Raw genomic sequence first — 72,089 nt, 5'->3', positions numbered from 1 at the left:
CCTTGTACAATTGTTAACCAGACAATACACTCACAACTTTCTTTATCACTTTATTACTGTAAACTCTGAGTGAGTCTACAATCCCTCCCAGTGCAATTGTTAACCAGACAATACAATCACAACTTTCTTTATCACTTTATTACTGTAAACTCTGAGTGAGTCTACAATCCCTCCCAGTGCAATTGTTAACCAGACAATACACTCACAACTTTCTTTATCACTTTATTACTGTAAACTCAGAGTGAGTCGACAATCCCTCCCAGTGCAATTGTGAACCAGACAATACACTCACATCTTTCTTTATCACTTTATTACTGTAAACTCTGAGTGAGTCTACAATCCCTCCCAGTGCAATTGTTAACCAGACAATACACTCACATCTTTCTTTATCACTTTATTACTGTAAACTCTGAGTGAGTCTGCAATCCCTCCCAGTGCAATTGTTAACCAGACAATACACTCACATCTTTCTTTATCACTCGATTACTGTAAACTCTGAGTGAGTCTACAATCCCTCCTTTTATAATTGTTTACCAGACAATACACTCACAACTTTCTTTATCACTTTATTACTGTAATCTCTGAGTGAGTCTACAATCCCTCCCAGTGCAATTGTTAACCTGACAATACACTCACAACTTTCTTTATCACTTTATTACTGTAAACTCTGAGTGAGTCTATAATCCCTCCTTGTACAATTATTAACCCGACAATACACTCACAACTTTCTTTATCACTTTATTACTGTAAACTCTGAGTGTTTCTACAATCCCTCCCAGTGCAATTGTTAACCAGACAATACACTCACAACTTTCTTTATCACTTTATTAATGTAAACTCTGAGTGAGTCTACAATCCCTCCTTGTACAATTGTTAACCAGACAATACACTCACAACTTTCTTTATCACTTTATTACTGTAAACTCTGAGTGAGTCTACAATCCCTCCTTGTACAATTATTAACCAGACAATACACTCACAACTTTCTTTATCACTTCATTACAGTAAACTCTGAGTGAGTCTACAATCCCTCCCAGTGCAATTGTGAACCAGACAATACACTCACATCTTTCATTATCACTTTATTACTGTAAACTCTGAGTGAGTCTGCAATCCCTCCCAGTGCAATTGTTAATCAGACAATACACTTACATCTTTCTTTGTCACTTTATTACTGTAAACTCTGAGTGAGTCTACAATCCATCCTAGTGCAATTGTTAACCAGACAATACACTCACATCTTTCTTTATCACTTTATTACTGTAAACTCTGAGTGAGTCTGCAATCCCTCCCAGTGCAATTGTTAACCAGACAATACACTCACATCTTTCTTTCTCACTTTTTTACTGTAAACTCTGAGTGAGTCTACAATCCCTCCCAGTGCAATTGTTAATCAGACATTACACTCACATCTTTCTTTATCACTTTATTACTGTAAACTCTGAGTGAGTCTACAATCCCTCCCAGGGCAATTGTTAACCAGACAATACACTCACATCTTTCTTTATCACTTTATTACTGTAAACTCTGAGTGAGTCTGCAATCCCTCCCAGTGCAATTGTTAACCAGACAATACACTCACATCTTTCTTTCTCACTTTTTTACTGTAAACTCTGAGTGAGTCTACAATCCCTCCCAGTGCAATTGTTAATCAGACAATACACTCACATCTTTCTTTATCACTTTATTACTGTAAATTCTGAGTGAGTCTACAATCCCTCCCAGTGCAATTGTTAATCAGACAATACACTCACATCTTTCTTTATCACTTTATTACTGTAAATTCTGAGTGAGTCTACAATCCCTCCCAGTGCAATTGTTAACCAGACAATACACTCACATCTTTCTTTCTCACTTTTTTACTGTAAACTCTGAGTGAGTCTACAATCCCTCCCAGTGCAATTGTTAATCAGACAATACACTCACATCTTCCTTTATCACTTTTTTACTGTAAATTCTGAGTGAGTCTACAATCCCTCCCAGTGCAATTGTTAACCAGACAATACACTCACATCTTTCTTTATCACTTTATTACTGTAAACTCTGAGTGAGTCTACAATACCTCCCAGTGCAATTGTTAACCAGACAATACACTGACATCTTTCTTTAACACTTTATTACTGTAAACTCTGAGTGAGTCTACAATCTCTCCCAGTGCAATTGATAACCAGACAATACTCTCACATCTTTCTTTATCACTTTATTACTGTAAACTCTGAGTGAGTCTACAATCCCTCCTTGTACAATTGTTAACCAGACAATACATTCACAACTTTCTTTATCACTTTATTACTGTAAACTCTGAGTGAGTCGACAATCCGTCCCAGTGCAATTGTCAACCAGACAATACACTCACAACTTTCTTTATCACTTTATTACTGTAAACTCTGAGTGAGTCTACAATCCCTCCTTGTACAATTATTAACCAGACAATACACTCACATCTTTCTTTATCAATTTATTACTGTAAACTCTGAGTGAGTCGACAATCCCTCCCAGTGCAATTGTTAACCAGACAATACACTCACAACTTTCTTTATCACTTTATTGCTGTAAACTTAGAGTGAGTCTACAATCCCTCCTTGTACAATTGTTAACCAGACAATACACTCACAACTTTCTTGATCACTTTATTACAGAAAACTCTGAGTGAGTCTACAATCCCTCCTTGTACATTTATTAACCAGACAATACACTCACAACTTTCTTTATCACTTTATTACAGAAAACTCTGAGTGAGTCTACAATCCCTCCCAGTGCAATTGTGAACCAGACAATACACTCACATCTTTCTTTATCACTTTATTGCAGTAAACTCTGAGTGAGTCTAAAATCCCTCCCAGTGCAATTGTGAACCAGACAATACACTCACATCTTTCTTTATCACTTTATTACTGTAAACTCTGAGTGAGTCTGCAATCCCTCCCAGTGCAATTGTTAACCAGACAATACACTTACATCTTTCTTTGTCACTTTATTACTGTAAACTCTGAGTGAGTCTACAATCCCTCCTAGTGCAATTGTTTACCAGACAATACACTCACATCTTTCTTTATCACTTTTTTACTGTAAACTCTGAGTGAGTCTACAATCCCTCCCAGTGCAATTGTTAATCTGACAATACTCTCACATCTTTCTTTATCACTTTATTACTTTAAACTCTGAGTGAGTCTACAATCCCTCCCAGTGAAATTGTTAATCAGAAAATACACTCACATCTTTCTTTGTCACTTTTTTACTGTAAATTCTGTGTGAGTCTACAATCCCTCCCAGTGCAATTGTTAACCAGACAATACACCCACATCTTTCTTTATCACTTTATTACTGTAAACTCTGAGTGAGTCTACAATCCCTCCCAGTGCAATTGTTAACCAGACAATACACTCACAACTTTCTTTATCACTTTATTACTGTAAACTCTGAGTGAGTCTACAATCCCTCCTTGTACAATTATTAACCAGACAATACACTCACAACTTTCTTTATCACTTTATTACTGTAAACTCTGAGTGAGTTGGCAATCCCTCCCAGTGCAATTGTTAATCAGACAATCCACTCACATCTTTCTTTATCACTTTATTACTGTAAACTCTGAGTGAGTCTACAATCCCTCCCATTGCAATTGTTAAACAGACAATACACTCACAACTTTCTTCATCACTTTATCACTGTAAACTCTGAGTGAGTCTACAATCCCTCCCATTGCAATTGTTAACCAGACAATACACTCACATCTTTCCTTATTACTTTATTGCTGTAAACTCTGAGTGAGTCTACAATCCCTCCCAGTGCAATTGTTAACCAGACAATACACTCACAACTTTCTTTATCACTTTATTACTGTAAACTCTGAGTGAGTCTGCAATCCCTCCCAGTGCAATTGTTAACCAGACAATACACTCACATCTTTCTTTATCACTTTATTACTGTAAACTCTGAGTGAGTCCACAATCCCTCCCAGAGCAATTGTTAACCAGACAATACACTCACATCTTGCTTTATCACTTTATTACTGTAAACTCTGAGTGAGTCTACAATCCCTCCCAGTGCAATTGTTAACCAGACAATACATTCACATCTTTCTTTATCACTTTATTACTGTAAACTATGAGTGAGTCTGCAATCCCTCCCAGTGCAATTGTTAACCAGAAAATACACTGACATCTTTCTTTATCACTTTATTACTGTAAACTCTGAATGAGTCTACAATCCATCCCAGTGCAATTGTTAACCAGACAATACACTCACATCTTTATTTATCACTTTGTTGCTGTAAACTCTGAGTGAGTCAACAATCCCTCCTTGTACAATTGTTAACCAGACAATACACTCACATCTTTCTTTATCACTTTATTACTGTAAACTCTGAGTGAGTCTGCAATCCCTCCCAGTGCAATTGTTAACCAGACAATACACTCACATCTTTCTTTCTCACTTTTTTACTATAAACTCTGAGTGAGTCTACAATCCCTCCCAGTGCAATTGTTAATCAGACAATACACTCACATCTTTCTTTATCACTTTATTACTGTAAATTCTGAGTGAGTCTACAATCCCTCCCAGTGCAATTGTTAATCAGACAATACACTCACATCTTTCTTTATCACTTTATTACTGTAAATTCTGAGTGAGTCTACAATCCCTCCCAGTGCAATTGTTAACCAGACAATACACTCACATCTTTCTTTCTCACTTTTTTACTGTAAACTCTGAGTGAGTCTACAATCCCTCCCAGTGCAATTGTTAATCAGACAATCCACTCACATCTTTCTTTCTCACTTTTTTACTGTAAACTCTGAGTGAGTCTACAATCCCTCCCAGTGCAATTGTTAATCAGACAATACACTCACATCTTTCTTTATCTCTTTATTACTGTAAACTCTGAGTGAGTCTACAATCCCTCCCAGGGCAATTGTTAACCAGACAATACACTCACATCTTTCTTTATCACTTTATTACTGTAAACTCTGAGTGAGTCTGCAATCCCTCCCAGTGCAATTGTTAACCAGACAATACACTCACATCTTTCTTTCTCACTTTTTTACTGTAAACTCTGAGTGAGTCTACAATCCCTCCCAGTGCAATTGTTAATCAGACAATACACTCACATCTTTCTTTATCACTTTATTACTGTAAACTCTGAGTGAGTCTACAATCCCTCCCAGTGCAATTGTTATCCAGACAATACACTGACATCTTTCTTTATCACTTTATTACTGTAAACTCTGAGTGAGTCTACAATCTCTCCCAGTGCAATTGTTAACCAGACAATACACTCACATCTTTCTTTCTCACTTTATTACTGTAAACTCTGAGTGAGTCTACAATCCCTCCTTGTACAATTGTTAACCAGACAATACACTCACAACTTTCTTTATCACTTTATTACTGTAAACTCGGAGTGAGTCGACAGTCCCTCCCAGTGCAATTGTCAACCAGACAATACACTCACAACTTTCTTTATCACTTTATTACTGTAAACTCTGAGTGAGTCTACAATCCCTCCTTGTACAATTATTAACCAGACAATACACTCAGAACTTTCTTTATCACTTTATTACTGTAAACTCTGAGTGAGTCGACAATCCCTCCCAGTGCAATTGTTAACCAGACAATACACTCACAACATTCTTTATCAGTTTATTGCTGTAAACTCTGAGTGAGTCTACAATCCCTCCTTGTACAATTGTTAACCAGACAATAGAACATAGAACATAGAACATAGAACATACAGCACAGAACAGGCCCTTCGGCCCACAATGTTGTGCCGATCCTTTGTCCTCTGTCAAGGACAATTTAATCTATACCCCATCATTCTCCTTTATCCATATACCTATCCAAAAGCCTTTTGAAAGTCCCTAAAGTTTCTGACTCAACAACTTCCCCGGGCAAGGCATTCCATGCCTCGACCACTCTCTGGGTAAAGAACCTTCCCCTGACATCCCCCTTATATCTCCCACCCTTCACCTTAAATTTATGACCCCTTGTAACGCTTTGCTCCACCCGGGGAAAAAGTTTCTGACTGTCTACCCTATCTATTCCCCTGATCATCTTATAAACCTCTATCATGTCACCCCTCATCCTTCTCCGTTCTAATGAGAAGAGGCCTAGAATGTTCAGCCTTTCCTCGTAAGACTTATTCTCCATTCCAGGCAACATCCTGGTAAATCTCCTCTGCACCCTCTCCAAGGCTTCCACATCCTTCCTAAAATGAGGCGACCAGAACTGCACACAGTACTCCAAATGAGGCCTTACCAAGGTCCTGTACAGCTGCATCATCACCTCACGGCTCTTAAATTCAATCCCTCTGCTAATGAACGCTAACACCCCATATGCCTTCTTCACAGCCCTATCCACTTGAGTTGCAACTTTCAATGATCTATGCACATAGACCCCAAGGTCTCTCTGCTCCTCCACATGCCCAAGAACCCTACCGTTAACCCAGTATTTTGCATTCATGTTTGTCCTTCCAAAATGGACGACCTCACACTTTTCAGGGTTAAACTCCATCTGCCACTTTTCAGCCCAGCACTGCAACCTATCCAAGTCCCTTTGCAGACGACAATAGCCCTCCTCGGTATCCACAACTCCACCAACCTTTGTATCATCTGCAAATTTACTGACCCACCCTTCGACTTCCTCATCCAAGTCGTTAATAAAAATCACAAACAGGAGAGGACCCAGAACTGATCCCTGCGGCACGCCACTGGTAACTGGGCTCCAGGCTGAGTATTTACCATCTAAGACCACTCTCTGCCTTCTATCAGTTAGCCAATTCTTAATCCAACTGGCCACATTCCCCACTATCCCATGCCTCCTGACTTTCTCCATAAGTCTACCATGGGGGACCTTATCAAATGCCTTACTAAAATCCATGTACACCACATCCACTGGTTTACCCTCATCCACTTGCTTGGTCACCTGCTCAAAGAATTCAATCAGGCTTGTGAGGCAAGACCTACCCCTCACAAAACCGTGCTGACTGTCCCGAATCAAGCAGTGTCTTTCCAGATGCTCAGAAATCCTATCCCTCAGCACCTTTTCCATCAACTTGCCTACCACCGAAGTAAGACTAACTGGCCTGTAATTCCCAGGGTTGTTCCTATTCCCTTTCTTGAACAGGGGCACAACATTTGCCACCCTCCAATCACCTGGTACCACCCCCGTCAGCAGAGAAGATGAAAAGATCATTGCCAGCGGCTCTGCAATTTCATCCCTTGCTTCCCATAACATCCTTGGATATACCCCGTCAGGCCCGGGAGACTTGTCTATCTTCAAGTTATTCAAAAACCCCAACACATCTTCCCTCCTAACGAGCACTTCCTCGAGCTTACCAGTCTGCTTCCCACCGTCCTCTTCAGTAATACACCCCTTCTCATTCGTAAATACCGAAGAGAAGTACTCATTCAAAACCTCACTTATCTCTTCCGGCTCAACACACAGTCTCCCGCTATTGTCCTTGACCGGACCTACGGTCCCCCTAGTCATCCTCATATTTCTGACATACGCGTAAAAGGCCTTGGGGTTTTCTTTTATCCTACCCGCCAAGCATTTTTCATGCCCTCTCTTAGCTCTCCTAATCCCTTTCTTCAGATCCTTCCTGGCCATCTTGTATCCCTCCAGAGCTATGCCTGTGCCCTTTTTCCTCAACTTTATATACGCATCCTTCTTCTTCCTAACAAGACTCTCAACCTCTCTTGTCAACCACGGTTCCCTCACATGACCATCCCTTCCCTGTCTGACAGGGACATGCTTATCAATGGCCCCTACTATCTGCTCCTTGAAAAAGTTCCACATTTCGACCGTGCCCTTCCCTGCCAGCATATGTTCCCAACTTATGCTCCTCAGTTCCTGCCTGACAGCATCATATCTACCCTTCCCCCAATTGTAAACCTTGCCCTGTTGCACATACCTATCCCTCTCCATTACCACAGTGAATGCTACAGAATTGTGATCACTATCTCCAAAGTGCTCGCCCACCAACAGCTCTATCACTTGCCCTGGTTCATTACCTAGTACCAAATCCAATATTGCCTCCCCTCTGGTCGGGCAGTCTACATACTGAGTCAGAAAAGCTTCCTGGACATACTGCACAAACACTACCCCATCCAAACTATTCGATCTAAAGAGTTGCCAATCAATATTTGGGAAGTTGAAATCCCCCATAATTACTACCCTGTGACTTCTGCTCCTTTCCAAAATCTGTTTCCCAATCTGCTCTTCCACCTCCCTGCTGCTATTGGGGGGCCTATAGAAAACTCCCATCAAGGTGACTGCTCCTTTCCTGTTCCTGACCTCAACCCACAGTGCCTCAGTCGGCAGATCCTCCTCGAAAATTCTTTCAGCAGTTGTTACACTATTTCTAACTAACAATGCCACCCCCCCACCTCTTTTACCACCATTCCTAATCTTATGAAAACATCTATAACCAGGTACCTCCAAAAACCATTCCTCCCCCTCACCTATCCACGTTTCAGTGATGGCCACAACATCGTAGTCCCAAGTGCCCATCCACGCCTTCAATTCACTCACCTTATTCCTGATGCTTCTTGCGTTGAAGTATACGCACTTTAACCCTTCTCCGTGCCCATCTGTCCTCTGCGACAGTGCTACCTTCCCCAATACCTCACTACACTCTTTGTCTTTCTGAGTGGACCCACTGGTCCCTGGATTACAAGTCCGGTCCCCATCCCCCTCCCAAACTAGTTTAAACCCTCCCGAACAGTACTAGCAAACCTCCCTCCCAGGATATTGGTGCCCCTCTGGTTCAGATGCAGCCCGTCCTGTTTGAACAGGTCCCATCTTCCCCAGAATGCAGTCCAATTATCCAAGAACTGGAAGCCCTCCCTCCTACACCATTCCTGCAGCCACGTGTTCAGCTGTGCTCTCTCCCTATTCCTAGCCTCACTATCACGTGGCGCCGGCAACAAACCAGAGATAACAACTCTGTCCGTCCGAGCTTTCAGCTTCCAGCCTAACTCCCTAAACTCACTTCTAACATCTGTGCCACCCTTCCTTCCTACGTCGTTGGTGCCAATGTGCACCACGACCTCTGGCTGCTCCCCCTCCCCTTTAAGGATCCTGAAGACGCGATCACAAACATCACGGACCCTGGCACCAGGGAGGCAACAAACCATCCGTGCGTCTCGCCTGCGCCCACAGAACCGCCTGTCCGTACTCCTCACCATCGAGTCCCCGATGACTAGTGCTCTCCCATTCTCCCTCCTTCCCTTCTGAGCCACAGTGCAGGACCCCGTGCCAGAGGCCCGGTCACTGCAGCCTGCCCCCGATAGGCCGTCCCCCCCAACAGTATCTAAAACTGTATACTTGTTGTTGAGGGGAACGACCACAGGAGATCCCTGCACTGACCTCTTCCCACCTCTAACTGTTACCCAGCTGCCTTTGATTTGTGGAGTAGCGACCTCCGTGTAGCTTCTATCTATCAACCCCTCAGCTTCCCGAATGATCCTCAGTTCATCCAGCTCCAGCTCCAATTCCCTAACACGGTCTGATAGGAGCTGGAGACGGATGCACTTCCAGCAGGTGAAGTCGGCAGGGCCACCGGAGGTTTCCCTCACCTCGAACATTCTGCAGGAGGAGCAATACACTACACTGGCTGCCATTTCTTTTATTCAATTACCCCTTAGTTAAGTACAACTATAGATATTAACAAAAACAGTAAATAGCTTACCTGCTCAGTCCTTTTTGGTTAGAGGAGGAGGGTAAAAAGGGTCTTATTATTAGGTTAGAGGAGGAGGATGGGTGGGAGACACTACATTTGTAGTGGCTCGGGTTTACTCAGCTCCGCACCTTTAAGGAAAATACCTACCCAGGAGTCCTCGCTGCCGACCAGCTTCCGGTTCCTCCGGCGCCAAAAGAAACTCAAAGACAAGGAAAACAGTAAGTAAAACAGTAAGTACTTACTTTTAAAACACAGCTCCTGATGCCTTCACTCACCCACCGAAGAGTCGCTACCTTCTCCTGCTGCTCCGCCGGGAAATGAGGCCGAGTCCACGGAGCTCCGCACCTTTAAGGAAAATAACTACCCAGGAGTCCTCGCTGCCGACCAGCTTCCGGTTCCTCCGGCGCCAAAAGAAACTCAAAGACAAGGAAAACAGTAAGTAAAACAGTAAGTACTTACTTTTAAAACACAGCTCCTGATGCCTTCACTCACCCACCGAAGAGTCGCTACCTTCTCCTGCTGCTCCGCCGGGAAATGAGCTCACAACTCACAACTTTCTTGATCACTTTATTACTGTAAACTCTGAGTGAGTCTACAATCCCTCCTTGTACAATTATTAACCAGACAATACACTCACAACTTTCTTTATCACTTTATTGCAGTAAACTCTGAGTGAGTCTACAATCCCTCCTAGTGCAATTGTTAACCAGACAATACACTCACATCTTTCTTTATCACTTTATTACTGTAAACTCTGAGTGAGTCTGCAATCCCTCCCAGTGCAATTGTTAACCAGACAATACACTCACATTTTTCTTTATCACTTTTTTACTGTAAACTCTGAGTGAGTCTACAATCCCTCCCAGTGCAATTGTTAATCAGACAATAAACTCACATCTTTCTTTATCAATTTATTACTTTAAACTCTGAGTGAGTCTACAATCCCTCCCAGTGAAATTGTTAATCAGACAATACACTCACATCTTCCTTTATCACTTTTTTACTGTAAATTCTGAGTGAGTCTACAATCCCTCCCAGTGCAATTGTTAACCAGACAATACACTCACATCTTTCTTTATCACTTTATTACTGTAAACTCTGAGTGAGTCTACAATCCCTCCCATTGCAATTGTTAACCAGACAATACATTCACATCTTTCTTTATCACTTTATTACTGTAAACTATGAGTGAGTCTACAATCCCTCCTAGTGCAATTGTTAACCAGACAATACACTCACATCTTTCTTTATCACTTTATTACTGTAAACTCTGAGTGAGTCTACAATCCCTCCCAGTGCAATTGTTAACCAGAAAATACACTGACATCTTTCTTTATCACTTTATTACTGTAAACTCTGAATGAGTGTACAATCCCTCCTAGTGCAATTGTTAACCAGACAATACACACACATCTTTCTTTATCACTTTGTTGCTGTAAACTCTGAGTGAGTCTACAATCCCTCCTTGTACAATTGTTAACCAGACAATACACTCACAACTTTCTTTATCACTTTATTACTGTAAACTCTGAGTGAGTCTACAATCCCTCCCAGTGCAGTTGTTAATCAGACAATACACTCACAACTTTCTTTATCACTTTATTACTGTAAACTCTGAGTGAGTCTACAATCCCTCCTTGTACAATTGTTAACCAGACAATACACTCACAACTTTCTTTATCACTTTATTACTGTAAACTCTGAGTGAGTCTACAATCCCTCCCAGTGCAATTGTTAACCAGACAATACAATCACAACTTTCTTTATCACTTTATTACTGTAAACTCTGAGTGAGTCTACAATCCCTCCCAGTGCAATTGTTAACCAGACAATACACTCACAACTTTCTTTATCACTTTATTACTGTAAACTCAGAGTGAGTCGACAATCCCTCCCAGTGCAATTGTGAACCAGACAATACACTCACATCTTTCTTTATCACTTTATTACTGTAAACTCTGAGTGAGTCTACAATCCCTCCCAGTGCAATTGTTAACCAGACAATACACTCACATCTTTCTTTATCACTTTATTACTGTAAACTCTGAGTGAGTCTGCAATCCCTCCCAGTGCAATTGTTAACCAGACAATACACTCACATCTTTCTTTATCACTCGATTACTGTAAACTCTGAGTGAGTCTACAATCCCTCCTTTTATAATTGTTTACCAGACAATACACTCACAACTTTCTTTATCACTTTATTACTGTAATCTCTGAGTGAGTCTACAATCCCTCCCAGTGCAATTGTTAACCTGACAATACACTCACAACTTTCTTTATCACTTTATTACTGTAAACTCTGAGTGAGTCTATAATCCCTCCTTGTACAATTATTAACCCGACAATACACTCACAACTTTCTTTATCACTTTATTACTGTAAACTCTGAGTGTTTCTACAATCCCTCCCAGTGCAATTGTTAACCAGACAATACACTCACAACTTTCTTTATCACTTTATTAATGTAAACTCTGAGTGAGTCTACAATCCCTCCTTGTACAATTGTTAACCAGACAATACACTCACAACTTTCTTTATCACTTTATTACTGTAAACTCTGAGTGAGTCTACAATCCCTCCTTGTACAATTATTAACCAGACAATACACTCACAACTTTCTTTATCACTTTATTACAGTAAACTCTGAGTGAGTCTACAATCCCTCCCAGTGCAATTGTGAACCAGACAATACACTCACATCTTTCATTATCACTTTATTACTGTAAACTCTGAGTGAGTCTGCAATCCCTCCCAGTGCAATTGTTAATCAGACAATACACTTACATCTTTCTTTGTCACTTTATTACTGTAAACTCTGAGTGAGTCTACAATCCATCCTAGTGCAATTGTTAACCAGACAATACACTCACATCTATCTTTATCACTTTATTACTGTAAACTCTGAGTGAGTCTGCAATCCCTCCCAGTGCAATTGTTAACCAGACAATACACTCACATCTTTCTTTCTCACTTTTTTACTGTAAACTCTGAGTGAGTCTACAATCCCTCCCAGTGCAATTGTTAATCAGACATTACACTCACATCTTTCTTTATCACTTTATTACTGTAAACTCTGAGTGAGTCTACAATCCCTCCCAGGGCAATTGTTAACCAGACAATACACTCACATCTTTCTTTATCACTTTATTACTGTAAACTCTGAGTGAGTCTGCAATCCCTCCCAGTGCAATTGTTAACCAGACAATACACTCACATCTTTCTTTCTCACTTTTTTACTGTAAACTCTGAGTGAGTCTACAATCCCTCCCAGTGCAATTGTTAATCAGACAATACACTCACATCTTTCTTTATCACTTTATTACTGTAAATTCTGAGTGAGTCTACAATCCCTCCCAGTGCAATTGTTAATCAGACAATACACTCACATCTTTCTTTATCACTTTATTACTGTAAATTCTGAGTGAGTCTACAATCCCTCCCAGTGCAATTGTTAACCAGACAATACACTCACATCTTTCTTTCTCACTTTTTTACTGTAAACTCTGAGTGAGTCTACAATCCCTCCCAGTGCAATTGTTAATCAGACAATACATTCACATCTTCCTTTATCACTTTTTTACTGTAAATTCTGAGTGAGTCTACAATCCCTCCCAGTGCAATTGTTAACCAGACAATACACTCACATCTTTCTTTATCACTTTATTACTGTAAACTCTGAGTGAGTCTACAATACCTCCCAGTGCAATTGTTAACCAGACAATACACTGACATCTTTCTTTAACACTTTATTACTGTAAACTCTGAGTGAGTCTACAATCTCTCCCAGTGCAATTGATAACCAGACAATACTCTCACATCTTTCTTTATCACTTTATTACTGTAAACTCTGAGTGAGTCTACAATCCCTCCTTGTACAATTGTTAACCAGACAATACATTCACAACTTTCTTTATCACTTTATTACTGTAAACTCTGAGTGAGTCGACAATCCGTCCCAGTGCAATTGTCAACCAGACAATACACTCACAACTTTCTTTATCACTTTATTACTGTAAACTCTGAGTGAGTCTACAATCCCTCCTTGTACAATTATTAACCAGACAATACACTCACATCTTTCTTTATCAATTTATTACTGTAAACTCTGAGTGAGTCGACAATCCCTCCCAGTGCAATTGTTAACCAGACAATACACTCACAACTTTCTTTATCACTTTATTGCTGTAAACTCTGAGTGAGTCTACAATCCCTCCTTGTACAATTGTTAACCAGACAATACACTCACAACTTTCTTGATCACTTTATTACTGTAAACTCTGAGTGAGTCTACAATCCCTCCTTGTACAATTATTAACCAGACAATACACTCACAACTTTCTTTATCACTTTATTACAGAAAACTCTGAGTGAGTCTACAATCCCTCCCAGTGCAATTGTTAACCAGACAATACACTCACATCTTTCTTTATCACTTTATTACTGTAAACTCTGAGTGAGTCTGCAATCCCTCCCAGTGCAATTGTTAACCAGACAATACACTCACATCTTTCTTTATCACTCGATTACTGTAAACTCTGAGTGAGTCTACAATCCCTCCTTTTATAATTGTTTACCAGACAATACACTCACAACTTTCTTTATCACTTTATTACTGTAATCTCTGAGTGAGTCTACAATCCCTCCCAGTGCAATTGTTAACCTGACAATACACTCACAACTTTCTTTATCACTTTATTACTGTAAACTCTGAGTGAGTCTATAATCCCTCCTTGTACAATTATTAACCCAACAATACACTCACAACTTTCTTTATCACTTTATTACTGTAAACTCTGAGTGTTTCTACAATCCCTCCCAGTGCAATTGTTAACCAGACAATACACTCACAACTTTCTTTATCACTTTATTAATGTAAACTCTGAGTGAGTCTACAATCCCTCCTTGTACAATTGTTAACCAGACAATACACTCACAACTTTCTTTATCACTTTATTACTGTAAACTCTGAGTGAGTCTACAATCCCTCCTTGTACAATTATTAACCAGACAATACACTCACAACTTTCTTTATCACTTTATTACAGTAAACTCTGAGTGAGTCTACAATCCCTCCCAGTGCAATTGTGAACCAGACAATACACTCACATCTTTCATTATCACTTTATTACTGTAAACTCTGAGTGAGTCTGCAATCCCTCCCAGTGCAATTGTTAATCAGACAATACACTTACATCTTTCTTTGTCACTTTATTACTGTAAACTCTGAGTGAGTCTACAATCCATCCTAGTGCAATTGTTAACCAGACAATACACTCACATCTTTCTTTATCACTTTATTACTGTAAACTCTGAGTGAGTCTGCAATCCCTCCCAGTGCAATTGTTAACCAGACAATACACTCACATCTTTCTTTCTCACTTTTTTACTGTAAACTCTGAGTGAGTCTACAATCCCTCCCAGTGCAATTGTTAATCAGACATTACACTCACATCTTTCTTTATCACTTTATTACTGTAAACTCTGAGTGAGTCTACAATCCCTCCCAGGGCAATTGTTAACCAGACAATACACTCACATCTTTCTTTATCACTTTATTACTGTAAACTCTGAGTGAGTCTGCAATCCCTCCCAGTGCAATTGTTAACCAGACAATACACTCACATCTTTCTTTCTCACTTTTTTACTGTAAACTCTGAGTGAGTCTACAATCCCTCCCAGTGCAATTGTTAATCAGACAATACACTCACATCTTTCTTTATCACTTTATTACTGTAAATTCTGAGTGAGTCTACAATCCCTCCCAGTGCAATTGTTAATCAGACAATACACTCACATCTTTCTTTATCACTTTATTACTGTAAATTCTGAGTGAGTCTACAATCCCTCCCAGTGCAATTGTTAACCAGACAATACACTCACATCTTTCTTTCTCACTTTTTTACTGTAAACTCTGAGTGAGTCTACAATCCCTCCCAGTGCAATTGTTAATCAGACAATACACTCACATCTTCCTTTATCACTTTTTTACTGTAAATTCTGAGTGAGTCTACAATCCCTCCCAGTGCAATTGTTAACCAGACAATACACTCACATCTTTCTTTATCACTTTATTACTGTAAACTCTGAGTGAGTCTACAATACCTCCCAGTGCAATTGTTAACCAGACAATACACTGACATCTTTCTTTAACACTTTATTACTGTAAACTCTGAGTGAGTCTACAATCTCTCCCAGTGCAATTGATAACCAGACAATACTCTCACATCTTTCTTTATCACTTTATTACTGTAAACTCTGAGTGAGTCTACAATCCCTCCTTGTACAATTGTTAACCAGACAATACATTCACAACTTTCTTTATCACTTTATTACTGTAAACTCTGAGTGAGTCGACAATCCGTCCCAGTGCAATTGTCAACCAGACAATACACTCACAACTTTGTTTATCACTTTATTACTGTAAACTCTGAGTGAGTCTGCAATCCCTCCCAGTGCAATTGTTAATCAGACAATACACTTACATCTTTCTTTGTCACGTTATTACTGTAAACTCTGAGTGAGTCTACAATCCATCCTAGTGCAATTGTTAACCAGACAATACACTCACATCTTTCTTTATCACTTTATTACTGTAAACTCTGAGTGAGTCTGCAATCCCTCCCAGTGCAATTGTTAACCAGACAATACACTCACATCTTTCTTTCTCACTTTTTTACTGTAAACTCTGAGTGAGTCTACAATCCCTCCCAGTGCAATTGTTAATCAGACATTACACTCACATCTTTCTTTATCACTTTATTACTGTAAACTCTGAGTGAGTCTACAATCCCTCCCAGGGCAATTGTTAACCAGACAATACACTCACATCTTTCTTTATCACTTTATTACTGTAAACTCTGAGTGAGTCTGCAATCCCTCCCAGTGCAATTGTTAACCAGACAATACACTCACATCTTTCTTTCTCACTTTTTTACTGTAAACTCTGAGTGAGTCTACAATCCCTCCCAGTGCAATTGTTAATCAGACAATACACTCACATCTTTCTTTATCACTTTATTACTGTAAATTCTGAGTGAGTCTACAATCCCTCCCAGTGCAATTGTTAATCAGACAATACACTCACATCTTTCTTTATCACTTTATTACTGTAAATTCTGAGTGAGTCTACAATCCCTCCCAGTGCAATTGTTAACCAGACAATACACTCACATCTTTCTTTCTCACTTTTTTACTGTAAACTCTGAGTGAGTCTACAATCCCTCCCAGTGCAATTGTTAATCAGACAATACACTCACATCTTCCTTTATCACTTTTTTACTGTAAATTCTGAGTGAGTCTACAATCCCTCCCAGTGCAATTGTTAACCAGACAATACACTCACATCTTTCTTTATCACTTTATTACTGTAAACTCTGAGTGAGTCTACAATACCTCCCAGTGCAATTGTTAACCAGACAATACACTGACATCTTTCTTTAACACTTTATTACTGTAAACTCTGAGTGAGTCTACAATCTCTCCCAGTGCAATTGATAACCAGACAATACTCTCACATCTTTCTTTATCACTTTATTACTGTAAACTCTGAGTGAGTCTACAATCCCTCCTTGTACAATTGTTAACCAGACAATACATTCACAACTTTCTTTATCACTTTATTACTGTAAACTCTGAGTGAGTCGACAATCCGTCCCAGTGCAATTGTCAACCAGACAATACACTCACAACTTTCTTTATCACTTTATTACTGTAAACTCTGAGTGAGTCTACAATCCCTCCTTGTACAATTATTAACCAGACAATACACTCACATCTTTCTTTATCAATTTATTACTGTAAACTCTGAGTGAGTCGACAATCCCTCCCAGTGCAATTGTTAACCAGACAATACACTCACAACTTTCTTTATCACTTTATTGCTGTAAACTCTGAGTGAGTCTACAATCCCTCCTTGTACAATTGTTAACCAGACAATACACTCACAACTTTCTTGATCACTTTATTACTGTAAACTCTGAGTGAGTCTACAATCCCTCCTTGTACAATTATTAACCAGACAATACACTCACAACTTTCTTTATCACTTTATTACAGAAAACTCTGAGTGAGTCTACAATCCCTCCCAGTGCAATTGTGAACCAGACAATACACTCACATCTTTCTTTATCACTTTATTGCAGTAAACTCTGAGTGAGTCTAAAATCCCTCCCAGTGCAATTGTGAACCAGACAATACACTCACATCTTTCTTTATCACTTTATTACTGTAAACTCTGAGTGAGTCTGCAATCCCTCCCAGTGCAATTGTTAACCAGACAATACACTTACATCTTTCTTTGTCACTTTATTACTGTAAACTCTGAGTGAGTCTACAATCCCTCCTAGTGCAATTGTTTTCCAGACAATACACTCACATCTTTCTTTATCACTTTTTTACTGTAAACTCTGAGTGAGTCTACAATCCCTCCCAGTGCAATTGTTAATCTGACAATACTCTCACATCTTTCTTTATCACTTTATTACTTTAAACTCTGAGTGAGTCTACAATCCCTCCCAGTGAAATTGTTAATCAGAAAATACACTCACATCTTCCTTTATCACTTTTTTACTGTAAATTCTGTGTGAGTCTACAATCCCTCCCAGTGCAATTGTTAACCAGACAATACACCCACATCTTTCTTTATCACTTTATTACTGTAAACTCTGAGTGAGTCTACAATCCCTCCCAGTGCAATTGTTAACCAGACAATACACTCACAACTTTCTTTATCACTTTATTACTGTAAACTCTGAGTGAGTCTACAATCCCTCCTTGTACAATTATTAACCAGACAATACACTCACAACTTTCTTTATCACTTTATTACTGTAAACTCTGAGTGAGTTGGCAATCCCTCCCAGTGCAATTGTTAATCAGACAATCCACTCACATCTTTCTTTATCACTTTATTACTGTAAACTCTGAGTGAGTCGACAATCCCTCCCATTGCAATTGTTAAACAGACAATACACTCACAACTTTCTTCATCACTTTATCACTGTAAACTCTGAGTGAGTCTACAATCCCTCCCATTGCAATTGTTAACCAGACAATACACTCACATCTTTCCTTATTACTTTATTGCTGTAAACTCTGAGTGAGTCTACAATCCCTCCCAGTGCAATTGTTAACCAGACAATACACTCACAACTTTCTTTATCACTTTATTACTGTAAACTCTGAGTGAGTCTGCAATCCCTCCCAGTGCAATTGTTAACCAGACAATACACTCACATCTTTCTTTATCACTTTATTACTGTAAACTCTGAGTGAGTCCACAATCCCTCCCAGAGCAATTGTTAACCAGACAATACACTCACATCTTGCTTTATCACTTTATTACTGTAAACTCTGAGTGAGTCTACAATCCCTCCCAGTGCAATTGTTAACCAGACAATACATTCACATCTTTCTTTATCACTTTATTACTGTAAACTATGAGTGAGTCTGCAATCCCTCCCAGTGCAATTGTTAACCAGAAAATACACTGACATCTTTCTTTATCACTTTATTACTGTAAACTCTGAATGAGTCTACAATCCATCCCAGTGCAATTGTTAACCAGACAATACACTCACATCTTTATTTATCACTTTGTTGCTGTAAACTCTGAGTGAGTCAACAATCCCTCCTTGTACAATTGTTAACCAGACAATACACTCACATCTTTCTTTATCACTTTATTACTGTAAACTCTGAGTGAGTCTGCAATCCCTCCCAGTGCAATTGTTAACCAGACAATACACTCACATCTTTCTTTCTCACTTTTTTACTATAAACTCTGAGTGAGTCTACAATCCCTCCCAGTGCAATTGTTAATCAGACAATACACTCACATCTTTCTTTATCACTTTATTACTGTAAATTCTGAGTGAGTCTACAATCCCTCCCAGTGCAATTGTTAATCAGACAATACACTCACATCTTTCTTTATCACTTTATTACTGTAAATTCTGAGTGAGTCTACAATCCCTCCCAGTGCAATTGTTAACCAGACAATACACTCACATCTTTCTTTCTCACTTTTTTACTGTAAACTCTGAGTGAGTCTACAATCCCTCCCAGTGCAATTGTTAATCAGACAATCCACTCACATCTTCCTTTATCACTTTTTTACTGTAAATTCTGAGTGAGTCTACAATCCCTCCCAGTGCAATTGTTAACCAGACAATACACTCACATCTTTCTTTATCACTTTATTACTGTAAACTCTGAGTGAGTCTACAATACCTCCCAGTGCAATTGTTAACCAGACAATACACTGACATCTTTCTTTAACACTTTATTACTGTAAACTCTGAGTGAGTCTACAATCTCTCCCAGTGCAATTGATAACCAGACAATACACTCACATCTTTCTTTAACACTTTATTACTGTAAACTCTGAGTGAGTCTACAATCCCTCCTTGTACAATTGTTAACCAGACAATACATTCACAACTTTCTTTATCACTTTATTACTGTAAACTCTGAGTGAGTCGACAATCCGTCCCAGTGCAATTGTCAACCAGACAATACACTCACAACTTTCTTTATCACTTTATTACTGTAAACTCTGAGTGAGTCTACAATCCCTCCTTGTACAATTATTAACCAGACAATACACTCACATCTTTCTTTATCAATTTATTACTGTAAACTCTGAGTGAGACGACAATCCCTCCCAGTGCAATTGTTAACCAGACAATACACTCACAACTTTCTTTATCACTTTATTGCTGTAAACTCTGAGTGAGTCTACAATCCCTCCTTGTACAATTGTTAACCAGACAATACACTCACAACTTTCTTGATCACTTTATTACTGTAAACTCTGAGTGAGTCTACAATCCCTCCTTGTACAATTATTAACCAGACAATACACTCACAACTTTCTTTATCACTTTATTACAGAAAACTCTGAGTGAGTCTACAATCCCTCCCAGTGCAATTGTGAACCAGACAATACACTCACATCTTTCTTTATCACTTTATTGCAGTAAACTCTGAGTGAGTCTAAAATCCCTCCCAGTGCAATTGTGAACCAGACAATACACTCACATCTTTCTTTATCACTTTATTACTGTAAACTCTGAGTGAGTCTGCAATCCCTCCCAGTGCAATTGTTAACCAGACAATACACTCACATCTTTCTTTCTCACTTTTTTACTGTAAACTCTGAGTGAGTCTACAATCCCTCCTAGTGCAATTGTTAACCAGACAATACACTCACATCTTTCTTTATCACTTTTTTACTGTAAACTCTGAGTGAGTCTACAATCCCTCCCAGTGCAATTGTTAATCTGACAATACTCTCACATCTTTCTTTATCACTTTATTACTTTAAACTCTGAGTGAGTCTACAATCCCTCCCAGTGAAATTGTTAATCAGAAAATACACTCACATCTTCCTTTATCACTTTTTTACTGTAAATTCTGTGTGAGTCTACAATCCCTCCCAGTGCAATTGTTAACCAGACAATACACCCACATCTTTCTTTATCACTTTATTACTGTAAACTCTGAGTGAGTCTACAATCCCTCCCAGTGCAATTGTTAATCAGACAATACACTCACATCTTTCTTTATCACTTTATTACTGTAAATTCTGAGTGAGTCTACAATCCCTCCCAGTGCAATTGTTAACCAGACAATACACTCACATCTTTCTTTCTCACTTTTTTACTGTAAACTCTGAGTGAGTCTACAATCCCTCCCAGTGCAATTGTTAATCAGACAATCCACTCACATCTTCCTTTATCACTTTTTTACTGTAAATTCTGAGTGAGTCTACAATCCCTCCCAGTGCAATTGTTAACCAGACAATACACTCACATCTTTCTTTATCACTTTATTACTGTAAACTCTGAGTGAGTCTACAATACCTCCCAGTGCAATTGTTAACCAGACAATACACTGACATCTTTCTTTAACACTTTATTACTGTAAACTCTGAGTGAGTCTACAATCTCTCCCAGTGCAATTGATAACCAGACAATACACTCACATCTTTCTTTAACACTTTATTACTGTAAACTCTGAGTGAGTCTACAATCCCTCCTTATACAATTGTTAACCAGACAATACATTCACAACTTTCTTTATCACTTTATTACTGTAAACTCTGAGTGAGTCGACAATCCGTCCCAGTGCAATTGTCAACCAGACAATACACTCACAACTTTCTTTATCACTTTATTACTGTAAACTCTGAGTGAGTCTACAATCCCTCCTTGTACAATTATTAACCAGACAATACACTCACATCTTTCTTTATCAATTTATTACTGTAAACTCTGAGTGAGACGACAATCCCTCCCAGTGCAATTGTTAACCAGACAATACACTCACAACTTTCTTTATCACTTTATTGCTGTAAACTCTGAGTGAGTCTACAATCCCTCCTTGTACAATTGTTAACCAGACAATACACTCACAACTTTCTTGATCACTTTATTACTGTAAACTCTGAGTGAGTCTACAATCCCTCCTTGTACAATTATTAACCAGACAATACACTCACAACTTTCTTTATCACTTTATTACAGAAAACTCTGAGTGAGTCTACAATCCCTCCCAGTGCAATTGTGAACCAGACAATACACTCACATCTTTCTTTATCACTTTATTGCAGTAAACTCTGAGTGAGTCTAAAATCCCTCCCAGTGCAATTGTGAACCAGACAATACACTCACATCTTTCTTTATCACTTTATTACTGTAAACTCTGAGTGAGTCTGCAATCCCTCCCAGTGCAATTGTTAACCAGACAATACACTCACATCTTTCTTTCTCACTTTTTTACTGTAAACTCTGAGTGAGTCTACAATCCCTCCTAGTGCAATTGTTAACCAGACAATACACTCACATCTTTCTTTATCACTTTTTTACTGTAAACTCTGAGTGAGTCTACAATCCCTCCCAGTGCAATTGTTAATCTGACAATACTCTCACATCTTTCTTTATCACTTTATTACTTTAAACTCTGAGTGAGTCTACAATCCCTCCCAGTGAAATTGTTAATCAGAAAATACACTCACATCTTCCTTTATCACTTTTTTACTGTAAATTCTGTGTGAGTCTACAATCCCTCCCAGTGCAATTGTTAACCAGACAATACACCCACATCTTTCTTTATCACTTTATTACTGTAAACTCTGAGTGAGTCTACAATCCCTCCCAGTGCACTTGTTAACCAGACAATACACTCACAACTTTCTTTATCACTTTATTACTGTAAACTCTGAGTGAGTCTACAATCCCTCCTTGTACAATTATTAACCAGACAATACACTCACAACTTTCTTTATCACTTTATTACTGTAAACTCTGAGTGAGTCGGCAATCCCTCCCAGTGCAATTGTTAATCAGACAATCCACTCAAATCTTTCTTTATCACTTTATTACTGTAAACTCTGAGTGAGTCTACAATCCCTCCCATTGCAATTGTTAAACAGACAATACACTCACATCTTTCTTTATCACTTTATCACTGTAAACTCTGAGTGAGTCTACAATCCCTCCCATTGCAATTGTTAACCAGACAATACACTCACATCTTTCTTTATTACTTTATTGCTGTAAACTCTGAGTGAGTCTACAATCCCTCCCAGTGCAATTGTTAACCAGACAATACACTCACAACTTTCTTTATCACTTTATTACTGTAAACTCTGAGTGAGTCCACAATCCCTCCCAGTGCAATTGTTAACCAGACAATACACTCACATCTTTCTTTATCGCTTTATTACTGTAAACTCTGAGTGAGTCTGCAATCCCTCCCAGTGCAATTGTTAACCAGACAATACACTCACATCTTGCTTTATCACTTTATTACTGTAAACTCTGAGTGAGTCTACAATCCCTCCCAGTGCAATTGTTAACCAGACAATACATTCACATCTTTCTTTATCACTTTATTACTGTAAACTATGAGTGAGTCTGCAATCCCTCCCAGTGCAATTGATAACCAGAAAATACACTGACATCTTTCTTTATCACTTTATTACTGTAAACTCTGAGTGAGCCGACAATCCCTCCCAGTGCAATTGTTAACCAGAAAATACACTGACATCTTTCTTTATCACTTTATTACTGTAAACTCTGAATGAGTCTACAATCCCTCCTAGTGCAATTGTTAACCAGACAATATACTCACATCTTTATTTATCACTTTGTTGCTGTAAACTCTGAGTGAGTCTACAATCCCTCCTTGTACAATTGTTAACCAGACAATACACTCACAACTTTCATTATCACTTTATTACTGTAAACTCTGAGTGAGTCTACAATCCCTCCCAGTGCAATTGTTAACCAGACAATACACTCACAACTTTCTTTATCACTTTATTACTGTAAACTCTGAGTGAGTCTACAATCCCTCCTTGTACAATTGTTAACCAGACAATACACTCACAACTTTCTTTATCACTTTATTACTGTAAACTCTGAGTGAGTCTACAATCCCTCCCAGTGCAATTGTTAACCAGACAATACACTCACAACTTTCTTTATCACTTTATCACTGTAAACTCTGAGTGAGTCTGCAATCCCTCCCAGTGCAATTGTTAACCAGACAATACACTCACATCTTTCTTTCTCACTTTATTACTGTAAACTCTGAGTGAATCTACAATCCCTCCCAGTGCAATTGTTAACCAGACAATACACTCACATCTTTCTTTATCACATTATTACTGTAAACTCTGAGTGAGTCTACAATCCCTCCCAGTGCAATTGTTAACCAGACAATACACTCACATCTTTCTTTATCACTTTATTACTGTAAACTCTGAGTGAATCTACAATCCCTCCCAGTGCAATTGTTAACCAGACAATACACTCACATCTTTCTTTATCCCTTTATTACTGTAAACTCTGAGTGAGTCTACAATCCCTCCCAGTGCAATTGTTATCCAGACAATACACTCACATCTTTCTTTATCACTTTATTACTGTAAACTCTGAGTGAGTCTGCAATCCCTCCCAGTGCAATTGTTAACCAGTCAATACACTCACATCTTTCTTTATCACTCGATTACTGTAAACTCTGAGTGAGTCTACAATCCCTCCTTTTACAATTGTTAACCAGACAATACACTCACAACTTTCTTTATCACTTTATTACTGCAAACTCTGAGTGAGTCGACAATCCCTCCCAGTGCAATTGTTAACCAGACAATACACTCACAACTTTCTTTATCACTTTATTACTGTAAACTCTGAGTGAGTCTACAATCCCTCCTTGTACAATTGTTAACCAGACAATACACTCACAACTTTCTTTATCACTTTATTGCTGTAAACTCTGAGTGAGTCTACAATCCCTCCTTGTACAATTGTTAACCAGACAATACACTCACAACTTTCTTGATCACTTTATTACTGTAAACTGAGTGAGTCTACAATCCCTCCTTGTACAATTATTAACCAGACAATACACTCACAACTTTCTTTATCACTTTATTACAGAAAACTCTGAGTGAGTCTACAATCCCTCCCAGTGCAATTGTGAACCAGAAAATACACTCACATCTTTCTTTATCTCTTTATTGCAGTAAACTCTGAGTGAGTCTACAATCCCTCCCAGTGCAATTGTGAACCAGACAATACACTCACATCTTTCTTTATCACTTTATTACTGTAAACTCTGAGTGAGTCTGCAATCCCTCCCAGTGCAATTGTTAACCAGACAATACACTTACATCTTTCTTTGTCACTTTATTACTGTAAACTCTGAGTGAGTCTACAATCCCTCCTAGTGCAATTGTTAACCAGACAATACACTCACATCTTTCCTGATCACTTTATTACTGTAAACTCTGAGTGAGTCTGCAATACCTCCCAGTGCAATTGTTAAGCAGACAATACACTCACATCTTTCTTTCTCACTTTTTTACTCAAAACTCTGATTGAGTCTACAATCCCTCCCAGTGCAATTGTTAATCAGACAATACACTCACATCTTTCTTTATCACTTTATTACTTTAAACTCTGAGTGAGTCTACAATCCCTCCCAGTGAAATTGTTAATCAGACAATACACTCACATCTTCCTTTATCACTTTTTTACTGTAAATTCTGAGTGAGTCTACAATCCCTCCCAGTGCAATTGTTAACCAGACAATACACTCACATCTTTCTTTATCACTTCATTACTGTAAACTCTGAGTGAGTCGACAATCCCTCCGAGTGCAATTGTTAACCAGACAATACATTCACAACTTTCTTTATCACTTTATTACTGTAAACTCTGAGTGAGTCTACAATCCCTCCTTGTACAATTATTAACCAGACAATACACTCACAACTTTCTCTATCACTTTATTACTGTAAACTCTGAGTGAGTCGACAATCCCTCCCAGTGCAATTGTTAATCAGATAATCCACTCACATCTTTCTTTATCACTTTATTACTGTAAACTCTGAGTGAGTCTACAATCCCTCCCATTGCAATTGTTAAACAGACAATACACTCACAACTTTCTTTATCACTTTATCACTGTAAACTGGGAGTGAGTCTACAATCCCTCCCATTGCAATTGTTAACCAGACAATACACTCACATCTTTCTTTATTACTTTATTACTGTAAACTCTGAGTGAGTCTACAATCCCTCCCAGTGCAATTGTTAACCAGACAATACACTCACAACTTTCTTTATCACTTTATTACTGTAAACTCTGAGTGAGTCCACAATCCCTCCCAGTGCAATTGTTAACCAGACAATACACTCACATCTTTCTTTATCACTTTATTACTGTAAACTCTGAGTGAGTCTGCAATCCCTCCCAGTGCAATTGTGAACCAGACAATACACTCACATCTTCCTTTATCACTTTATTACTGTAAACTCTGAGTGAGTCTACAATCCCTCCCAGAGCAATTGTTAACCAGACAATACATTCACATCTTTCTTTATCACTTTATTACTGTAAACTATGAGTGAGTCTACAATCCCTCCTAGTGCAATTGTTAACCAGACAATACACTCACATCTTTCTTTATCACTTTATTACTGTAAACTCTGAGTGAGTCTACAATCCCTCCCAGTGCAATTGTTAACCAGAAAATACACTGACATCTTTCTTTATCATTTTATTACTGTAAACTCTGAGTGAGCCGACAATCCCTCCCAGTGCAATTGTTAACCAGAAAATACACTGACATCTTTCTTTATCACTTTATTACTGTAAACTCTGAATGAGTCGACAATCCCTCCTAGTGCAATTGTTAACCAGACAATACACTCACATCTTTATTTATCACTTTGTTGCTGTAAACCCTGAGTGAGTCTACAATCCCTCCTTGTACAATTGTTAACCAGACAATACACTCACAACTTTCTTTATCACTTTATTACTGTAAACTCTGAGTGAGTCTTCAATCCCTCCCAGTGCAATTGTTAACCAGACAATACACTCACAACTTTCTTTATCACTTTATTACTGTAAACTCTGAGTGAGTCTACAATCCCTCCCAGTGCAATTGTTAACCAGACAATACACTCACATCTTTCTTTTTCACTTTATTACTGTAAACTCTGAGTGAGTCTACAATCCCTCCCAGTGCAATTGTTAACCAGACAATACACTCACAACTTTCTTTATCACTTTATTACTGTAAACTCTGAGTGAGTCCACAATCCCTCCCAGTGCAATTGTTAACCAGACAATACACTCACATCTTTCTTTATCACTTTATTACTGTAAACTCTGAGTGAGTCTGCAATCCCTCCCAGTGCAATTGTTAACCAGACAATACACTCACATCTTCCTTTATCACTTTATTACTGTAAACTCTGAGTGAGTCTACAATCCCTCCCAGTGCAATTGTTAACCAGACAATACATTCACATCTTTCTTTATCACTTTATTACTGTAAACTATGAGTGAGTCTACAATCCCTCCTAGTGCAATTGTTAACCAGACAATACACTCACATCTTTCTTTATCACTTTATTACTGTAAACTCTGAGTGAGTCTACAATCCCTCCCAGTGCAATTGTTAACCAGAAAATACACTGACATCTTTCTTTATCACTTTATTACTGTAAACTCTGAGTGAGCCGACAATCCCTCCCAGTGCAATTGTTAACCAGAAAATACACTGACATCTTTCTTTATCACTTTATTACTGTAAACTCTGAATGAGTCTACAATCCCTCCTAGTGCAATTGTTAACCAGACAATACACTCACATCTTTATTTATCACTTTGTTGCTGTAAACTCTGAGTGAGTCTACAATCCCTCCTTGTACAATTGTTAACCAGACAATACACTCACAACTTTCTTTATCACTTTATTACTGTAAACTCTGAGTGAGTCTACAATCCCTCCCAGTGCAATTGTTAACCAGACAATACACTCACAACTTTCTTTATCACTTTATTACTGTAAACTCTGAGTGAGTCTACAATCCCTCCTTGTACAATTGTTGACCAGACAATACACTCACAACTTTCTTTATCACTTTGTTACTGTAAACTCTGAGTAAGTCTACAATCCCTCCCAGTGCAATTGTTAACCAGACAATACACTCACAACTTTCTTTATCACTTTATTACTGTAAACTCTGAGTGAGTCTACAGTCCCTCCCAGTGCAATTGTTAACCAGACAATACACTCACAACTTTCTTTATCACTTTATTACTGTAAACTCAGAGTGAGTCGACAATCCCTCCCAGTGCAATTGTGAACCAGACAATACACTCACATCTTTCTTTATCACTTTCTTACTGTAAACTCTGAGTGAGTCTGCAATCCCTCCCAGTGCAATTGTTAACCAGACAATACACTCACATCTTTCTTTGTCACTTTATTACTGTAAACTCTGAGTGAGTCTACAATCCCTCCCAGTGCAATTGTTAACCAGACAATACACTCACATCTTTCTTTATCACTTTATTACTGTAAACTCTGAGTGAGTCTACAATCCCTCCCAGTGCAATTGTTAACCAGACAATACACTCACATCTTTCTTTATCACTTTATTACTGTAAACTCTGAGTGAGTCTACAATCCCTCCCAGTGCAATTTTTAACCAGACAATACACTCACATCTTTCTTTATCCCTTTATTACTGTAAACTCTGAGTGAGTCTACAATCCCTCCCAGTGCAATTGTTAACCAGACAATACACTCACCTCTTTCTTTATCACTTTATTACTGTAAACTCTGAGTGAGTCTGCAATCCCTCCCAGTGCAATTGTTAACCAGTCAATACACTCACATCTTTCTTTATCACTCGATTACTGTAAACTCTGAGTGAGTCTACAATCCCTCCTTTTACAATTGTTAACCAGACAATACACTCACAACTTTCTTTATCACTTTATTACTGTAAACTCTGAGTGAGTCGACAATCCCTCCCAGTGCAATTGTTAACCAGACAATACACACAACTTTCTTTATCACTTTATTACTGTAAACTCTGAGTGAGTCTACAATCCCTCCTTGTACAATTGTTAACCAGACAATACACTCACAACTTTCTTTATCACTTTATTACAGTAAACTCTGCGTGAGTCTACAATCCCTCCCAGTGCAATTGTGAACCAGACAATACACTCACATCTTTCTTTATCACTTTATTACTGTAAACTCTGAGTGAGTCTGCAATTCCTCCCAGTGCAATTGTTAACCAGACAATTCACTTACATCTTTCTTTGTCAATTTATTACTGTAAACTCTGAGTGAGTCTACAATCCCTCCTAGTGCAATTGTTAACCAGACAATACACTCACATCTTTCTTTATCACTTTATTACTGTAAACTCTGAGTGAGTCTGCATTCCATCCCAGTGCAATTGTTAACCAGACAATACACTCACATCTTTCTTTCTCACTTTTTTACTGTAAATTCTGATTGAGTCTACAATCCCTCCCAGTGCAATTGTTAATCAGACAATACACTCACATCTTTCTTTATCACTTTATTACTTTAAACTCTGAGTGAGTCTACAATCCCTCCGAGTGAAATTGTTAATCAGACAATACACACACATCTTCCTTTATCACTTTTTTACTGTAAATTCTGAGTGAGTCTACAATCCCTCCCAGTGCAATTGTTAACCAGACAATACACTCACATCTTTCTTTATCACTTTATTACTGTAAACTCTGAGTGAGTCTACAATCCCTCCCAGTGCAATTGTTAACCAGACAATACACTCACATCTTTCTTTATCACTTTTTTACTGTAAACTCTGAGCGAGTCTACAATCCCTCCCAGTGCAATTGTTAATCAGACAATACACTCACATCTTTCTTTTTCACTTTATTACTGTAAACTCTGAGTGAGTCCACAATCCCTCCCAGTGCAATTGTTAACCAGACAATACACTCACATCTTTCTTTATCACTTTATTACTGTAAACTCTGAGTGAGTCCACAATCCCTCCCAGTGCAATTGTTAACCAGACAATACACTCACATCTTTCTTTATTACTTTATTACTGTGAACTCTGAGTGAGTCTACAATCCCTCCCAGTGCAATTGTTAACCAGACAATACACTCACATCTTCCTTTATCACTTTATTACTGTAAACTCTGAGTGAGTCTACAATCCCTCCCAGTGCAATTGTTAACCAGACAATACATTCACATCTTTCTTTATCACATTATTACTGTAAACTATGAGTGAGTCTACAATCCCTCCTAGTGCAATTGTTAACCAGACAATACACTCACATCTTTCTTTTTCACTTTATTACAGTAAACTCTGAGTGAGTCTACAATCCCTCCCAGTGCAATTGTTAACCAGACAATACACTCACATCTTTCTTTATCACTTTATTACTGTAAACTCTGAGTGAGTCTGCAATCCCTCACAGTGCAATTGTTAATCTGACAATACTCTCACATCTTTCTTTATCACTTTATTACTTTAAACTCTGAGTGAGTCTACAATCCCTCCCAGTGAAATTGTTAATCAGATAATACACTCACATCTTCCTTTATCACTTTATTACTGTAAACTCTGAGTGAGTCTACAATCCCTCCCATTGCAATTGTTAAACAGACAATACACTCACAACTTTCCTTATCACTTTATCACTGTAAACTGGGAGTGAGTCTACAATCCCTCCCATTGCAATTGTTAACCAGACAATACACTCACATCTTTCTTTATTACTTTATTACTGTAAACTCTGAGTGAGTCTACAATCCCTCCCAGTGCAATTGTTAACCAGACAATACACTCACAACTTTCTTTATCACTTTATTACTGTAAACTCTGAGTGAGTCCACAATCCCTCCCAGTGCAATTGTTAACCAGACAATACACTCACATCTTTCTTTATCACTTTATTACTGTAAACTCTGAGTGAGTCTGCAATCCCTCCCAGTGCAATTGTGAACCAGACAATACACTCACATCTTCCTTTATCACTTTATTACTGTAAACTCTGAGTGAGTCTACAATCCCTCCCAGAGCAATTGTTAACCAGACAATACATTCACATCTTTCTTTATCACTTTATTACTGTAAACTATGAGTGAGTCTACAATCCCTCCTAGTGCAATTGTTAACCAGACAATACACTCACATCTTTCTTTATCACTTTATTACTGTAAACTCTGAGTGAGTCTACAATCCCTCCCAGTGCAATTGTTAACCAGAAAATACACTGACATCTTTCTTTATCATTTTATTACTGTAAACTCTGAGTGAGCCGACAATCCCTCCCAGTGCAATTGTTAACCAGAAAATACACTGACATCTTTCTTTATCACTTTATTACTGTAAACTCTGAATGAGTCGACAATCCCTCCTAGTGCAATTGTTAACCAGACAATACACTCACATCTTTATTTATCACTTTGTTGCTGTAAACCCTGAGTGAGTCTACAATCCCTCCTTGTACAATTGTTAACCAGACAATACACTCACAACTTTCTTTATCACTTTATTACTGTAAACTCTGAGTGAGTCTTCAATCCCTCCCAGTGCAATTGTTAACCAGACAATACACTCACAACTTTCTTTATCACTTTATTACTGTAAACTCTGAGTGAGTCTACAATCCCTCCCAGTGCAATTGTTAACCAGACAATACACTCACATCTTTCTTTTTCACTTTATTACTGTAAACTCTGAGTGAGTCTACAATCCCTCCCAGTGCAATTGTTAACCAGACAATACACTCACAACTTTCTTTATCACTTTATTACTGTAAACTCTGAGTGAGTCCACAATCCCTCCCAGTGCAATTGTTAACCAGACAATACACTCACATCTTTCTTTATCACTTTATTACTGTAAACTCTGAGTGAGTCTGCAATCCCTCCCAGTGCAATTGTTAACCAGACAATACACTCACATCTTCCTTTATCACTTTATTACTGTAAACTCTGAGTGAGTCTACAATCCCTCCCAGCGCAATTGTTAACCAGACAATACATTCACATCTTTCTTTATCACTTTATTACTGTAAACTATGAGTGAGTCTACAATCCCTCCTAGTGCAATTGTTAACCAGACAATACACTCACATCTTTCTTTATCACTTTATTACTGTAAACTCTGAGTGAGTCTACAATCCCTCCCAGTGCAATTGTTAACCAGAAAATACACTGACATCTTTCTTTATCACTTTATTACTGTAAACTCTGAGTGAGCCGACAATCCCTCCCAGTGCAATTGTTAACCAGAAAATACACTGACATCTTTCTTTATCACTTTATTACTGTAAACTCTGAATGAGTCTACAATCCCTCCTAGTGCAATTGTTAACCAGACAATACACTCACATCTTTATTTATCACTTTGTTGCTGTAAACTCTGAGTGAGTCTACAATCCCTCCTTGTACAATTGTTAACCAGACAATACACTCACAACTTTCTTTATCACTTTATTACTGTAAACTCTGAGTGAGTCTACAATCCCTCCCAGTGCAATTGTTAACCAGACAATACACTCACAACTTTCTTTATCACTTTATTACTGTAAACTCTGAGTGAGTCTACAATCCCTCCTTGTACAATTGTTGACCAGACAATACACTCACAACTTTCTTTATCACTTTGTTACTGTAAACTCTGAGTAAGTCTACAATCCCTCCCAGTGCAATTGTTAACCAGACAATACACTCACAACTTTCTTTATCACTTTATTACTGTAAACTCTGAGTGAGTCTACAGTCCCTCCCAGTGCAATTGTTAACCAGACAATACACTCACAACTTTCTTTATCACTTTATTACTGTAAACTCAGAGTGAGTCGACAATCCCTCCCAGTGCAATTGTGAACCAGACAATACACTCACATCTTTCTTTATCACTTTCTTACTGTAAACTCTGAGTGAGTCTGCAATCCCTCCCAGTGCAATTGTTAACCAGACAATACACTCACATCTTTCTTTGTCACTTTATTACTGTAAACTCTGATTGAGTCTGCAATCCCTCCCAGTGCAATTGTTAACCAGACAATACACTCACATCTTTCTTTATCACTTTATTACTGTAAACTCTGAGTGAGTCTACAATCCCTCCCAGTGCAATTGTTAACCAGACAATACACTCACATCTTTCTTTATCACTTTATTACTGTAAACTCTGAGTGAGTCTACAATCCCTCCCAGTGCAATTTTTAACCAGACAATACACTCACATCTTTCTTTATCCCTTTATTACTGTAAACTCTGAGTGAGTCTACAATCCCTCCCAGTGCAATTGTTAACCAGACAATACACTCACCTCTTTCTTTATCACTTTATTACTGTAAACTCTGAGTGAGTCTGCAATCCCTCCCAGTGCAATTGTTAACCAGTCAATACACTCACATCTTTCTTTATCACTCGATTACTGTAAACTCTGAGTGAGTCTACAATCCCTCCTTTTACAATTGTTAACCAGACAATACACTCACATCTTTCTTTATCACTTTATTACTGTAAACTCTGAGTGAGTCTACAATCCCTCCCAGTGCAATTTTTAACCAGACAATACACTCACATCTTTCTTTATCCCTTTATTACTGTAAACTCTGAGTGAGTCTACAATCCCTCCCAGTGCAATTGTTAACCAGACAATACACTCACCTCTTTCTTTATCACTTTATTACTGTAAACTCTGAGTGAGTCTGCAATCCCTCCCAGTGCAATTGTTAACCAGTCAATACACTCACATCTTTCTTTATCACTCGATTACTGTAAACTCTGAGTGAGTCTACAATCCCTCCTTTTACAATTGTTAACCAGACAATACACTCACAACTTTCTTTATCACTTTATTACTGTAAACTCTGAGTGAGTCGACAATCCCTCCCAGTGCAATTGTTAACCAGACAATACACACAACTTTCTTTATCACTTTATTACTGTAAACTCTGAGTGAGTCTACAATCCCTCCTTGTACAATTGTTAACCAGACAATACACTCACAACTTTCTTTATCACTTTATTACAGTAAACTCTGCGTGAGTCTACAATCCTTCCCAGTGCAATTGTGAACCAGACAATACACTCACATCTTTCTTTATCACTTTATTACTGTAAACTCTGAGTGAGTCTGCAATTCCTCCCAGTGCAATTGTTAACCAGACAATTCACTTACATCTTTCTTTGTCAATTTATTACTGTAAACTCTGAGTGAGTCTACAATCCCTCCTAGTGCAATTGTTAACCAGACAATACACTCACATCTTTCTTTATCACTTTATTACTGTAAACTCTGAGTGAGTCTGCATTCCATCCCAGTGCAATTGTTAACCAGACAATACACTCACATCTTTCTTTCTCACTTTTTTACTGTAAATTCTGAGTGAGTCTACAATCCCTCCCAGTGCAATTGTTAATCAGACAATACACTCACATCTTTCTTTATCACTTTATTACTTTAAACTCTGAGTGAGTCTACAATCCCTCCGAGTGAAATTGTTAATCAGACAATACACTCACATCTTCCTTTATCACTTTTTTACTGTAAATTCTGAGTGAGTCTACAATCCCTCCCAGTGCAATTGTTAACCAGACAATACACTCACATCTTTCTTTATCACTTTATTACTGTAAACTCTGAGTGAGTCTACAATCCCTCCCAGTGCAATTGTTAACCAGACAATACACTCACATCTTTCTTTATCACTTTTTTACTGTAAACTCTGAGCGAGTCTACAATCCCTCCCAGTGCAATTGTTAATCAGACAATACACTCACATCTTTCTTTTTCACTTTATTACTGTAAACTCTGAGTGAGTCCACAATCCCTCCCAGTGCAATTGTTAACCAGACAATACACTCACATCTTTCTTTATCACTTTATTACTGTAAACTCTGAGTGAGTCCACAATCCCTCCCAGTGCAATTGTTAACCAGACAATACACTCACATCTTTCTTTATTACTTTATTACTGTGAACTCTGAGTGAGTCTACAATCCCTCCCAGTGCAATTGTTAACCAGACAATACACTCACATCTTCCTTTATCACTTTATTACTGTAAACTCTGAGTGAGTCTACAATCCCTCCCAGTGCAATTGTTAACCAGACAATACATTCACATCTTTCTTTATCACTTTATTACTGTAAACTATGAGTGAGTCTACAATCCCTCCTAGTGCAATTGTTAACCAGACAATACACTCACATCTTTCTTTTTCACTTTATTACAGTAAACTCTGAGTGAGTCTACAATCCCTCCCAGTGCAATTGTTAACCAGACAATACACTCACATCTTTCTTTATCACTTTATTACTGTAAACTCTGAGTGAGTCTGCAATCCCTCCCAGTGCAATTGTTAATCTGACAATACTCTCACATCTTTCTTTATCACTTTATTACTTTAAACTCTGAGTGAGTCTACAATCCCTCCCAGTGAAATTGTTAATCAGAAAATACACTCACATCTTCCTTTATCACTTTTTTACTGTAAATTCTGTGTGAGTCCACAATCCCTCCCAGTGCAATTGTTAACCAGACAATACACCCACATCTTTCTTTATCACTTTATTACTGTAAACTCTGAGTGAGTCTACAATCCCTCCCAGTGCAATTGTTAACCAGACAATACACTCACAACTTTCTTTATCACTTTATTACTGTAAACTCTGAGTGAGTCTACAATCCCTCCTTGTACAATTATTAACCAGACAATACACTCACAACTTTCTTTATCACTTTATTACTGTAAACTCTGAGTGAGTCGGCAATCCCTCCCAGTGCAATTGTTAATCAGACAATCCACTCACATCTTTCTTTATCACTTTATTACTGTAAACTCTGAGTGAGTCTACAATCCCTCCCATTGCAATTGTTAAACAGACAATACACTCACAACTTTCTTTATCACTTTATCACTGTAAACTCTGAGTGAGTCTACAATCCCTCCCATTGCAATTGTTAACCAGACAATACACTCACATCTTTCTTTATTACTTTATTGCTGTAAACTCTGAGTGAGTCTACAATCCCTCCCAGTGCAATTGTTAACCAGACAATACACTCACAACTTTCTTTATCACTTTATTACTGTAAACTCTGAGTGAGTCCACAATCCCTCCCAGTGCAATTGTTAACCAGACAATACACTCACATCTTTCTTTATCGCTTTATTAGTGTAAACTCTGAGTGAGTCTGCAATCCCTCCCAGTGCAATTGTTAACCAGACAATACACTCACATCTTGCTTTATCACTTTATTACTGTAAACTCTGAGTGAGTCTACAATCCCTCCCAGTGCAATTGTTAACCAGACAATACATTCACATCTTTCTTTATCACTTTATTACTGTAAACTATGAGTGAGTCTGCAATCCCTCCCAGTGCAATTGTTAACCAGAAAATACACTGACATCTTTCTTTATCACTTTATTACTGTAAACTCTGAGTGAGCCGACAATCCCTCCCAGTGCAATTGTTAACCAGAAAATACACTGACATCTTTCTTTATCACTTTATTACTGTAAACTCTGAATGAGTCTACAATCCCTCCTAGTGCAATTGTTAACCAGACAATACACTCACATCTTTATTTATCACTTTGTTGCTGTAAACTCTGAGTGAGTCAACAATCCCTCCTTGTACAATTGTTAACCAGACAATACACTCACATCTTTCTTTATCACTTTATTACTGTAAACTCTGAGTGAGTCTGCAATCCCTCCCAGTGCAATTGTTAACCAGACAATACACTCACATCTTTCTTTCTCACTTTTTTACTGTAAACTCTGAGTGAGTCTACAATCCCTCCCAGTGCAATTGTTATTCAGACAATACACTCACATCTTTCTTTATCACTTTATTACTGTAAATTCTGAGTGAGTCTACAATCCCTCCCAGTGCAATTGTTAATCAGACAATACACTCACATCTTTCTTTATCACTTTATTACTGTAAATTCTGAGTGAGTCTACAATCCCTCCCAGTGCAATTGTTAACCAGACAATACACTCACATCTTTCTTTCTCACTTTTTTACTGTAAACTCTGAGTGAGTCTACAATCCCTCCCAGTGCAATTGTTAATCAGACAATACACTCACATCTTCCTTTATCACTTTTTTACTGTAAATTCTGAGTGAGTCTACAATCCCTCCCAGTGCAATTGTTAACCAGACAATACACTCACATCTTTCTTTATCACTTTATTACTGTAAACTCTGAGTGAGTCTACAATACCTCCCAGTGCAATTGTTAACCAGACAATACACTGACATCTTTCTTTAACACTTTATTACTGTAAACTCTGTGTGAGTCTACAATCTCTCCCAGTGCAATTGATAACCAGACAATACACTCACATCTTTCTTTATCACTTTATTACTGTAAACTCTGAGTGAGTCTACAATCCCTCCTTGTACAATTGTTAACCAGACAATACATTCACAACTTTCTTTATCACTTTATTACTGTAAACTCTGAGTGAGTCGACAATCCGTCCCAGTGCAATTGTCAACCAGACAATACACTCACAACTTTCTTTATCACTTTATTACTGTAAACTCTGAGTGAGTCTACAATCCCTCCTTGTACAATTGTTAACCAGACAATACACTCACAACTTTCTTGATCACTTTATTACTGTAAACTCTGAGTGAGTCTACAATCCCTCCTTGTACAATTATTAACCAGACAATACACTCACAACTTTCTTTATCACTTTATTACAGAAAACTCTGAGTGAGTCTAAAATCCCTCCCAGTGCAATTGTGAACCAGACAATACACTCACATCTTTCTTTATCACTTTATTGCAGTAAACTCTGAGTGAGTCTGCAATCCCTCCCAGTGCAATTGTTAACCAGACAATACACTTACATCTTTCTTTGTCACTTTATTACTGTAAACTCTGAGTGAGTCTACAATCCCTCCTAGTGCAATTGTTAACCAGACAATACACTCACATCTTTCTTTCTCACTTTTTTACTGTAAACTCTGAGTGAGTCTACAATCCCTCCCAGTGCAATTGTTAATCTGACAATACTCTCACATCTTTCTTTATCACTTTATTACTGTAAATTCTGAGTGAGTCTACAATCCCTCCCAGTGCAATTGTTAATCAGACAATAAACTCACATCTTTCTTTAACACTTTATTACTGTAAACTCTGAGTGAGTCTACAATCTCTCCCAGTGCAATTGATAACCAGACAATACACTCACATCTTTCTTTATCACTTTATTACTGTAAACTCTGAGTGAGTCTACAATCCCTCCTTGTACAATTGTTAACCAGACAATACATTCACAACTTTCTTTATCACTTTATTACTGTAAACTCTGAGTGAGTCGACAATCCGTCCCAGTGCAATTGTCAACCAGACAATACACTCACAACTTTCTTTATCACTTTATTACTGTAAACTCTGAGTGAGTCTACAATCCCTCCTTGTACAATTATTAACCAGACAATACACTCACAACTTTCTTTATCAATTTATTAATGTAAACTCTGAGTGAGTCGACAATCCCTCCCAGTGCAATTGTTAACCAGACAATACACTCACAACTTTCTTTATCACTTTATTGCTGTAAACTCTGAGTGAGTCTACAATCCCTCCTTGTACAATTGTTAACCAGACAATACACTCACAACTTTCTTGATCACTTTATTACTGTAAACTCTGAGTGAGTCTACAATCCCTCCTTGTACAATTATTAACCAGACAATACACTCACAACTTTCTTTATCACTTTATTACAGAAAACTCTGAGTGAGTCTAAAATCCCTCCCAGTGCAATTGTGAACCAGACAATACACTCACATCTTTCTCTATCACTTTATTGCTGTAAACTCTGAGTGAGTCTGCAATCCCTCCCAGTGCAATTGTTAACCAGACAATACACTTACATCTTTCTTTGTCACTTTATTACTGTAAACTCTGAGTGAGTCTACAATCCCTCCCAGTGAAATTGTTAATCAGAAAATACACTCACATCTTCCTTTATCACTTTTTTACTGTAAATTCTGTGTGAGTCTACAATCCCTCCCAGTGCAATTGTTAACCAGACAATACACCCACATCTTTCTTTATCACTTTATTACTGTAAACTCTGAGTGAGTCTACAATCCCTCCCAGTGCAATTGTTAACCAGACAATACACTCACAACTTTCTTTATCACTTTATTACTGTAAACTCTGAGTGAGTCTACAATCCCTCCTTGTACAATTATTAACCAGACAATACACTCACAACTTTCTTTATCACTTTATTACTGTAAACTCTGAGTGAGTCGGCAATCCCTCCCAGTGCAATTGTTAATCAGACAATCCACTCACATCTTTCTTTATCACTTTATTACTGTAAACTCTGAGTGAGTCTACAATCCCTCCCATTGCAATTGTTAAACAGACAATACACTCACAACTTTCTTTATCACTTTATCACTGTAAACTCTGAGTGAGTCTACAATCCCTCCCATTGCAATTGTTAACCAGACAATACACTCACAACTTTCTTTATCACTTTATTACTGTAAACTCTGAGTGAGTCCACAATCCCTCCCAGTGCAATTGTTAACCAGACAATACACTCACATCTTTCTTTATCGCTTTATTACTGTAAACTCTGAGTGAGTCTGCAATCCCTCCCAGTGCAATTGTTAACCAGACAATACACTCACATCTTGCTTTATCACTTTATTACTGTAAACTCTGAGTGAGTCTACAATCCCTCCCAGTGCAATTGTTAACCAGACAATACATTCACATCTTTCTTTATCACTTTATTACTGTAAACTATGAGTGAGTCTGCAATCCCTCCCAGTGCAATTGTTAACCAGAAAATACACTGACATCTTTCTTTATCACTTTATTACTGTAAACTCTGAGTGAGCCGACAATCCCTCCCAGTGCAATTGTTAACCAGAAAATACACTGACATCTTTCTTTATCACTTTATTACTGTAAACTCTGAATGAGTCTACAATCCCTCCTAGTGCAATTGTTAACCAGACAATACACTCACATCTTTATTTATCACTTTGTTGCTGTAAACTCTGAGTGAGTCAACAATCCCTCCTTGTACAATTGTTAACCAGACAATACACTCACATCTTTCTTTATCACTTTATTACTGTAAACTCTGAGTGAGTCTGCAATCCCTCCCAGTGCAATTGTTAACCAGACAATACACTCACATCTTTCTTTCTCACTTTTTTAATGTAAACTCTGAGTGAGTCTACAATCCCTCCCAGTGCAATTGTTAATCAGACAATACACTCACATCTTTATTTATCACTTTATTACTGTAAATTCTGAGTGAGTCTACAATCCCTCCCAGTGCAATTGTTAATCAGACAATACACTCACATCTTTCTTTATCACTTTATTACTGTAAATTCTGAGTGAGTCTACAATCCCTCCCAGTGCAATTGTTAACCAGACAATACACTCACATCTTTCTTTCTCACTTTTTTACTGTAAACTCTGAGTGAGTCTACAATCACTCCCAGTGCAATTGTTAATCAGACAATACACTCACATCTTCCTTTATCACTTTTTTACTGTAAATTCTGAGTGAGTCTACAATCCCTCCCAGTGCAATTGTTAACCAGACAATACACTCACATCTTTCTTTATCACTTTATTACTGTAAACTCTGAGTGAGTCTACAATACCTCCCAGTGCAATTGTTAACCAGACAATACACTGACATCTTTCTTTAACACTTTATTACTGTAAACTCTGAGTGAGTCTACAATCTCTCCCAGTGCAATTGATAACCAGACAATACACTCACATCTTTCTTTATCACTTTATTACTGTAAACTCTGAGTGAGTCTACAATCCCTCCTTGTACAATTGTTAACCAGACAATACATTCACAACTTTCTTTATCACTTTATTACTGTAAACTCTGAGTGAGTCGACAATCCGTCCCAGTGCAATTGTCAACCAGACAATACACTCACAACTTTCTTTATCACTTTATTACTGTAAACTCTGAGTGAGTCGGCAATCCCTCCCAGTGCAATTGTTAATCAGACAATCCACTCACATCTTTCTTTATCACTTTATTACTGTAAACTCTGAGTGAGTCTACAATCCCTCCCATTGCAATTGTTAAACAGACAATACACTCACAACTTTCTTTATCACTTTATCACTGTAAACTCTGAGTGAGTCTACAATCCCTCCCATTGCAATTGTTAACCAGACAATACACTCACAACTTTCTTTATCACTTTATTACTGTAAACTCTGAGTGAGTCCACAATCCCTCCCAGTGCAATTGTTAACCAGACAATACACTCACATCTTTCTTTATCGCTTTATTACTGTAAACTCTGAGTGAGTCTGCAATCCCTCCCAGTGCAATTGTTAACCAGACAATACACTCACATCTTGCTTTATCACTTTATTACTGTAAACTCTGAGTGAGTCTACAATCCCTCCCAGTGCAATTGTTAACCAGACAATACATTCACATCTTTCTTTATCACTTTATTACTGTAAACTATGAGTGAGTCTGCAATCCCTCCCAGTGCAATTGTTAACCAGAAAATACGCTCACATCTTTCTTTATCACTTTATTACTGTAAACTATGAGTGAGTCTGCAATCCCTCCCAGTGCAATTGTTAACCAGAAAATACACTGACATCTTTCTTTATCACTTTATTACTGTAAACTCTGAGTGAGCCGACAATCCCTCCCAGTGCAATTGTTAACCAGAAAATACACTGACATCTTTCTTTATCACTTTATTACTGTAAACTCTGAATGAGTCTACAATCCCTCCTAGTGCAATTGTTAACCAGACAATACACTCACATCTTTATTTATCACTTTGTTGCTGTAAACTCTGAGTGAGTCAACAATCCCTCCTTGTACAATTGTTAACCAGACAATACACTCACATCTTTCTTTATCACTTTATTACTGTAAACTCTGAGTGAGTCTGCAATCCCTCCCAGTGCAATTGTTAACCAGACAATACACTCACATCTTTCTTTCTCACTGTTTTACTGTAAACTCTGAGTGAGTCTACAATCCCTCCCAGTGCAATTGTTAATCAGACAATACACTCACATCTTTCTTTATCACTTTATTACTGTAAATTCTGAGTGAGTCTACAATCCCTCCCAGTGCAATTGTTAATCAGACAATACACTCACATCTTTCTTTATGACTTTATTACTGTAAATTCTGAGTGAGTCTACAATCCCTCCCAGTGCAATTGTTAACCAGACAATACACTCACATCTTTCTTTCTCACTTTTTTACTGTAAACTCTGAGTGAGTCTACAATCCCTCCCAGTGCAATTGTTAATCAGACAATACACTCACATCTTCCTTTATCACTTTTTTACTGTAAATTCTGAGTGAGTCTACAATCCCTCCCAGTGCAATTGTTAACCAGACAATACACTCACATCTTTCTTTATCACTTTATTACTGTAAACTCTGAGTGAGTCTACAATCCCTCCTTGTACAATTGTTAACCAGACAATACATTCACAACTTTCTTTATCACTTTATTACTGTAAACTCTGAGTGAGTCGACAATCCGTCCCAGTGCAATTGTCAAACAGACAATACACTCACAACTTTCTTTATCACTTTATTACTGTAAACTCTGAGTGAGTCTACAATCCCTCCTTGTACAATTATTAACCAGACAATACACTCACAACTTTCTTTATCAATTTATTACTGTAAACTATGAGTGAGTCTGCAATCCCTCCCAGTGCAATTGTTAACCAGAAAATACACTGACATCTTTCTTTATCACTTTATTACTGTAAACTCTGAGTGAGCCGACAATCCCTCCCAGTGCAATTGTTAACCAGAAAATACACTGACATCTTTCTTTATCACTTTATTACTGTAAACTCTGAATGAGTCTACAATCCCTCCTAGTGCAATTGTTAACCAGACAATACACTCACATCTTTATTTATCACTTTGTTGCTGTAAACTCTGAGTGAGTCAACAATCCCTCCTTGTACAATTGTTAACCAGACAATACACTCACATCTTTCTTTATCACTTTATTACTGTAAACTCTGAGTGAGTCTGCAATCCCTCCCAGTGCAATTGTTAACCAGACAATACACTCACATCTTTCTTTCTCACTTTTTTAATGTAAACTCTGAGTGAGTCTACAATCCCTCCCAGTGCAATTGTTAATCAGACAATACACTCACATCTTTATTTATCACTTTATTACTGTAAATTCTGAGTGAGTCTACAATCCCTCCCAGTGCAATTGTTAATCAGACAATACACTCACATCTTTCTTTATCACTTTATTACTGTAAATTCTGAGTGAGTCTACAATCCCTCCCAGTGCAATTGTTAACCAGACAATACACTCACATCTTTCTTTCTCACTTTTTTACTGTAAACTCTGAGTGAGTCTACAATCACTCCCAGTGCAATTGTTAATCAGACAATACACTCACATCTTCCTTTATCACTTTTTTACTGTAAATTCTGAGTGAGTCTACAATCCCTCCCAGTGCAATTGTTAACCAGACAATACACTCACATCTTTCTTTATCACTTTATTACTGTAAACTCTGAGTGAGTCTACAATACCTCCCAGTGCAATTGTTAACCAGACAATACACTGACATCTTTCTTTAACACTTTATTACTGTAAACTCTGAGTGAGTCTACAATCTCTCCCAGTGCAATTGATAACCAGACAATACACTCACATCTTTCTTTATCACTTTATTACTGTAAACTCTGAGTGAGTCTACAATCCCTCCTTGTACAATTGTTAACCAGACAATACATTCACAACTTTCTTTATCACTTTATTACTGTAAACTCTGAGTGAGTCGACAATCCGTCCCAGTGCAATTGTCAACCAGACAATACACTCACAACTTTCTTTATCACTTTATTACTGTAAACTCTGAGTGAGTCGGCAATCCCTCCCAGTGCAATTGTTAATCAGACAATCCACTCACATCTTTCTTTATCACTTTATTACTGTAAACTCTGAGTGAGTCTACAATCCCTCCCATTGCAATTGTTAAACAGACAATACACTCACAACTTTCTTTATCACTTTATCACTGTAAACTCTGAGTGAGTCTACAATCCCTCCCATTGCAATTGTTAACCAGACAATACACTCACAACTTTCTTTATCACTTTATTACTGTAAACTCTGAGTGAGTCCACAATCCCTCCCAGTGCAATTGTTAACCAGACAATACACTCACATCTTTCTTTATCGCTTTATTACTGTAAACTCTGAGTGAGTCTGCAATCCCTCCCAGTGCAATTGTTAACCAGACAATACACTCACATCTTGCTTTATCACTTTATTACTGTAAACTCTGAGTGAGTCTACAATCCCTCCCAGTGCAATTGTTAACCAGACAATACATTCACATCTTTCTTTATCACTTTATTACTGTAAACTATGAGTGAGTCTGCAATCCCTCCCAGTGCAATTGTTAACCAGAAAATACGCTCACATCTTTCTTTATCACTTTATTACTGTAAACTATGAGTGAGTCTGCAATCCCTCCCAGTGCAATTGTTAACCAGAAAATACACTGACATCTTTCTTTATCACTTTATTACTGTAAACTCTGAGTGAGCCGACAATCCCTCCCAGTGCAATTGTTAACCAGAAAATACACTGACATCTTTCTTTATCACTTTATTACTGTAAACTCTGAATGAGTCTACAATCCCTCCTAGTGCAATTGTTAACCAGACAATACACTCACATCTTTATTTATCACTTTGTTGCTGTAAACTCTGAGTGAGTCAACAATCCCTCCTTGTACAATTGTTAACCAGACAATACACTCACATCTTTCTTTATCACTTTATTACTGTAAACTCTGAGTGAGTCTGCAATCCCTCCCAGTGCAATTGTTAACCAGACAATACACTCACATCTTTCTTTCTCACTGTTTTACTGTAAACTCTGAGTGAGTCTACAATCCCTCCCAGTGCAATTGTTAATCAGACAATACACTCACATCTTTCTTTATCACTTTATTACTGTAAATTCTGAGTGAGTCTACAATCCCTCCCAGTGCAATTGTTAATCAGACAATACACTCACATCTTTCTTTATGACTTTATTACTGTAAATTCTGAGTGAGTCTACAATCCCTCCCAGTGCAATTGTTAACCAGACAATACACTCACATCTTTCTTTCTCACTTTTTTACTGTAAACTCTGAGTGAGTCTACAATCCCTCCCAGTGCAATTGTTAATCAGACAATACACTCACATCTTCCTTTATCACTTTTTTACTGTAAATTCTGAGTGAGTCTACAATCTCTCCCAGTGCAATTGTTAACCAGACAATACACTCACATCTTTCTTTATCACTTTATTACTGTAAACTCTGAGTGAGTCTACAATCCCTCCTTGTACAATTGTTAACCAGACAATACATTCACAACTTTCTTTATCACTTTATTACTGTAAACTCTGAGTGAGTCGACAATCCGTCCCAGTGCAATTGTCAAACAGACAATACACTCACAACTTTCTTTATCACTTTATTACTGTAAACTCTGAGTGAGTCTACAATCCCTCCTTGTACAATTATTAACCAGACAATACACTCACAACTTTCTTTATCAATTTATTACTGTAAACTCTGAGTGAGTCGACAATCCCTCCCAGTGCAATTGTTAACCAGACAATACACTCACAACTTTCTTTATCACTTTATTGCTGTAAACTCTGAGTGAGTCTACAATCCCTCCTTGTACAATTGTTAACCAGACAATACACTCACAACTTTCTTGATCACTTTATTACTGTAAACTCTGAGTGAGTCTACAATCCCTCCTTGTACAATTATTAACCAGACAATACACTCACAACTTTCTTTATCACTTTATTGCAGTAAACTCTGAGTGAGTCTGCAATCCCTCCCAGTGCAATTGTTAACCAGACAATACACTTACATCTTTCTTTGTCACTTTATTACTGTAAACTCTGAGTGAGTCTACAATCCCTCCTAGTGCAATTGTTAACCAGACAATACACTCACATCTTTCTTTCTCACTTTTTTACTGTAAACTCTGAGTGAGTCTACAATCCCTCCCAGTGCAATTGTTAATCTGACAATACTCTCACATCTTTCTTTATCACTTTATTACTGTAAATTCTGAGTGAGTCTACAATCCCTCCCAGTGCAACTGTTAATCAGACAATACACTCACATCTTTCTTTATCACTTTATTACTGTAAATTCTGAGTGAGTCTACAATCCCTCCCAGTGCAATTGTTAACCAGACAATACACTCACATCTTTCTTTCTCACTTTTTTACTGTAAACTCTGAGTGAGTCTACAATCCCTCCCAGTGCAATTGTTAATCAGACAATACACTCACATCTTCCTTTATCACTTTTTTACTGTAAATTCTGAGTGAGTCTACAATCCCTCCCAGTGCAATTGTTAACCAGACAATACACTCACATCTTTCTTTATCACTTTATTACTGTAAACTCTGAGTGAGTCTACAATACCTCCCAGTGCAATTGTTAACCAGACAATACACTGACATCTTTCTTTAACACTTTATTACTGTAAACTCTGAGTGAGTCTACAATCTCTCCCAGTGCAATTGATAACCAGACAATACACTCACATCTTTCTTTATCACTTTATTACTGTAAACTCTGAGTGAGTCTACAATCCCTCCTTGTACAATTGTTAACCAGACAATACATTCACAACTTTCTTTATCACTTTATTACTGTAAACTCTGAGTGAGTCGACAATCCGTCCCAGTGCAATTGTCAACCAGACAATACACTCACAACTTTCTTTATCACTTTATTACTGTAAACTCTGAGTGAGTCTACAATCCCTCCTTGCACAATTATTAACCAGACAATACACTCACAACTTTCTTTATCAATTTATTACTGTAAACTCTGAGTGAGTCGACAATCCCTCCCAGTGCAATTGTTAACCAGACAATACACTCACAACTTTCTTTATCACTTTATTGCTGTAAACTCTGAGTGAGTCTACAATCCCTCCTTGTACAATTGTTAACCAGACAATACACTCACAACTTTCTTGATCACTTTATTACTGTAAACTCTGAGTGAGTCTACAATCCCTCCTTGTACAATTATTAACCAGACAATACACTCACATCTTTCTTTATCACTTTATTACTGTAAACTCTGAGTGAGTCTGCAATCCCTCCCAGTGCAATTGTTAACCAGACAATACACTTACATCTTTCTTTGTCACTTTATTACTGTAAACTCTGAGTGAGTCTACAATCCCTCCTAGTGCAATTGTTAACCAGACAATACACTCACATCTTTCTTTATCACTTTTTTACTGTAAACTCTGAGTGAGTCTACAATCCCTCCCAGTGCAATTGTTAATCTGACAATACTCTCACATCTTTCTTTATCACTTTATTACTTTAAACTCTGATTGAGTCTACAATCCCTCCCAGTGAAATTGTTAATCAGAAAATACACTCACATCTTCCTTTATCACTTTTTTACTGTAAATTCTGTGTGAGTCTACAATCCCTCCCAGTGCAATTGTTAACCAGACAATACACCCACATCTTTCTTTATCACTTTATTACTGTAAACTCTGAGTGAGTCTACAATCCCTCCCAGTGCAATTGTTAACCAGACAATACACTCACAACTTTCTTTATCACTTTATTACTGTAAACTCTGAGTGAGTCTACAATCCCTCCTTGTACAATTATTAACCAGACAATACACTCACAACTTTCTTTATCACTTTATTACTGTAAACTCTGAGTGAATCGGCAATCCCTCCCAGTGCAATTGTTAATCAGACAATCCACTCACATCTTTCTCTATCACTTTATTACTGTAAACTCTGAGTGAGTCTACAATCCCTCCCATTGCAATTGTTAATCAGACAATCCACTCACATCTTTCTTTATCACTTTATTACTGTAAACTCTGAGTGAGTCTACAATCCCTCCCATTGCAATTGTTAACCAGACAATACACTCACATCTTTCTTTATTACTTTATTGCTGTAAACTCTGAGTGAGTCTACAATCCCTCCCAGTGCAATTGTTAACCAGACAATACACTCACAACTTTCTTTATCACCTTATTACTGTAAACTCTGAGTGAGTCCACAATCCCTCCCAGTGCAATTGTTAACCAGACAATACACTCACATCTTTCTTTATCGCTTTATTACTGTAAACTCTGAGTGAGTCTGCAATCCCTCCCAGTGCAATTGTTAACCAGACAATACACTCACATCTTGCTTTATCACTTTATTACTGTAAACTCTGAGTGAGTCTACAATCCCTCCCAGTGCATTTGTTAACCAGACAATACATTCACATCTTTCTTTATCACTTTATTACTGTAAACTATGAGTGAGTCTGCAATCCCTCCCAGTGCAATTGTTAACCAGAAAATACACTGACATCTTTCTTTATCACTTTATTACTGTAAACTCTGAGTGAGCCGACAATCCCTCCCAGTGCAATTGTTAACCAGAAAATACACTGACATCTTTCTTTATCACTTTATTACTGTAAACTCTGAATGAGTCTACAATCCCTCCTAGTGCAATTGTTAACCAGACAATACACTCACATCTTTATTTATCACTTTGTTGCTGTAAACTCTGAGTGAGTCTACAATCCCTCCTTGTACAATTGTTAACCAGACAATACGCTCACAACTTTCATTATCACTTTATTACTGTAAACTCTGAGTGAGTCTACAATCCCTCCCAGTGCAATTGTTAACCAGACAATACACTCACAACTTTCTTTATCACTTTATTACTGTAAACTCTGAGTGAGTCTACAATCCCTCCTTGTACAATTGTTAACCAGACAATACACTCACAACTTTCTTTATCACTTTATTACTGTAAACTCTGAGTGAGTCTACAATCCCTCCCAGTGCAATTGTTAACCAGACAATACACTCACATCTTTCTTTCTCACTTTATTACTGTAAACTCTGAGTGAATCTACAATCCCTCCCAGTGCAATTGTTAACCAGACAATAGAATTAGAATGAGAATATTATTAGAATATTACAGCGCAGTACAGGCCCTTCGGCCCTCGATGTTGCGCCGATCATCATACCTACACTATTCCATTTACATCCATATGTCTATCCAATGACCACTTAAATGCCCTTAAAGTTGGCGAGTCTACTACTGTTGCAGGCAGGGCGTTCCACGCCCCTACTACTCTCTGCGTAAAGAAACTACCTCTGACATCTGTCCTATATCTTTCACCCCTCAACTTAAAGCTATGTCCCCTCGTGTTTGCCATCCTCATCCGAGGAAAAAGACTCTCACTATCCACCCTATCTAACCCTCTGATTATCTTGTATGTCTCTATTAAGTCACCTCTCCTCCTCCTTCTCTCTAACGAAAACAACCCCAAGTCCCTCAGCCTTTCCTCGTAAGACCTTCCTTCCATACCAGGCAACATCCTAGTAAATCTCCTCTGCACCCTTTCCAAAGCTTCGACATCCTTCCTATAATGCGGTGACCAGAACTGCACGCAATACTCCAGGTGCGGCCTCACCAGAGTTTTGTACAGCTGCATCATGACCCCGTGGCTCTGAAACTCGATCCCCCTACTAATAAAGGCTAACACACCATATGCCTTCTTAACAGCCCTATTAACCTGGGTAGCAACTTTCAGGGATTTATGTACCTGGATACCAAGATCTCTCTGCTCATCTACACTACCAAGAATCTTCCCATTAGCCCAGTACTCTGCATTGCTGTTACTCCTTCCAAAGTGAATCACCTCACACTTCTCCGCATTAAACTCCATTTGCCATCTCTCAGCCCAGCTCTGCAGCCTATCTATGTCCCTCTGTACCCTACAACACCCTTCGACACTATCCACAACTCCACCGACCTTCGTGTCATCCGCAAATTTACTAACCCACCCTTCTACACCCTCATCCAGGTCGTTTATAAAAATGACAAACAGCAGTGGCCCCAAAACAGAACCTTGCGGTACACCACTAGTAACTAAACTCCAGGATGAACATTTGCCATCAACCACCACCCTCTGTCTTCTTTCAGCTAGCCAATTTCTGATCCAAAGCTCTAAATCACCTTCAACCCCATACTTCCGTATTTTCTGCAATAGCCTACCGTGGGGAACCTTATCAAACGCCTTACTGAAATCCATATACACCACATCCACGGCTTTACCCTCATCCACCTGTTTGGTCACCTTCTCGAAAAACTCAATAAGGTTTGTGAGGCACGACCTACCTTTCACAAAACCGTGCTGACTATCGCAAATGAACTTATTCTTTTCAAGATGATTATAAATCCTGTCTCTTATAACCTTTTCCAACATTTTACCCACAACCGAAGTAAGGCTCACAGGTCTATAATTACCAGGGCTGTCTCTACTCCCCTTCTTGAACAAGGGGACAACATTTGCTATCCTCCAGTCCTCCGGCACTTCTCCTGTCGACAATGACGACTTAAAGATCAAAGAGTGAGTCTACAATCCCTCCCAGTGAAATTGTTAATCAGACAATACACTCACATCTTCCTTTATCACTTTTTTACTGTAAATTCTGAGTGAGTCTACAATCCCTCCCAGTGCAATTGTTAACCAGACAATACACTCACATCTTTCTTTATCACTTCATTACTGTAAACTCTGAGTGAGTCTACAATCCCTCCCAGTGCAATTGTTAACCAGACAATACACTCACAACTTTCTTTATCACTTTATTACTGTAAACTCTGAGTGAGTCGACAATCCCTCCGAGTGCAATTGTCAACCAGACAATACATTCACAACTTTCTTTATCACTTTATTACTGTAAACTCTGAGTGAGTCTACAATCCCTCCTTGTACAATTATTAACCAGACAATACACTCACAACTTTCTTTATCACTTTATTACTGTAAACTCTGAGTGAGTCGACAATCCCTCCCAGTGCAATTGTTAATCAGACAATCCACTCACATCCTTCTTTATCACTTTATTACTGTAAACTCTGAGTGAGTCTACAATCCCTCCCATTGCAATTGTTAAACAGACAATACACTCACAACTTTCTTTATCACTTTATCACTGTAAACTCTGAGTGAGTCTACAATCCCTCCCATTGCAATTGTTAACCAGACAATACACTCACATCTTTCTTTATTACTTTATTACTGTAAACTCTGAGTGAGTCTACAATCCCTCCCAGTGCAATTGTTAACCAGACAATACACTCACAACTTTCTTTATCACTTTATTACTGTAAACTCTGAGTGAGTCCACAATCCCTCCCAGTGCAATTGTTAACCAGACAATACACTCACATCTTTCTTTATCACTTTATTACTGTAAACTCTGAGTGAGTCTACAATCCCTCCCAGTGCAATTGTTAACCAGACAATACACTCACATCTTTCTTTATCACTTTTTTACTGTAAACTCTGAGTGAGTCCACAATCCCTCCCAGTGCAATTGTTAACCAGACAATACACTCACAACTTTCTTTATCACTTTATTACTGTTATCTCTGAGTGAGTCCACAATCCCTCCCAGTGCAATTGTTAACCAGACAATACACTCACATCTTTCTTTATCACTTTATTACTGTAAACTCTGAGTGAGTCTACAATCCCTCCCAGTGCAATTGTTAACCAGACAATACATTCACATCTTTCTTTATCACTTTATTACTGTAAACTATGAGTGAGTCTACAATCCCTCCTAGTGCAATTGTTAACCAGACAATACACTCACATCTTTCTTTATCACTTTATTACTGTAAACTCTGAGTGAGTCTACAATCCCTCCCAGTGCAATTGTTAACCAGAAAATACACTGACATCTTTCTTTATCACTTTATTACTGTAAACTCTGAGTGAGCCGTCAATCCCTCCCAGTGCAATAGTTAACCAGAAAATACACTGACATCTTTCTTTATCACTTTATTACTGTAAACTCTGAATGAGTCTACAATCCCTCCTAGTGCAATTGTTAACCAGACAATACACTCACATCTTTATTTATCACTTTGTTGCTGTAAACTCTGAGTGAGTCTACAATCCCTCCTTGTACAATTGTTAACCAGACAATACACTCACAACTTTCTTTATCACTTTATTACTGTAAACTCTGAGTGAGTCTACAATCCCTCCCAGTGCAATTGTTAACCAGACAATACACTCACAACTTTCTTTATCACTTTATTACTGTAAACTCTGAGTGAGTCTACAATCCCTCCTTGTACAATTGTTAACCAGACAGTACACTCACAACTTTCTTTATCACTTTATTACTGTAAACTCTGAGTAAGTCTACAATCCCTCCCAGTGCAATTGTTAACCAGACAATACACTCACAACTTTCTTTATCACTTTATTACTGTAAACTTTGAGTGAGTCTACAATCCCTCCCAGTGCAATTGTTAACCAGACAATACACTCACATCTTTCTTTATCACTTTATTGCTGTAAACTCTGAGTGAGTCTACAATCCCTCCCAGTGCAATTGTTAACCAGACAATACACTCACATCTTTCTTTATCACTTTGTTCTGTCAACTCTGAGTGAGCCGACAATCCCTCCCAGTGCAATTGTTAACCAGACAATACACTCACATCTTTCTTTATCACTTTATTGCTGTAAACTCTGTGAGTGAGTCTGCAATCCCTCCCAGTGCAATTGTTAACCAGACGATACACTCACATCTTTCTTTATCACTTTATTGCTGTAAACTCTGAGTGAGTCTACAATCCCTCCCAGTGCAATTGTTAACCAGACAATACACTCACATCTTTCTTTATCACTCGATTACTGTAAACTCTGAGTAAGTCTGCAATCCCTCCTTGTACAATTGTGAACCAGACAATACACTCACATCTTTCTTTATCACTTTATTACTGTAAACTCTGAGTGAGTCTACAATCCCTCCCAGTGCAATTGTTAACCAGACAATACAATCACATCTTTCTTTATCACTTTATTACTGTAAACTCTCAGTGAGTCTACAATTCCTCCTAGTACAATTGTTAACCAGACAATGCACTCACATCTTTCTTTATCACTTTATTACTGTAAACTCTCAGTGAGTCTACAATCCCTCCCAGTGCAATTGTTAACCAGACAATACAATCACATCTTTCTTTATCACTTTATTACTGTAAACTCTCAGTGAGTCTACAATTCCTCCCAGTGCAATTGTTAACCAGACAATACACTCACATCTTTCTTTTTGACTCAAGTTGTCCAATCACATGGTCTCGGGCCGGCTCTGTGACGCCCCCAATGGTATCAGCTGTCAGTGCGCAGGCGCGGGCGCCATCCTTAAAGGGCCGTCAGATCTGACACTAAATTTAAATATCTAAAACTGTCCCCTCCCCCCCCACAGTACACCCTAATAATGAATAGTGTCCCTCCCCCCATAACACTTACAGATAATAGTTGCCCTCTCCTGCTCAAAAAAGACTTACATGCAAGACTTGACCTTTCCCCATGACCCCCAAAACTGTTCAAAGTGCAGAGTTCAACCCTTTGCCCCCTTTGCCCACATAATTAATGTGCATTTGACCCCGTACCCACCCTGCCCCACTACACTGAAAATCCTAAGTAACGCCCCTTCCCCAACTTGCTGGCAGATCTCGGGCAACAGGGAAGATCACTGACCAATTTATTTAAATATATTCATTTTCTTAATTTACATATTCAAAATCCATTCCCATCACCCAGCAGTGGGGAGTCACCATGGAGTCTTGCTGCCGTGGGGAGATCGGGTCTGGCACTCCCAGGGTCCGGCTCCATGGCGGGTCACTGCTGCTATGATCTTCACCCCTCCCCCACCCCCAATCTAACCAGGGCTTTATATTGCTGAAGAATGACTTCTACCCTCTTGTATTCTAGTTCTCCAAATATAAGGGCCAGCATTTCATTCAGCTTTTTGATTAATTTTGGTACCTTTTCAGGACATTTTAATGATCTTTGTACCTGGGCCCACAAGTCTCTTTGGATCTCCACTGTTTCTAGCTTTTCACCATTCAGAAAGTACCCTGTTCTATCAGTTTTAGGTCCAAAGTGGATGATCTCACATTTGACCACATTGAAATCCATTTGCTACAGTTTTGTGTATTTGCTTAATCAATGAATATCTCTTTTTAATGTTAAGCTTCCATCTGCACTGCCAAGATTGCCATCTCTTTGTGTCATTGGTAATATTGTATATCTGTGTCTTTCTATCCCATCATCACATTGTATAATAAATTTGGTGAATAGTTGAGGTCCCACCACAGATCCTTTCGGGACACCACTAATCCCATCCTGCCAATGACAGTACCTGCCCATTACCCCTACTCTTTGTATCCTGTCATTCAGCTCATTTCCAAACCAGGTCAATTGTTTTCAATCCATGAGTTTCAAGGCAAGATTTTGGTTTCTTTCTTCGGAGTTGTAGACAGGAAATGTGGGTATATATAAGATTATACAGACTTATAATGAAATTGTTTGGTAATTTGTGAAACATGTGGGATTGACAAAGGGGACTGTAGTTCTTTGCAATACAGGCTGAGGAGCAAAGTTGAGGAGCTGCAGTGCCAGCATGTAATAACAGCAGGACAAAGATATCGAAGCAGCTTTTATTATGTAAATTAATAAAGGAAATTAGAATTGGAAGTATGTATTACAAACAGGATGTTGACGCAGGCATAAGATGCTTCAGGTAGAGGTCAGAAGTGGGGATGTTCGCTAATGGGTGACAGGGGGTGAGGGGTTCAGTGGGGGGTGGGTGAGGAGAGGGGAGTGACAGGGGGTGAGGGGGGTCAGTGGGGGGTGGGTGGGTGGGGGGAGGGGAGTGACAGGGGGTGAGGGGGTCAGTGAGGGGTGGGTGGGGGTGGGGAGTGACAGGGGGGTGAGGGGGTCAGTGGGGGGTGGATGTGGGTGGGGGGGGTCAGTGGGGGGGTGGATGGGGGGAGGGGAGTGACAGGGGGTGAGGGGGGTGAGGGGGGTCAGTGGGGGGTGGGTGTGGGGAAGGGAGTGACAGGGGGTGAGGGGGTCAGTGGGGGGTGGATGGGGGAAGGGGAGTGACAGGGGAGTGAGGGGGTCATTGGGGGTTGGGTGGGGGGAGGGGAGTGAAAGGGGGTGAGGGGGGTCAGTGGGGTTGGGTGGGGGAGGGGTGTTACAGGGGTGAGGGGCGGTCAGTGGGGGGTGGGTGGGGGGAGGGGAGTGACGGGGGTTGAGGGGGTCAGTGGTGGGTGGAGGAGGGGAGTGACTTGGGGGGGGGGGGTGGTCAGTGGGGTTCTTTACTTCTCTTTCATGTTGTCTTTTCTCTTGTTCATTCCAGTGCCTGGAAAGATATGTCCTGATATTTTGCCACATTCTCTAAAGATGTTTGTGTTCTTTTCTTGTCGTGTGAGTTAATATTAAACAGACCTATACATTTTCAATCAGATTTTAATATGTCCAGAAAGGGACAGAAATTTCTGCAGGATGGAGTATAATAGATGTGTGTTTATCGAAAAGGATGAAATCAGTGATTCTGATGAGAACAGGAATCTTTGAGCTGTGAGGTATCAGATTGGTCTCCTTTAGAAAATGAAGGGAAATAGCAGACGAATGACCCTGATTGTATTGTACATGTGGAAGGATACTTCAGTATATCTAATCTAGACAGTCTACAGCAGTGAAGGAGAAGATGTTGGTTTATGTGTGAAATATGAAGAACATTCCCCTGTATACAGAACAGTTTCCTATTTCCCCACTGAACCAGTCTGTTGTTTCCATGTTTTACTCCAGCTATCTCTGTATTCTACCTGAGATGTTAACTTGTCCCATCTCTTCTCAGGTGCTGTCTGAAATAACTACTTAATATGTTGACCAGGCTGGGAGGTAAAACGGGAATAGGGTTCAGCTCTCCATAGTTATCACTCCCAGTTTTCCTACTGGTCAGATTTAATGGGAACATTACTTTGAGTTGGTCACTTCACCTGACTATGTAACTGTTAGTCAAAGTCTTTTAAAGTGGGATAGTATTTTCCGTTCTGGATCACCCATTGGAACAGTGTGCCTTTGAAAGTTTATAACTTTCTCACTCTTCATCTGCTGACAGAGTATCACTGACTGTTAGCAGATTTTAAACTGATTGATTGGGTTTCTGACCAATATCATTACACAGTCAGAGAGCCACATTCCAATCCTTCCTCCAGCAGTTACACAATGGTAAAGTTATAAAACATTTGTAGATCTCCCCAGCACAGGACACACTGTCATCAACAAGTGGACAACTGCCCAGCAATTAATTGAATCATGCTGAAGTGAACGGGACTGATTCCCATTACATAGATCTTCATGGGACTCTTTCCTGTTAAAACAGTGAAATCTGTTGCTTTTGGATTTTCCTCTCTGCTCTCCATGTGTTTGCTGCTTCTTGGCCAGTAAGGAAAGCTGGAAGTCAATGGAAATGTCACAGTAGAATATCAGTTCCTTTCTTACAGAGAAGTAATTGTTACAGTTACAGGTGTTTTTGTTAAAGTCTGAAATAATTATATGTCTAATGTGCCATTATGTGTGTTAGCTGTCATTCAGTAAATTGCACTCTCTCCACTGAGTCAGAGATTGTGGGGTCAAGTAACAAAACTCCCAGCTGGCACTGGAGTACAGTCCTGAGGGAATGCTGCCTATGGGATATTCTGCCTTTTGTGACATGCTGAGCTAGTGAAGGACGCTATATAAATGCAAGTCTTTTTTTCTTTTATTGTTCAATTATAATATGCTTTGAGTTTCTGAACGACTGCATTGCAGCTCTGTTATAACCTCAGTGAGAGTGTTAACAGGAAAAACACAAGATTTTAACTCCCAGACCAATTTCATGTTTTCAGACATTAATTGTAACAACTAAACTGAAAGAAATCCCCAATTATCTAAACAGTATTTTGTGAGTGGCTGATGCCCCAAATTACAGAGAAAGGTATTTTCTTTACTTATTAAAAAGCTGCAATCCTCACACCACACTTATATGTTACACTGAACTTTTTGATGGTAAAATTCTTTGTGATTAAAAGTCCCAAATTCCTCACTGTTACAATGCATTGGATCTACTAGACCTTCTCAAAAATCAATGTCCTCTTCACTCACTTCTCTGAGCATTTCTGACCTGGACGTCTGTGAATAAGACATTTCTAATCACATTTACTCAGATTGGTTCCACATCCATCAACCACTTTTCCATCATCTCCCTACCAGAGCTAATCTTCAGCATTGAATTAATTTCAGCCTCAAACAGTAACCCTGGAAGTGAATTCTACAACACCATGACTATTTGTGTAATGAAGTCTCTGCAGCTCTGAACTCTCATTCTTGCCCCATCAATGACTGGAATGCATCGGTTTCTATTTACCCCGTCTTATATTAACAATTTCAGATTGTTCTATCTTATTGGACTGTAATAATACATAATAACTTCAAAAATCGGGGTAGGAGTAGGTCATACAGTCCTCGGACTGCTCCATCATTTAATAAGATCATGGCTGTTCTTCAACCTCAACTTCATTTTCCAGCTGATCCCCATATCCTCTGATTCTCTTAGAGTCCAAAAACAGTCTCCGGATCTCAGCCTTGAATATAATCAACAACAGAGCATCCATAGGCCTCTGGGTTAGAGAATTCCAAAACTTCCTAAACCTCTGAGAGAAAGAATTTCTCCTCATCTCAGTCCACAATGGCCATTCCCTTATCCTGAGATTATGTTCCATAGTTCGACATAATCCAGCCAGGGGAAAGAGGCTTTCAAACTCTACCCTACCCAAGTCTCATCAGAATCTTATATGTTTCAATTGAATCACCTCTCATTCCTCTAAACTCCAGAAAACAGCAACAAATTCAATTTAAAATCTCCTCATCGGACAATTGTCTCATCCCAGGAATCAATCTAATGAAACTCTATTGCACCCCTCGAAGGCAAATATCTTAACTTAGAAATGTTATCATCGAGCAAGCCTGCTGGTGAAGGATGGAACTGGAGCCAATCCTTACACACTTTCAAAAGCAATTACTAACAGAGATACACATTACAAACTTGTAGCTCCTCTCCCAATAACCATAGTTTCTGCTGGTGTCTATTTATAGGGGCACAAGTGAATCCACAGTTAATGCCCACCAGCTGCATAGAATTTATTACAATTAACAGAGAATGAGCAGATTCCCTTCTCCCTGTTTAAATAAAAATGAGAGTTTTGTCGTACATGCATTTCCTTTTGTAAAACAATCTGAAAGTTGAGGGCTTACATCCACACATTTATTATTAGAGATTTCCTTTCTCACCAGCACTTGTTTCAAGTCAGCAAGAGCAATCCGTAACATTTTCTCACTCACACTTTGTTGTACAGTGTACATTATCCCACATTGAACTATTATCTACTGAATATTCAATAGGTATACTATCTTCAGTACGGTCATTGTACAGAATCTCACTTAAAGGATATGGCAGATAGAATCCTAGATCTACTGCTTCCACAAGAACCAGTGCTTCAGAAGCCAGAGTACTTTTAGCAAACTTTTTCATTTCTTTAGTTTCCCAAGACAAAGGACATTTGCCATTCTCACCCAACAATAAATATAACAAAACCATCAGGAAGATTAGCATATAAAGCATCCCGAAAAATGACTAGCTTCATATTCTTTGGGTCGCCTAAGAATGGGAACCTTAGTGCATTTAGCCAGATTGAATTTTCTGAATGTTTTTGCAATTAAATCATGCTCTACTTTTGGGTGTTTTATTGTAGAATGTAACTCCAACACATCGAAGCTAGCATCTGGTCTACTGTGAGTGCACAACCATTTCAACTGGCCAATAAATATACAATCAGCAGATTCATTCTATCACTTTATATAAAAAATAAAATTTATATATACAAGCAAAATATAAAAAATGTTAATCAAAGACCTGTATAATCTGGTCAAAGCATTACCTTGGAAGACACATCTCCTCCAGGACTCAGTGCAATTGTTTTCAAACATGCATTTTTCTGTAAAACAATCAGACAGTTGATGACTTGCTTCCCTCTCTTTAATTTTAGAGATTTCCTTTCTCTCCCACATTTGTTTGAAGCTAAGAAGGTCAATCTGTAAACTTTTCTCAGTCAGACTTTTTGTAGTGTGTGTGTTATCCCACATGGAATGATTATTCACCTATCATTCAGAATCACTCTGTCTCATCTTTCTGTCTGACCTGGTATAATTAATCAGAATGGGAACAACAGTCACTAAATAGGATTGTTGATTTTATGTTATTCCCAACCTACTTATCTTAAAATCGAAACAAATATATTTAAATGCCCCTCAAGCTTTGACTCCCAATTTTAACACCTAACCTAATCATTTGAAGACACATTACACAAATTCTCCAGTACCATCCCATAAGGAATCGGCAGCATGTGTCATGAAAATGCCTGAAAGTTTCCCTTTATGAAACAAATAAAACAGAAAATGCTTCAAATACTCAGCAAGTCAGGCAGCATTTGTGTAGAGAAAAACAGATTTAAACATTGTGGGATCTTCCTTTAGTTGGCCATATCCTATTTTCAACAACACTGATCTGACTGAAAAATACCACACCCTGGAGGTATCATTCAGACAATAGACACATTTATTTACTTTCCATAGTTTTCTTACTACATCAATATGTAAGAAGGGTGAAAGAACATTCCCAGGAAATTTTAGACCAGTTATCTTCACATCAATGGCAGGAACATTCATGTAATTCCTACAAATGGAGATAATAGAAGTTCACCTGAAAATGAGAAATATAACAATGAATAATCAGCATAGATTTCTAAAGGAAAATCATTGCTTGACCAACCTTATTGATTTTTGAGGAGATAACAGAGAGAGTCGACAATGGTGATACAGTAGATGTATTTTCTATGGATTTTCAAAAAGGTCTTTGACAAGGTGCTCCATAATATATAAAGGAATAAGGTTAGAGAATGAGGAGTTAGAGGACAAGTGACAGAGTTGTGACAGGAAAGCTACAATTAGGACTCACATCTTATGAAGGAATAAAAAAAATGACTGGACTACAGAAAGTGATTTTACATTCTCTGCATCCATCCCTTTATCTTCTATTAAAACCATGTGATACTAAAGTGACTTTGCAATGGATCAGCAAATGGACACTTGAGTTACTGCAGTGAGACTTGGACATCACCCCCTTCTGCTTGTTTATGAGGGAAGTCTACACCAGTGTCTGTTACCTGCGTTGGAGATGGGATTAAACCCAGTAAAAGCCTGCACGATCCCGGAAGCCTGAAACATGTACGTGGACGGCTCGTCCTAGTATGTTGATGGCCATCTCCAAAACCGGGTGTGCCATAGTTAATATGGAGACTCCTGATTGGACAATGGGATTCCACATTCCTATCCATTCATCTCAACAAACAGATCTGATAGCTATCATCCTCACTGTCCATTATACAGCATCAGAAACAACTACTATTTGGTCAGATAGTAGTTACATTGGCAATGCAATTATGCTCTTGATCCTGTATCTTAAACATGATTATTGTTCTTTATGGTAAACCTTTTTTAAATTCTGGTCTCCTCCGTAAACTATGGGAATTGCTCCAGGAACGAGTCACCCTCTGTCAAATAGGAAAGGTAACAGCCCAGTGGAAAGATTCATCACCAAACAGTCAGGGTGACAATGCAGCCAATCTGTTTGCTAAATAATCTGCAGAGAATCCAGATCCCAAACACCTGTTGTAAAAGTCGCCACTGAAATAAAAAAACCATTGATGTGACAGAACTCCAAACTTTGTTCACTCCATACGCTCAGGTCATAGAATGACACAAACAGGGGTGTTCACTACCACAGCCCACCTGGTGGGTAAACTCCACAGTGTTTCAGCACCAACATAAAGGAAGCCCCTCCCTGTTAATGATTAAAAATAAAGATGATTCTTTGGTAGTTTGTAATCCTCCTCAACTTAAAGAGGAAATGTTCCCCTTCTTTCATTCTCACCCAATGACTGGACATTAATCAGCTGATACTACACTATGAAAGCTAACCGGAGCCTGTTGGTGGTCAGAAATGGAACAACATGCAGAACAATATGTCAATAGATGCTACCGTGTTTGCAGGTTAATCCTCTGTCCTGCTCTAATCACGCCCTCCCCTGGTCACAACCTCCTCCCAATGGCTCATGGACACACTTCAAGATTGGTCCCTGTACAATGTGTCAGGGAAACTATGAGTATGTTCTTGTGGTGGTGAACCAATTTACAAAATGGATAGAGGTCTTCCCAACCAGGAACAATAAAGCACGTATGGTCACACAAATCCTTTGGAGTGAGGTGTTCTGTAGGTGGGGAATACCGATACAAGTGGATAGTGACCAGGGTCCACACTTCACAGGGGAAATTTTTACTGCAGTGTAGAACATGCTCCAAATAAGGTATAAATTGTACATTGCACACTACCCACAATCATCAGGGATTGTGGAAAGGGGTAATTGTACTTCAAAAACCATGTTAAGCAAATTGTGTAGAGGGCACCCCACTCAATCGACTGACATGATGCCTCCATGTTTGATGGAAATACGTTCCACAAGGTAAAGGGGATAAGTCCATATAAGGCTATGACTGGGAGATAAATGTGGATACCGGGACAAGTAAATCTGGGGAATAGAACACTCTGAAAACTACAGCCGTGTAGTCAGAAGTGGTTGCAGACAATAACAGACCATGTGGAAAAAGTGAACAGCCCGAGTGGCAGAAAACCTGGGAAGGTCACAAAATCAAGTTCAACGATGATTTGAGAAGAAAATCAAATCATTCGAATATGGGGTTGGAGACCCCAAGTAAACTGACTAAATTCCTCCATTAAAAAACACTCTTTTGATGTGAAATGGGTCGGTCCCCCACTCTAACAAATTAAACCCAGCAGTATATCGATTGAACGTGTTACACAGTCAAAAAAACAAACAAAATTGAGGTGGTTTCACAGTAATTTGATGATGTTAAGGAGTAAGATGTTACATTTGCTCTCCCAACAGGTGAAAATGTGGACCTGCATGCTTGTATTGATACTTGAAAGATGGTGAATACAATAAACACAACAATATCATTCAGGACCACCATTATTAACTGGACTCTGGACAAAGGAGCTGAATGTGCCCCACTTACAATTTATGGATCAGAACTCAGATTCTTGGTGGACATGAAAGATTAATGAGCCACAATGATTCATACAAAACATATGGAGGAGATCTCCCGGTTTAGATAAGAAATAATAAAAGAGATAGTGTAGCGACTGCTTCCATAACAGGCTGTGGCACTCTCCCGGGAAGAGTTTCCATGTGGGAAGAGGGATATGGAGTGTGTATTCAGTGTAAGGTAAAAGACGGGGGAGGCCCGAACGTGTGGACATTTCTGGTAAAGGAAAAGGGACTTGGGAACAAGTAAGAGAATCAAACCAAAAACATGCCTTGTACATCCCCTCTAAACATTGCCCCTCGCTACTAAACCTATGTCCCCTAGTAACTGAATCTTCCACCCTGGGAAAAAGCTTCTGACTATCCACTCTGTCCATGCCGCTCATAACTTTGTAAACCTCTATCATGTCGCCCCTCCACCTCCGTCGTTCCAGTGAAAACAATCGAGTTTATCCAACCTCTCCTCATAGCTAATACCCTCCAGACCAGGCAACATCCTGGTAAACCTCTTCTGTACCCTCTCCAAAACCTCCATGTCATTCTGGTAGTGTGGCAACCAGAATTGCATGCTATATTCTACCATGGACCTGGGAGTCCGGAGATCAGCACATTATGTATTTAACACAGACCTGGGTGGGGGTGGGGGTGAAGGGGGGTGGCAGGGTACAGACCGATCCCACTGTGTCTGATTGCTGAGGGGTTGGTCAGATTATGAGCTGGGATTGAATTCTGATCCTGGGAATTATTCCATTCTTCTCATCATTTAATGAATTGTACAATTCGGGTAAAGGGATATGTTACCATATTCTTAAATTGTTCTCTGAACTTAGTTTGTGTCACAGCATAAATACAAGTGTTTGTGCAGCAACTCAGGAGCTGGAGCATGAATCCGATTTCTTGTACAACCCTGGGTGGATACACATCCCTATACCCTAAAATCCGCATTCGGAAACATATTATATTAAACATGAATAGGGCCCAGAACAATATGAAATTCCCCGAGATTACAAACAATAAAATGATGGATTTCCTTCTGCTCACCATCTCTGGGTCTTTGGGATTCTCCCCACTGCTGTGACCCCGGAGTCTCCTGCGAATTCTGTTAGCCACTAAAATGTGTCTGACAGTTAAAGTATTGAGCAGCAGAATCAGAACAAATGGGACTCCTGGGGTGAGAATATAATGTAAGAGTTCGATGGCTCCCCATACCTGTGATAGACTAACAATGAGTTTTACAGCACAAAACCAGGGCATATTGTCAAGCTGATACAATCCCATCAGCATAAAATACCAGGTTATGTCCTTTAAACAGCTCAGCACAGTCACTGTTCCCAGAACCACAGCCGCTGTTTTCTCGGTGCAATATTTAGTTTTCAGCTTTCGGGAACAAATGGCCACAAATCGATCAAAAGTAAAAGTGACAGTAAACCAGACAGAACAGTCTGTGGCTGTGAAAAGCAGGACTGCGTGAATATTGCATACAGAGATTGACTGTACGAATAAAAACTGTTCCCGATAAACAATCGGAATCTGCCTCAGTATCAGATCGATGATAATGACCAGTAGATCTGTCACTGCCATAAACATCAGGTAACGGGACACACATCTGGAGAGACCGCACTTTCCCCGGGATAGGATCACAATGGTCAGTAAGTTAACTGTGAGGAAAGAAAATAAACAGGGAAATTAGACATCAGACTGGAAGCAAATTTTTTATGGAATTTGGAGTGAAATAGGGAACTCATTCCCCATATTTCATGATCTAAGCTTTACCTAATGCTATAAACATTACCTGTGGAATGGAATACAGGTTTTTGTTTTTAAGAATAATAGGTAATACCTTAAGGAATGCATAACTGAAAGGAAATAAATACATGAAAGTAACAGATGTTTGATCAATTAGACAGTAACTGACAGCTCTACCTTCAGCCGAGCAGATTAAAACACTGCCTGAGGTAACAAAGACACAAAGAACCAGAATCTCCCAAGAAGACTTTGAGTCCCCTGTTCAATTCACTTCTCTGCTCCTGTGGTCTGGAGCAGGAATTCCTTCTTGGATTCCTGCTCCTGGTTAGATTATCCATTATATTTAGGATGGAAAATGTATGCTGCAGGGAAATGCAGAAAATGCAACCCTGACATGTGATAGTTACAGACAATTGTATTTAAAATGCTCCAATATGGTGTGTATATGTCAAGATCGTAAATAAAAGGACTCAGCAGTTACAAAGGTAACTAAGCTGCAAGAAATGCTTTGAAAATTCTGCATTTTTGTTGAAATACACAAATTGTAACACATTGAATGGAAGATTTTCCAAATAACGTACAAATCACCCCATCAAGAATGAACTCTGACTTAAAATCATGTTGATATCATTTTCCCTGTCATGTCCCACTGAATATATTTATTAGCATCAAAATCAGACGACTTATCCAAGAGAAAAAGTGCCGCCAAATCTTTTTCTGAGATATCTGAAAACAAATGAAAAGATTATCCTTGTTCTTTGTCACCTCTCAACTTGTGTAGAGAATATTAGACAAGAAAATATCAAAGGATTTTCTTCCCCTGAGTACTTCAGTTAGAATCAGCTTGGATTGTTTATCCTAAAGTAAAGGAGGAGGCAATAGAGAGTCACTCTTGGTCTCACTGAGATTTACTGAACAGTTCCAGAAGGACATGGGATCCAATTGTAAATACAGAATAAAGAAGATGGGAAATAAATTTATTGAAATATGAATGAGGACAGATCTGAGTGCAAATTCTCCTTGCAATGCTATTCTAACTGGAAGAAGCACTATTGTAATGTAGGACTGGAGATGGTGGGAAAAAACAGATTGACTGGACCTGGATAGTTCAAAGTTTTAAAGATTTGTATGTGATCTGGCTGGATTTGTTCCTGTGACTGTGAAAAAATATACCAAGCAGCAGGTAAAAACAGAAGCAGAAATACTGCAGATTCTGTAGTTCTGAAATAAAAACAGAAAATGCTGGACCGAACCAACAGGTTCTGCAGCATCTGTGGGGAGATAAACAGAGTTAACCTTTCAAAATGATGACCTTTTGACAGTCGGTGAAAACTTTCCTTAAACATGAAAACATTCTGTGGCTCTGTTGCAAATGTTCAGATTAGATAGCGGCTGAAATTCATTGAATAAAGAGTTTTATCCAATATCTTTGCTTGAGTTAGAGAGAGATCATTTGAATCTTGGTAAAATGTTATCACGCACAGAATGAAAAGCTAACAATAGCTTGGATGGGATAGGGAATAACAAGGAAAGAGACACAATTATACATTGTTTACACTATTAATAGCAGGATATGGAGACTTACCAGGAAATCCAACAATAGTGAGGAGAGGATAGTAAATCTGTTGTATATCCTGAAAAATTCTTTCAATCCGCAAATCTTCACGCAAGTTTTGAATTAAAATTGTCAAATCCATGATTTACTTCTGTGAGAGTTGCTGATGGTACTTGTGCGAGAGGCAACATGCTCTATCTGAGGTGATACAATGAAGGGGGCTCCTTATTTAAAGCAGAGTAAAATCCCTGAGTGGCTTCATTAGCCTTCACGGTAACTGACATTACCTACAGTCATTGAACAAACAGACTATTGAATTATTATCACCACAGCACTTTACTACAACAGAATCTGCTGTAACTTATTGCACACAGTTTTAAATTAATCGTGGGTCTGTCGGGAGTTTTGCACCCAATGTTTTTTTGTCTCACTGTCCCACACTAAGTCCATGACCCTAGAATTATAGTGAATATGTGTCTGAGCAAAACAAGGAACTATTCAACACACTGACTGTGGTTAACTCATAGTCGTATTTAATCAACATTAATTCAAAACTTAGCTACTCACAAATTAGCCTCATGAGTCCCTGTTGCTCGCTAGTTTTCCTTCTTTATTACTAGAGTGCATACTTACAACCACTCCCAGGTAGTCAATCTGTCAGTGATGTAGGTCTGAACTGACTGACTAGGTTCCATTTGCTTCCTGTCTGCAGATCTTCAGCCCCAAACCCAAAGCTAAACTAATATTTATACTGTCTTTTTCACATACACATCCACACCAGTTTTGATTGCACTTTCTTGATCTTATTGGTGACTTAATGACTTTAGCACTCTGCCAGGGAGGTTTGATCAACACAGATCAATACAATTTGCAGGCACGCAATTATCTTTAGATAGAGGGGTAATGCTGGAGGACTAGAGAATTGCAAATGTTACACCCTTGTTGAGAAAAGGGTGGAAGGACAAACTGAGCAACTACAGGCCAGTCAGTTTAACCTCAGTGGCCGGGAAGCTTTTAGACGATAATTCAGGACAAAATCAACAGTCAGTTGGACAAATGTGGATTAATTGAGGGAAGCCAACATAGATTTGTTAAAGTCCAATCAGGATTAACTAACTTGTGTGAGTTTTTTGATGAGGTAACAGAAAGGGTTGATGAGGGCAATGCAGTTTATCTGGTGTACATGAACTTCCAAAAGGCATCTGATAAAGTGCCACATGACAGGCTTGTCAGCAAAGGTCGAGCTCAGGGAATTAAGGGACAGTAGCAGCTTGGATACAGATTTAGATGAGTGACAGGATACACAGTGTAATGATGATTGGTTGTTTTTCAGATGACAGGAAGGTATATAGTGGGGTATCCCAGGGGTCAGTACTAGGACCCCTGTTTATTCTGATATATATTAATGACTTAGACTTGGGTGTGCAGGGCACAATTTCAAAATTTGTCAATGATACAAAACTTGAAAGTATTGTGAACTGAGAGATGGATAACGATAAACTTCAAGAAGACATAGATAGTGGTGGAATAGGTGGACAAGTGGTAGACGAAATTTAATGCAGAGAAGTATGAAGTGATTCATTTTGGTAGGAACAATGAAGAGAGGCAATATAAATTAAAAGGTACAATTCTAAAGGGGGTGCAGGAGCAGAGGGACCGAGGAGTACTTGTGCAGAAATCATTGAATGTTGCAGGGCAGGTTGAGAAAGCATACAGTATTATGGGATGTATAAATAGATGCATAGACTACAAGAGTAATGAAGATATGATAAATCTGTCTCAAAACTGGTTCAACCACGACTGGAGTAACGTGTCCAGTTCTGGAACCACACTTTTGGAAGGATGTTAAGACATTAGAAAGGGTGCAGAAAAGATTTATGAGAATAGTTCTAGAGATGAAAGATTTCAGTTTCATTGATAGGTTCGAGAATATAGCCCTGTTCTACTTGGAGAGAAGATTAAGGGAAGATTTGGGGGAAGTGTTCGAAATCATGAGGGTTTTGGACAGGGTAGATCGGGAGAAGCAGTTCCCATTGGCTGAAGGATCCAGAACTAGAGGATAATGATCGAATGCGATTGTCAAAAGAGTCGGAATCGACATGTGGAGAAGCTTCATTACCCAGTGAGTGGTTAGGATCGGGAATGCTGTGTCTGATAGTTTGGTGGAGGCAGATTCAATCGAGGCCTTCAAATGAGAATTGGACAATTATCTGAAGAGAAAACCATTGCAGGGCGACAGGGAAAAGGCTGGGGACTTGCATCAGTGAGTTGCTGTTGCAGAGAGCCAGCACAGAAACACCTCACTGAATGGCCTCCTTCTGTGCTGCAGACATTTCAATGTCCAAAACCATGACAGTGTCACCCACTTCCTATTCAAATGGTTTAACCTTGTTTATCAAAATTATTTTCCATCTGATTTATTACTTTTCAATCAGTTGGGTCACATGCTAATTTATCACTTGGACCACATGCTGATTAGTGACTCAGACATGGTCAATCATGTTAGTCAACCATGGGTCTCCACCTGCTCCCTGCCTGTGATCATCATTACATTTGCAGCATGATTGAGGATGGTGATGAGATACATTCATACCCATTGCTTCCAGTTAGAAAAAGAACAAAGAACAGTCCAGCACCAGAACAGGCCATTCGGCCCTCCAAGCCTGCGCCGATCTTGATGCCTGTACTTCCGGAGCCCGTATCCCTCTATTCCCATCCTATTCATGTATTTGTCAAGATGCCTTTTAAATGTCGCTATCATACCTGCTTCCACCACCTCCCCCGGCAGCAAGTTCCAGGCACTCACCACCCTCTGTATAAAAACCTTGCCTCGCACATCCCCTCTAAACATTGCCCCTCGCACCTTAAACCTATGTCCCCTAGTAACTGACTCTTCCACCCTGGGAAAAAGCTTCTGACTATCCACTCTGTTCATGCTGCTCATAACTTTGTAAACCTCTGTCATGTCGACCCTCCACCTCTGTTGTTCCAGTGAAAACAATCCGAGTTTTTCCAACCTCTCCTCATAGCTAATACCCTCCAGAGCAGGCAACATCCTGATAAACCTCTTCTGCACCCTTTCCAAAGCCTCCATGTCCTTCTGGTAGTGTGGCGACCAGAATTGCACTCAATATTCTAAGTGTGGCCTCACTAAGGTTCTGTACAGCTGCAGCATGACTTTCAAAAAAAAATGAGTCCTTATCACTATGTACTTGTATTTGCAATCCCACTTTCTTGTTCTAATGTACCCTGTTAAACATTGCAGCACTTGTGCATCAATTGTAAAAAAAATCAGAATCAGGTGCATATTGAGATATCACACTTCACGATTCTAGTAGGAGAACACAGGTCTTTCCTGAGCTTACATTACACAATCCAATATGAATACCTGGACATTTCACACTCCACAATCCAGTATGAGGACAGAATCCAGTTAGTCACTCAAAAATCACAGGAACTCTCCCTTTGATCTCTACATTCTGTGGCTACTGTCACCACATTATAGAAGAGAGATACATGATATTAGAATAAAGGCAAAGGTGACAGAAAAATACACTTCATTCAATTCAATTTCTTCCAGTCATTCTGCTAACATATTATGAGGCCTACTTAAGCTGCATGGTTATAATGACCACAAGCCATTAAGGAAAATATTATTATAAACACAAATGAGTCAACTATCATCTTCCAGAACATAAAGATAGGTACAAGTGTATTTTACATATTTCATCAGCTTCTCATCCGTACCTGAGACTCATTTGCATAATGCAACTATTCTGACCAGGTGAGTAAGGTGTCTAGGGGTCTTTTCCTGTCTTCACCTGGTCTTATTGTAACAGGGTTTTAATTTTTAAACAAACAGTTTTTTTTTAGCGACCCCTTTGGTGAATTCCTGTTCACCGTTTTCCAATTATAAGACAAAGAAACCAATTCACACAGGTTTTCTGAGGTTTAAAGAAGATGACATTTTATTAAAACTTAAACTCTAATATGGTTAACACCTACAGATATATGATGCACCCACGCTAGCATGCAGACACGACAGACACATGCAGACAGGGACAGAAAAGAAGAGAGGAAAAAATAAAGTGGAATAGTTTGAGGCAATATCTTGTTACTGTACTTCGAGCTCACGATATAGTCCTTTTGGAGGTAATTCTTGCTTTTTGTTCGGGCCCAGTATTCTTCTTAAACCTTGTTCCCTGTAGGAGACTTTTCTCTCTTGGGGTTCATGTGTCTTCACTGTTTTTTCAGTTCCATGAGAAAGAGATGGGAGCAGGCAGGAGGCAGGAGAGGCTGTGGTGAGCCAGTCAGGAGAGACCTTCTTCAGTCCATGAGCACATGGCTTTCTGCCTTCAAATTCTCTGGCAAGTTCAAATTAAAAAAGAACAGTTAGTGATGTGACTAAACTGGTCTGACCATGTCTGTTTGAGTATTCAGCCATCTTAACAGTTAGCCTGGAAGGTTCTCTCCCCCACCCTCAACATCTGGTCATCAGAACTGCATTGTGAATTTAATGTCTTTTGAAGTCCTGCTGTTCATATGCTAATGTCTCTCTCTCCAGCCAAAATATCTAATTTATTTAAGGCAGGTTCTTTCTTCACCAACAACAGATTTTAAAATCCATGTTCATGTGGCGAAAATAATATTCCTCCTTCTTGGCAGGTGGGGCCCACATGACACCTCCACACCCAGGGGAATGAAATGCGATTAGAAAGTACATTTCATTAAAAAGGTTGAGAGGAAATATAAGATACAGGAAAGAAGAAATCATGCATTTCTCTCATTCATTTCAATTCATTCATGAATCCTAAAGCTTATTAAAATGGTCTTTTCTGGGTGCCAGTGCTGCTTTGATTTTTCCTTTTTTTGACATCACAGTCACCATGTGGCTCTTTGGGGGAAGCTTTTATTTTTTAGTTTGCCCATCGTCATGACTGCCTGGAGCTTTGTTCCTTTTGAGGTCATTTTTTTTTCAGGAGAGTTAGTAGTGGGCGGGTCTAACCTGAACACTGAGTCATGCAAAGACTTTTGACTTCAAAGGAATGGGTGGTTCCCTTTTCCTCTGACAGTGGGAGAGGATTCTTTGTGGATCTCCCCTTTGTTCACTGGGACATTCCTACCTGCAGGTATGTGTACAGATTTGACTGCATGTTCCTGTGGCACTTCAACTAGGTGAGGCCGCACCCTCACAGTTTCAGTGCCCCCTAGAGGTTTCTCCTTGTCTCTGCAGATTCCTGCAAAGTCTGTTAGTATCTCTGGTGGGGTATTTCTAGAGTCTGCATTTACATAGGAGGATGTGAAGTCTAACTTTTCAAATCTTTTGGGGTTGGCTGACCAGACAGTTGGGGTTTTCATCTGGGATTCCTCCCGGACTTCCTTTAACTTGCCCTATTGGTCACTTTTTGTCCTTCTCTTTCTAAACTTTTTCCAGCCTTTTGCCTTCCTGTCCCCTTTTGTTCTCAGCAGGGGTCCCTGACAGTTCACCAGCCTCTGCTGGAGGGTCCTCCTAACACCAGTACAGGACTTAGGGGTGCAGGTTTCACTACAAGTTGGAGTTTCCCCTCAATTTGCAACATGTGGTAACTCCTGCAGTAGTGCACCACATCTTAGTGGAGTTTTGGCCAGTCAGGCTGCTGTCTTATACGGGCTTTGGTCTTTTGTATATCGGCATGGACAGCCACTGTAGTCTCATGGGCCCTTCTTAATATTTCTCCCCGGTTACTCTACAGCACCAGTAACTGGTGAACTACTGTCCACTCCTTGCTCTCAGGTGTACGAGGAGAACTACATTTCCTCATCAGTACTTCATTCTTTAAATAGTAGCAATCGGGGACTCCCTCTACTTCACTTCCAGATTGGGCAGCCTGTGTTAACTCTTTCAATACCGGCTCAGCTTGCTGTGTCTCAGCTCGGGAAAATTTGGCTAATTCATTCCCTGGATCTTCTAACTTTCCAAAGAGTGTCTCAGACAGGCAGATCTCATGGTCATCTGCCTGCAGTGCAAATTCAGTGTCCTCTGGGGGAGCTGGTTTGATCATGGCCTGATCCATTACACATTCAGGGAAACTGCAGGGGACTGTGTCCTGTCACTGCCTTGTCTCGCTGACTCCAGGGTCTTTCGTCCACTACTGGGACGGGGTGGGTACCACCTTCACCCCTGCCAGCAGGTCAACCCTGTCCTCAGGTAAACTATGGGCGATGCCTACGGTCACCAATCCCAAAACTAAGTCACACTGCAGGTGCACCGTGTGTACAGGTACGGGCAGACACTGCCCTCCAATGCCATTCACCACCATTCTGGTGTTCACTGCACCCTCTGGGGGAAAGGTCAGGCCTTTTGCCAGTAGAAGGGGTCTGGTGGTCCCTCTGTCTCTCAGAATTACCATGGACTTGCTTGCCCCACTCGAGGGGTATGGGTTACTTTCCCTTCAAACACAATATCCTAATAGCCTTCAGGAATCCTATTAACTTTTCCTGCCCTCGCCGTAGTAAACTAAGGACTGATCGGAAGAAAGTTTTTACCTTAGCGCAGGG

The sequence above is a fragment of the Heterodontus francisci genome, chromosome 29 (genome assembly GCF_036365525.1).
Source record: "Heterodontus francisci isolate sHetFra1 chromosome 29, sHetFra1.hap1, whole genome shotgun sequence".
Taxonomy (NCBI): Eukaryota; Metazoa; Chordata; class Chondrichthyes; order Heterodontiformes; family Heterodontidae; genus Heterodontus; species Heterodontus francisci.
The sequence above is the reverse complement of the archived record's forward strand: the minus strand, read 5'-3'. Positions refer to the sequence as shown.